This window comes from Hyperoodon ampullatus (genome assembly GCF_949752795.1).
Source record: "Hyperoodon ampullatus genome assembly, chromosome: 8".
Taxonomy (NCBI): Eukaryota; Metazoa; Chordata; class Mammalia; order Artiodactyla; family Ziphiidae; genus Hyperoodon; species Hyperoodon ampullatus.
Window position 1 is genome coordinate 33,090,467 of NC_136921.1, and position 72,089 is coordinate 33,162,555.

The 72,089-nt window shown below is 42.2% G+C and overlaps 1 protein-coding gene across 2 annotated transcripts; it reads right to left on the reverse strand.

Annotated features, from left to right (window-relative positions):
• Nucleotides 1-5,732: 5,732 nt before the first annotated feature.
• On the reverse strand, nucleotides 5,733-10,701 carry CTLA4 (cytotoxic T-lymphocyte associated protein 4; the record flags this gene model as incomplete). 2 transcript variants are annotated; one of them, XM_079709919.1, is made up of 4 exons in its annotated part: nucleotides 5,733-5,837; nucleotides 7,104-7,213; nucleotides 7,672-8,019; nucleotides 10,593-10,701. In XM_079709919.1, the coding sequence occupies 4 exons, from the start codon at nucleotides 10,699-10,701 to the stop codon at nucleotides 5,733-5,735; spliced, it is 672 nt and encodes a 223-aa protein (XP_079566045.1). The 2 variants fall into 2 exon arrangements, with proteins under 2 accessions (XP_079566045.1, XP_079566046.1); XM_079709920.1 differs by lacking the exon at nucleotides 7,104-7,213 and having other exon boundaries at nucleotides 5,770-5,837.
• Nucleotides 10,702-72,089: the final 61,388 nt, after the last annotated feature.

Below are 72,089 nucleotides of genomic sequence, written 5' to 3' on the forward strand. Positions count from 1 at the left end.
AGCAACACTAGAGAATGCTAGTCTTCATTCACAAATCCAAGCTTCCTGTCCTTATAGTCATGGTTAAGGATAACTTTGACGTGCCAGGGGCAAACAGATGCTCACGGGAGACTAAAGACTATGTCTGACTTGCAGTTAACTGCAAGGAAGGAAAGCCAGGCTCGTGTTCAACCCATTGAAGAAAATAACAATGGGATGACTACAGAACAAACTAAAATGTTGTCAAGGTGAAGCAAGAAGAAAAAGGCAATGTCCTCAGAAAACTGTAATTCGTGAAACATCACTTCTGTTGCATTCTAAAATTTGAAGTCACCTCCTGAAATATATTTCCTACAATTTCTCCCAGAGAGAGCCTCCTCTTTTTGTTCAAATAGATAATATCACTTTGGGTGACTAATATGTTTTTAAAACAAGATTGGTTGCTATGGTAACCTGATGGCATGTGATACAAAAAAAAGAACATGTATCGTTTCACTGGGTTGTTCCATGACTTCCCGCAGAATTGAGAAGCTTTCTCAGGGCACTGTAGGCTTTGCTGACAGAAGGTTGGCAGCAGCTGTTTTGTCTTCTCTTCTGCCGCATCCTTCTGCCGGATTGCTGAGGATCACCCAAGACCCTCTTGCTAGGGCCCCGGAAGGTTAAGGCAGAGATAGAAAGGATGGAGCCAACATCAGGCAGGAAAGAGTAGTAACGGTCACACTGAGACTTAACAGAGCAGCCGGGGTGGAGGTGAGAGGAAAAACAGGTTTTCTAGAGGTAGCCTGGGGTGATGGCAGTGATGTTCCAGAAGCAGCCTAAAAAGGACAGTCCCTGAGCAGAAAGGCTCAAAGTGTCACCCACAGCACAGCCCTGATGTGAAAATCTACAGACCTGTCTTCTCAGACTTTGTTACCTTGGACAAGTTTCCTAATGTCTCTGAGCTTTGTTTTCCTCTAAAATGTGAAAACAATTTCCAAGGTTCTTTCTCCAGTCCTACTCATCTGTGATGGTAGGATTCTGAGTTAGACCAGGGCATCTGAGAGCAAGACCTCAAAGATTCACTGAAGAATTAAAATCCCTCAGGCCCTGCCTCAGATCTTATAAATGAGAAGCTCTGGATCTGAGGCACCTCAATCCACATTTTTTCCAAATGTTCCAGATAATTATTGTGCACAATCAGTGTAAGAACAGCTGTAACAGAGTCCACCCACGAAACCAAAGATTTCCAAGAAGGGTCTGAATGTCAGACTCCTCACTGTATAGAACAAAGTGAGTTGACTTCTAAGAAAAAAATTTAGTAGATAAGTTACTGCCACCTTTGTAGGACCCATTAACCCCCAGCGATACTGAGCATCCATCCAACATGTGCCTGGGAGTGAGAACAGGAGATTGTGTTAGTACTGAAACAGCAGCCCCGGTCTCAGGCTGTTCCTGCCCAGAAACTCCTGGGGAGGGGTCTCCAGAACACTTTTTATTCACACCATATTAAGGTAAAAAGTTTCCTGCTGATAAGGTTGTCAGATCAAACACAGGGCATCCTGTTTTTGGGTTTTGGGGTTTTTTGTTTTTTTTTCTTTTGGCTGAATCTGGCAAACCTACCTATTAACTCCTATCCCAGCCTGTAGACAAGGACACATAAAAGAGGAAGTAAAGAACCTTTCCTCCGTCTCTACCAATAGGATGTGTTATCTTTCTGGTCTGAGCAAAGAAAATTGACCTGAGCTGAGAAAAACAAATTTATAAAATAAAACAAGGTCTCTAAGCCGCCTAAATCATCGCTCTAACCAGGTGCAAAAGAGAAGCAAAACAACAGAAATAGCTTTCCAGAGAAAGCCAGCTTCTCCTTCACTTTGAGAACTCCAAAAACAATAACTTAAGTGTATAAATTCTTAACCTTCCCAACTGGCTTTGCTCCAATTAACAGCACAGTGACATCAACAGTTTGCAAGTTTGGGTCCCAAGTAAAGTGAGTGTGTATCAACTGTGGAGACAAAAGAAGGTACAGACTCAGTATAAAAATATAGTCCATTTTAGCAGCAAAACCCACAGTTCAAAAACCAGAGAATAAGAATGAGAATTCATCTCCCTCCTCCCCCAAAATATTGGAAGATTAGATTGAGATAAAAGTAGAATGCATGGGGCAAGGGAGCCAGAGGGAGCTCAGATTCCAGTCTTAAAGGTTTAATCTGAGAAACAGATTGACTACACATAATTCTCTTGGTCAAAGCGGAAGGAGGTTAGGCTTGAAGCCACCTTCAGAAGCACAGCCATGTTCTGCACAGAAGACATGTCCCTCTCATTGTCCCAGATGTCCTAGCTCCCCAACTCTCCAGTACACTTGTTTGAGCATCTATTGTGTGCCTAAAGATGTGATGATGCCTATTTTGGAGAAGTTTCCATCCAAGCTAGGGAGAAAAGACATACGCATCTGAAATTATTAGAGACGAAACTGAATATAGCTGCGAAACAGAAGAGGAAAATCCATGTAGGCTTGAAGTGTCAGCACATCCGATGGACGAGGCAGAATTTGAAATGAATGTTTATGGATGCAAAAATGAGGGATAAAGATATTTGGGGGTGATGAATTGGGAACCAGGAAGTGGTAGAAATGAGAGTACCATATTGGAATAAGGGAGGTCAGCAGAGGTATGTGCTGGGAACTGGTAAGAGTTGGGGTTGACCCAAGCAACCCCTGGTAGCTCTCTCTTGCTCCTCTTGTCTCCACATTCCTACCTGAGACTAGTGGCTCTGGGAGGAGGGGAACAGTGGACCCCTCCCCTCTCAGCCACGGTGGGCCAAGCCTCATCTGATGATGACTGGAGTCTTGGGGCTTCCCCAAGACCTTCATCCCAGAGATGGTGATGGTGATGAAGGTTGGAGGGCCATAAAGCCATTGGTCCTCTGATTTGAGGGCAATGCATCTCTCTGAGTACTTCAGACAATGGATCTACCCTCATAAACAAGTTAGGGATTAGAAAAGGCTTTCCTTTGGTCCCCAGACACCCCTACCCCATATTTGCTTTCTACCCTTTCAGGTCACAGTCTTTCTTGCCTATTTCTTCTACCATAGGAGAAACTCTTTGGAGCCAAAGAGTATTTTATTAATATATTTTCAAAATTGAGACTGAGTGAAGTAGACGATGCTTAACTCAATGAATAGCTAATGGTAGAATTTCAGATAATAGTAGAGGAGATATTAAGCTTATGTAAAGTAGTCCATTGTCTAATGGTGTCTGAAAGATGCCCGAGAGATCCCTTGCCTAAGGCCCTCTGTCATTTAGATCTTCCATCAACTATGGAGAAGAATGATCTCTCTAAAGACATTTGGAGGAGCAGAAATGGTATCAGACTATCCACTGAGCCTCATAAACTGTGTGTTTCTTCATGGCTTCCAACCAAAGACCAATAAATCAAGAGAAACAGTCTTCTGCATAGTAGGAATTTATTCTAGGTAAGTGCCACTACCATATTTGGAAGACCTATTCCTTTTTATTTAACACATCTTTCTGGAATGCTCACTATGTGCTCTCTCATTTGTTTGTTAGCACTTGCTTGCAAAAAAAAGAGAGAGTTTTAGTGAGCAAGAGAGAGAGAGCTGCCTAAACATCAATCCTCAAAACCTGAGGGGTCTAAGAAGCACTGAGGAGGCTGTTGGGAGAGCAAACTCCTGGCCCCATCGCCCAAAGGTTCTGATTCAGTGCATCTGAGGTTAAGCGCTTGAATCAGCATTTTTAGGAAGTGATCCAGTTGATTCAATTATAGGTGATCCCTGGCCACCCTGAGAATCGTTGCAGAAAACAACAACAGGATGTGGAGGTCAAGAATGAGGAAACTTAAGTGGAAACCAAGCAGGCTGAGGCTACATACTGGTTAACCAAGAATCACAGAGGGGATGTGTTCCTCACATTTGTGAAAGAGTCCCTCTGGAAGCTGCAAGGGAAAGCTCCGTTTACCACTGAAGCAGAGCAAAATGGCTGCAAGGACCACGGTTGACAACACTGGAGTTGCCATGGCAACTGTAATCAGTGCTGGAGTAGAGCTGGGAAAGGTCTGGGTAAGAAAGAGGGGGTAAAGAACCTGTGCTAAAGAGAACGCTGTGTGATTTATCAAGGGCTGCTGGGCTTCCCTGGTGGCGCAGTGGTTGAGAATCTGCCTGCTGACGCAGGGGACACGGGTTCGAGCCCTGGTCTGGGAGGATCCCACATGCCGCGGAGCAACTAGGCCCGTGAGCCACAACTGCTGAGCCTGCACGTCTGGAGCCTGTGCTCCTGCAACAAGAGAGGCCGCAATGGTGAGAGGCCTGCGCACCGCGATGAAGAGTGGCCCCCACTTGCCACAACTAGAGAAAGCCCTCGCACAGAAGCGAAGACCCAGCACAGCAAAAATAAATAAATAAATCAAGGGCTGCTGTAGCTGGTAGATCGCTTCATATCCCAAACAGTGGGGAAGCAATCAAAAGGACAGAGGATGAATTCCTTCCAAGAATGGCTTGCAGGTAAAGGGCTGATTCATGAAGCATTATTTGCCCTTTTGGGTTTTTTCGATTTGTTCTCAGTATTCCTAATATTGGAGGCTCAACCAACTGCTAAATGAATCAATCAAAAATAAACTCAAACACAATACTCACATATAAGGAACGTCAAAAACAACTCTGGAAAACGACCACCACAGATTTTTATTTAATTAAAAATATTATACATGTTGTTGCATTTTCACAGAAAATATCAAGTTAAAAAACACCAACAGTGTTAGTTTTCAGAGACCTTCGCATCCTATTCTGCCATCTGCTGCTTTTTTCTGTCTGTGGCATTAACCATGTGTAAGGAATTGGAGCCCCCATGGAACTGGAGCTTCCTTGAGGTTTATACCCACAAGACTCCTAAAATGAGCCATTTTCTCGACGATGATGGTGCTCTATCAAGTTAACTCAGATACCACCAGCTTTGGCTTCCTTGCAAACCAGTGGAAGGAGTTGGCATAAAAGCCCAAAGCCCATGCCAACACCAATTCAGCCCAACATGTCTGCAAGAATCAGTTATGACCTTATCCAGTTTCCAGGCCAGTTGGCAAGTGACCTTGTACTCTACCTGGTGTATTAGTGTCCTGAGTCTCTCCACAAAACTTCCCCTGAACCCATGGTGGGAAGACACTGCCATATAGTGTTTATACTCAAACTACCAGCAAATACACAAAAGCACATGTGACCCCCATGCACAATACTATCAAATAAAAAATACATATTGTTACAATACAACCTTTGGAATCACTGGCTAAAATATAGCCATGTGAGTATTTTTTAAGTCTTTATGTAATTATATATTTGTTAAGAAAAATAATACAGCATAAAAATTTTACTTGAAAACATCATTTCAGCTATAAACTTCTCACAGGTAAATACAAGATGTATACAACACTATCCTCGCTCTTACTTCTTCCTTTGCTTTCTTGGGACTGTACCATTCCCTAACTTATGTCCTTGACTCCACATTGTAATGCTGCATCCCCATATTGCTCCCAAGTGATGCTTTTACTAAAATTGGATCAGATGTGACAGAACTAGCCCGGCTCTGTTTTTCTGCTCCTTTGTTTTAAATTGTAGTACGCTTAATTTGGGTTCTGCATCCTGCTTTATATCAAAGAGAGATGAATCCCCCAAAATATACAAACAAACAAAAATAGCTGGATAGCAAAAAGTTAGAATTGCCTCAGCTCTTACAAATTGGAAAATAGTCTTTTTTCTTCATAATGGTCTCTCAATTGATGGGAATGAAATAAGGCTGAAATTGCTTTTCACATTCTGGCTCTGTTGGGGGCATTTTCACATAGACCCCTGTAGTAAGAGGGCTTCTTTTCTTTAGCTGCCAAACATAAAAAGAAACAGTAATTAGTATTGAGGAATACAGAAGCTGCTTCTAACTATAATAGGATTCAACAAATATTGGGTCCCTACCCCACTGAAAAATAGATGTTCACAACATACAGAATTATAAGCCCCAGGAGATTTTCTTGATTCAGCTATTAAAATTAATTTCAGGTAAATAACTCTGTGCTACTGACTTAAGATAGAAATCATTTTCCCTGACTGGGAGATAGCAGAAAGAAATGTCAAGAAAGCTTTAGAAAGAATACCCAAAATGCCTGTGATAATTGACTGGATCTTGTTTGTGAGGGGATGAGCTTGATAAGATAATAAACTTCAATTATTCTCTTTGCGAGCAGTATGTCTCATCTCTACTCCTCACATACTCTTTATTACTTTTTTCTCGGTCCACATTAGTTCCCAGTTTTTATCACCTCAGTAAATTGAGGTCTAGTCTACTAGTTAGTGTGGCACTTTGTCGCAAATGAGGTAGAAAGAAGCCACAGCAACAGAACAGATTGAGTAGAGGATCTTGGAATAGAGTATAGGGGTGTGGGAGGGAGAGGAGGAGGGAGTAAGGGAGTGGAAGAGAAGGGGAGGGAGAGGTTCATGAATGGCAAAGCCAGCCTCAGGCAAAGGAGGTTGCAAGCTACTGTCAGAAATCTCGACAGAAGTCCGGATTCCATACCTCTGCTTCTTCTACAACAACTGTAGTAAATGAAAGCTGGGTTCTAATTTACTGGGCTGGAGAAGAGCATAAGGCTTGCCAGTCGAGCAGACTGGGTAACAGGGAGCCCTGGGCATGTGTTACATGGACTCCTACAGCTTGGTCAAGTAAGGCTCAAGTAGGGACGCACAGAGAGATGCCTTCCAGGTAAAGTAGAGGGACATTAACCACCCCTGTGGTCTTCTCCAGCAGCATTTTGCCCAACCTAATCTTATGTTTCAGGGTTATTAACTTAAGTACAATTGTCATGAAGATAAAGAGCAAAACAGCTGCTCCGTGTTGTTCAGCTACTCAAAATGAAACCCTGTGCAAAAGCACACAAACATTCAATGTCAAACACACTCATATAAAATATTAGTCATCCTGAAACCTCACAGGCCAATGCCAAGGGTTCTAGTGTGTTCTTTACCACTGTCCTTCCTCTTCTTCATTTATTGCTTCATCTCAAGAAAACTCGACTCCACAGCATCATTTGCCCAGTTGTTATCACTAAAGGTATTCTGACCAAGGATGGTGCGTTGTCGGCACTGCACTCACCATTTTGCTCAAAGAAACAGCTGTGATGAGGAAGCTGTAGAAAAACAACCCTGAACTAACTGCTGCCAGGATCCAGAGGAGGAAATCAGAATCCGGGCATGGTTCTGGATCTGCAACAGAGAACAAAGCAGAGCTTCCCTGAGATGCTTTCTAAATTCTAGGGCAGTACTCCCCCCATTGGTAAGAGAAGGAAAAAGTTCAAGCTTCCAGACCTTGATGTCCACCCCTAATTGGAATCGCTGGACCCCGGGTAAGTCTGACCATTGGGGCTACTTGGCCAGGAGTTTCAGATCAAAGGCCAAGGCCAAATTTCATGCTGGGTATCACTCCAGTGTGAGTGCCCCAACCCGCCGGGAGGAAAAATACCTTCTCCAGCTCATTTTATTTTATAAACAGAATGCCGTTTGCCTCGCCACCCATCCTGAGTAGGACTACCATGCAGTATGCCAGAGAACTCTTAAAGAGAATTCCCACAATCCTAAACATGAACGACCTGAAATCAAGGAGCAAAACTGTTTGCACACAAAGAAGAGACAGCAATGCAAAAGGCGTCGTCAGTCATGCTCACCAATGACGTAAATTTGGGTTCCATTGCCCATGCCCACATAGTAGGGCGGCGGGTACATGAGCTCCACCTTGCAGATGTAGAGCCCGGAGTCTGTGGCCCTCAGCCCTTGGATGGTGAGGTTCACTTTGTTCCCACTGGAGGTGCCAGTGCAAGTGGAATCCTCCAGGAAGGTCAGCTCATCCTCCACCATGTAGGTCGCAGCGCAGACTTCGTTCAGCTGGCCGCCTGCCTTCCGCAACACCGTCACCCGGACCTCGGCGGCTTTGCCTGACGACCCATATTCACAGACAAAGCTGGCAACACCCCGACTGCTGGCCAGCACCACTGCGGGCTGGGCCACGTGCACCCCTAAAGCAGGAAAACCAAAGGGAACTCAATGAACTCATGCTCGCCCATGACCAGGTCCAGGCAAAACCCTCGGGCCGGGCAAAGTTGATCTTTGATGGCCCCCTCCAGTTTCACCTGTCAGCCTTTCTCTCCCCCCATCAACAAGCCTATCACCCTCCCCTACCCCTTTCCTTCTCCACCCACTCCAACACCCCCTCCGTCTCGCCACTGTCTTCCAGTTACTCTCCATGAAGGTGCTTCCTTATTGGAAAACAGTGCCTTGAAGGCAGTTGGTTGTGGCATGAAGAACACTGATATGACAAACAGAAGGGTTGGCTCTACCATGAAATAGGTGATTTGGGGAAAGCCATGCCTCCCCCGTGGGCTTCATTTTTCCCTCACATGCAAAAGAGGGGATTAGATCAGATGACATCAGAGTGACTTCCCACTCTGGTATTCTAAGGTTATGATAGAGCTGTAGGACCTATAAGAGTAGTAGGGGAACGTGTAGAGGCTGAGGTATAGAGTCTTGCTTTATCCCTCAAAGTATACCTTAATAACCTCTACCCACATTGATCTGGCCCTGGACCTCAACCGCCCCCAAGGAGCTGAGCCTTGGCTTACGGTGCCGGCCGCCCCCTTCCCTGCATTATTACCAGAGAATGAGAGATGCTGCTTGATGAAGGGAGCCACTGAGCCGAGGGCACCAGGTCATTTCCTCTGTAGGCTGAGGCAACCCTGCTGTTCACTTCTATGGGCTTCCCCTGCCACTGTCATCATCTCTTCCACCGCCCTCTCTCCTTCAGTTGAACACCTTGTGTTTCTTTGTTCTTTTCCCTCTGGCTTCTACAGGAGAAGGGAAGCCAGCTCTCCATACAAAAGAGCTCACGTCATCTAAAAAATGGTGGCTTCATGACAAATTACTTTCCTGTAACTAACTGGGCCCCTCTCTAGTCAATCAATCACACAAGTGACACTCAAAACTTGGATTGAACCATGTCACTCATTCTGTTCAAACCCTTTCATGCCTTATATACCACTGATTACAAAAACAAATAACATTAACTGTCTCCATAATCTGATCCCAGCTTACCACTCCAATCTGAGCTTCCAGGACACCTCTTCCTGTGTATAAATCTCTTTATTCTGAAAACATTAGTCCTTTCCCCCAAGCACCTGTAGTAGACAACCTGTGTCCTCAGAAGAGAGAACAATATGGCAGCAGCCATTGCCATGGTTAATCCAGCAGCCCTGGTTGGCTAGACAGTAGTTTTCTTTCCCAACCCTCATTTCTGTCTATCAGAGATGCCCTCTGAGCATCCTTTGTACTATTATAACTCCACTGCAGTACTTAATCAAATTCGGCCCTGTATTAAAGGTTTTTGTGCATTAATCATTATATCCTGCCCATTTGTTGTGTTGACTCTAAGCTTAAAGAAGACCAAGTTTCCTGCCCTCCCCTGAGGCAAGCTCTCAATTATCACCACTAAATCTGGTTACACAATTTTCCAATATCCACCATGGGAGGATCCCAGTTACAGGTTGAGATAAATTTTCTTAAAAGTAAATTTGATTATTTCTCTGGTATTTAACTTTACATGTTCAAAACATGTAAAATAAGAAAATGTGTATGAATATTTCTTATACAGTGAAAATTAATAATCAAATATCTTTTGAGCACCTACTTTGTATAAACCACATGGTTTTTCAACCGAGAGGGTCTAGAGGGAGAGAAGGTTGAAATTCACCTTCTGGTAAAACGGTCACCATTTTACACCATTGTAACAGACCAGGTATCAACCTCTAAAGTGCTTTATGTCATCTGAAAACTGGGGAATCTGCACCTAAAGTCCAGAGGTAAGTCAGGCCGCAATTAAGTATCTTATGCCAAACAGACCTATGGCTCTTTCTTTCTTTCATTTTTTTTGTTCTTTCTTTCATTCATTCTTTCTGCCTTTCTTTTTTTTTCATTTTTTTGTTTGTTTGTTTGTTTTACTACTTCAAATTGCTTTCATTATTTTAAATAATTAACTAACTATAGAGTTGATTAAGAGGACCTTAAAACCCTGCATTGAGTAAAGAATGCTGAAAGTTTAAACAAGCAGGCTAATCCGTTTATAAAAGTAAATCAGAGGACCTTAAAACCTTGAATTGGGTAGGAAAGAAACTTCCCATAATTTGCCTAAATCAGTGTTCTCTAAAAAGGGAAATGTTGAGCTAACCCTGATTCCAAGCCCAAATGGATTTAGGATGGTGGGTATCTTTTCTCTCTTAAATCACTTAACTTTGCAGTATTTTCTTCTAATCTTATAGAAGTGTCTGAAGTTGCTCATGTCTCCCAGACGAACTCACATGTATTCATTAAGCTCCCACTCCATGCCCAGCAAACTGCTAAGAGCTGTGTCTCTGCTGATTTGCTGCTGCCAGCTGTCCCCTGCCTGCCTTGGAATACAGAGCTGCCCACGCCAGGAGATTGGAGTCTCACCTTTAGCTTCTGGATTTGCTATAAATCACTACTCTTGACTGCTAAAAGGAATGAAACCCAGGTGGGAGAAACACCTCCTCCACCCCCATGCTCCAATAGCCTCACTCACCTTTAGAGAAAACGGGGATGAAGAGAAGAGAAAACAGGGCAGTACAGGGCCAGGTCCTAGAAGCCAGGTCCAGCCGAGTCCCATGACTCTGGAATCCAAAGCAAGCCATGGGTTCAGGTCTTCAGGAAGCAGAGCAAAAACTTTCAGGATCCTGAAGCTTTGAAATGTGTTTGAACCCACACAGAATCAAGGACTTTATATAGCTGGCTTTGATCCCAGGTATGTACTACACATGTGCACACACAGAAGGCACCTGAATTTCTAGCCTTTTTGTTTTGGTTTTACGAGAAAGGAAGCCGTGGGTTTAGCTGTTACGTCGAAAAGATAACCTCAAATACTCAAAGTAAAACTGAACAAAACAAGCCAATCCATGGATGGAAAATGCACTCAATTTGAAACTGAAGCTTCTTGTTCATTTTGAGGATAAGTGGAGACTTGGAGAATTTCCTGGAGTGCAGGAGTCCCACTAAGTCCCAGTTTTATCCAATTGCCTAGGCATATTTTGTGACCCAATTTATTTCATTGACACCCACCCCCCACAAAACTGCTAAGTTGCTGGCTCTCTGAGCCCTTGTGCTAAAGACAGAATTAGTCTGGGCATCATTAATAAAAGCTTTACATTCCACCTGTGAGGCACCATCTTTGCCATGCTTTGCAAATCAGAGTTTATTTCTCCTAGTTCCATTTAAGATTTTTGTTAAGAGAAAATACCAAAATCACAAGAAATAAATTGATCTGCCTCTGTTTTTGCAGATGAGGAAAGAGTTCTGGTGCTCTTGAATACCTTAACTCAACAAAGACAAAACAGAATTGAAGAAGAAAAAGTCAGTGAAAATGATCCAAGAAATTCAAACCTTCCATCAGAGAATAGACTTTTTTTTCCTAATGGGAAGTTTTCAAGCAGAAAATCCAAAGACTGAGGTGAAATATGACTGAAGTTCTTAAATTTATGAAAGTCGCAGACAGAGCAAAGTTCATCCTGTAAGAAAATACTAAGCACTGGAGACTACCCCACTCTTAAAACTGAGGAGTTTTCTTATATTTCAACGATGAAAGACACATTTATTGAGAGCCTATGATATGCCAGAAATTGTGTGCATGTAGGACTGAATGACGACAAAACAAAAACGTAGTCAATGCCTCAAAGGACTTCCAGAAGACCGACACATGAGCAGACAGTATGGTGTTTGCTTCCTGCAGCCCTTCATGGTTTCCCTTGCCCAGACTCCCCAGCACAGCAAAGGAGGCTGTGTAGAGTATGGGCTTGATGCCTCTCTTCTTAGACTATCTTCCAGCATCCCCTCACATGCCCCCTTCCTCTGCTCATCATCTCTCCAACACACCTCTTTCAGGTTTCATCAGCTTAACCAACACTGTTCCTACTGCCTTCTCCCTCCCATTGTCTTGTTTTATCCTCCAGGTGTTAGCTAAGGTGTCACCTCTCTCCTGACCTGCCTCTTTCCCATACTCCTCAAACTCCTTATGTAAGCCTTCAAACCCCACCTGAAATGCCAGCAGGCAGTAACAACTTAAAGGACGCTTACTAAGGGCCACATCCCAGTCTGGGCATTGGAGATACAAAAGTGAAAAATGTATGTTCCTAATCTTGAGAGGAAGCCACAGCAGTCACAAGGCAGACATTTAAACCCATGATCATGAAATTGTGGATAAATGCTGAGGTTGAAGTATTGCCAAAGCCATAAAGGGGCAGAAGCCATTGGTTCAGGCTGTGGAAGTCAGAAAACGCTTCTCAGAGAAGTAAACGCTGAACTTATTGTTAAGGACGAGGGGCAAGAGGCGGGCATTCAGACCAGAAAAACAACGTGTGCCAGGCTAGAAAGGGCATAAAGCATTCATTACAGCCAGAGAACAAGCCTGGTATGGGGCTCACCAGTACGTGGAACACTAGGTTCTTAGTCTTCAATGCACCATGAGGAGCAAATAGGCATGATTAAGTGCACATTTTAGGGAAATTCCCCCAGCACAGGAGGAGGGGTGGTGAGGATGAGTTCAAGGAGGAAGAAGATATAACCAGGAAAACCAGGAAAGAGACTATTGCAATACCACGGGCAACCAGGAATTGGCAAACTGTTTTCTGTAAAGAGTCAGACCATAAATATATTGGGCTTTGCAGGCCAGACAGAGTGGTCTCTGTTGCCACTACTCAACGCTGCTGTGGTAAGGTGAAAGCAATCACAAAGAATATGTAAATGAATGGGCATAGCTGTGTTCCAATAAAACCTTTTTTTTAATGTCAATCATACCTCAATTAAAAAAAAAATTTACAAAAACAGGTGGAGGCTAGGTTTGGCCTCCCGGCCATAGTTTGCCAACTCCAGGTCTAAACTAAGGCAATGACAGCAGTGGTGACAAGGTCCCTAAGGGAACTAATCCTCAAGCAGTGAGTGGATGGAGGAGTTTAGGGTGACACCAGATTTATGGCTCGGTGCTGCCAGGAATTGTTCAAATGTTTGTCAAGTTTTATATGATTCAAGTCTCCAAACCATCCTACAAGGCAGGGATTATTGGCTTTCCCAATTTATAGAGGAGAAAACCAAAGCACTGAGAGTTAAGGAGGCTTATCCAATCCCCCATCATTGGTAGGAGAGCCAGGATTTGAAGCCAATGATGCTGTTAATCACTATACTAAAGCAAAGGCTTTGAAGCCAAAGAGAACTGGATTTGAATCCTAGCATGAAGACTTGCTAGCTGTTTATCTGGGGCTAAGGGCCCAATGACCTTCAGAAAATAGCTGCAATTCTATTGCAAGGATTTCATGAGATAATGCATGTAACGTATATAAAAGACCTATTACAGAGACTGGCTACTCAGTAACTAGGAGTCCTTTTTATTACAGAGTCACTGAGAATAGAGAAGTGTAATTTACTGGAATAGAAAATAGAAGAAGAGCAGATCGGGAAGTGAAGATGATGAGTTCCATTCGGGCATGTTGACTTTAAGGTATCCATAGATGGTGACATGGAGACCCTCAAAAGCAATTGCCAATGTGGATCTGGAGCACAGGAGAAAGAACCAAGCTAGAGATATTAGCTTAGGCAACCATGAAGCCACAGGTAAAAATTTCACAGTGCCAAGGCCCATGATGAGCACACTATAAACATTTTAATAGATAAATGAATGAAAACAGTTTAACATAAAAAGAGATGAGGGTCGTAGTAGAAACTTGTAAAGAACTCTTACCAGCTCCCCTAATTATACATTTATGAAACTATTTCTGCCGAACAACAGTCGTAAAAACCACTGGGTGAAAGAAAGTTGGTGAAAAAGATATATTCACATATATCATCCCATAGATGACTTGATAATTACAAAGGGGAGAAAATAATGGATAAATCTAGCATATACTGCCTTAACCAAGTGATCAAACTGAAGATCACCTATGATGGGTATTCTGACATCAAGCCCAGATGCAATACACTGAGAAGAACACACCTCTGTAGTATTATTGCCAAAATTGCCTAAACTGAATCTAATTATGAAAAAAACAACTAGAAAAGTCCATAGTGGGAACATTCTGCAAAACAACTGGCCTTCAAAACTGGCCTTAATATCATGAAAGATTAAAAAATAAAAAACCTGAAAAACTGTTGTAGATTAAAGGTGATTAAGGAGGCATGACAACAAAATCCAATGTGTAATCCTTGATTGAAAAAAATCAACTATAAAGCGTATTGTTGAGATACTTGGGCAAATTTGAATACAGACTATATTTGATAATAGCATTGCATTAAGTTTAAATTTGCTGAGTGTTATCATCTTATTGGGGTTATGTAGGGAAATGTCTTTGTTTGGGGGTGATATTTGCTTAAATATTTAGGGATAAAGTCTCAGGATGTTGGCAAATAACTCGCAAATGGTTCAGCAAAAATATGTGTATATGTTTGTGTCAGCAAAGAGAAAGAATAATAATAATAGAACAACAGTGACAAAATGTTAACAACTGGGGAATCTAGGTGAAGGTTATATCACTGTGTGCATATACTTTTCTTATAAATTCTTTGTAAAACTGAAAATTTTCAAAATCAAAAGTTGAAAGTAGAAATTATAAGGCCGCTATTAATATGGTAGGCACTCTAGCACAGATAAGCAAACTGAAATTTAGAGAGAGGAGGTGACTTTTTCAAGGTTATTCTCCATCCCCTTCCCTCACAGCCGTTCTCCACGTGGGAGACAGACTCCCACAGAGGACTGGGTTCTCAGGCAGGCTAGCTTCCTGGAGGGATTAGCTGATTTGAGGCACCAGCAGAAGATCAGAGAGCATGAGGATGGAGGTCGGGGTATTTCTTCCCCGCTCTTGCCCAGATTCAGACCCTGTCTCTGGTAGTGACAGTAGCTCCGTACAACTATGGGTCCTGTCGGGTACCCCCACTTCTATGATGCCAATTCTCACTATTTCTTCCCCTGATTTTTCAGTCCTGTAAGTGGTATCCGCTTCCACTGTTGCTAGAGTCAGAGTGCATTAATATCGTCTGCCCCTGCCCTCCTTAAGACCTCTAAAATACAGTTGACCCCTGAATGATAGGGGTTTGAACTGCATGGTCCATTTATAAGAAGATTTTTTCAATCATAAATACTACAGTACCACACCATGCTCAGTTGGTTGAATCCACAGAAGCCGAACCACAGATATGGAGGAACCATGGATACCAAATGTTGACTCTAAATTATTTGTAGATCTTCCCAAACTCCTGCATTGTTCAAGGGTCAACTGTAGTCCTTTCGCTGAGTCTCTTATTTGAACCACCTGTTTCCTGTAGAGTCTCTGATTGACCCAGTCCCTCAGCTATTATGCGGTGAAAACTGGATTTAAATCCTGGTCTCATCCCACCCAGTACTTCTTTTCCCCTATTATGTCATGTGCAGTAATAATATGTCATGTCATACCGGTTTGTATTTATTACAGTTGTGTGCAATTCTGTCTCCCTTATTTCAAATTCTATTGATAATTCCATCTTGCACCCTCACGCCACACTTAGCAACTAATTAGGACCTCCTTTGTACATAACAGATGGTGGAGGATTTCTGCATTTCAGTTTTGTTCTCAACACTTTTTCTGTCTCTTGCATCTCATTTCCAGCTCTGGGAGAACTACGAATGAGTAAGGCTTCCATCAGAGGACTGACAGACACCAAGGAGTCCAGCACAGTGCTTAAGAGCATGGCTGGAGTCAGACAGACTTGAGTTCAAATCCTGACTCCGCTGCTTACTAGATGTGTCCTGGGTGAGGTTTTCTAACTTCTCTGATCCCCAGCTATCTCATCTGTAAAATATGGCTAGTTATATAACCTTCTTATAGGGTTATTGTAATGATGGTTATTGGCATTCAACTATGCCAATAAATTGTTGAAAACTGGACCTAGAATATAGTACGTGCCCAGTAAACGTTAACTCATCTATTAAATACAGAGAAAACTATGGATTTCAAAATTCAGCTGTTATATAAAGCCTTCTTTCATTATCAGCGCTAGTGAATGGATGGTATATTAGACTAACATCAGCTACTTTCTTTGCTAAAACTCACACATTTATTGAATTTCTGCTGCTGTCAGTGTCTCCATCGGTACCTGGAACCAAATAGCTTATTATTTGCTATCTGATTGAGTCTGAAAACTCACAACACTAGACATAATCTAAGATTTCTCCATTGTGAGCTCTCAATTATTCAGTGGTTGAATATTTAAATGTCTAAGCATACCGCATCCTTGGATGTTTTCATTTCAGGGTAGGAAGGGGAAAATCAATTTTGTTATTTACTTTTACCACTCCAATTAGAAAAGAAAGGTTGGTGGTAAAGGAAATGAAAATAATTGGCTAAAATTAGGGTTCGGGGATTCACTGTGATTTCATTTCCTCACCATCTTCCTATATCCTACTAGTTTGACTAAACCCCAGACTGGTTTTGTAGTACTCTTAGTGGTTACTGGATTTGAAAGATCTCTCAAGATTTGCATAATTCACAATGATGCCTAGAGTGAAGTGCCTTCAGAATTCCAGAGGAGATATGGGTCGGGTAGGGTAACTGTGTTGTTTTACTTAATTGTAAAACTCCTCTGAATTTGTAAAGCTCATCTTGAGCTTAACTGAACTTTTAAAGGTTTTTATTTTTTCTGAACCTTCTCCTATTATCCTTTCCCCAACTGGTACACCACCACCACCCCCCAACCAAAAAAAAAAAAAAAAAAAGAAAAACACCTTTTGTTGAAAGATTTGCACCTGGCATTGACTGTGGTACATGCTGCAAAACATCCTTTGCTTGATGGTTTCAGACGTAACGGGTAGAATGAAAAGTTTAATATTTGCATAGCGTGCAGTTTCAGGACATCCCGTTACGTTGAGCCTATAATCATGCCTAATTAAGGTTATATACTCTGTGTTTTTATGCTAATTAGCTCATCACAGTACATCTCCTTTCAAAATCGACTTCAAAGGAAAAAGAAAATCATCTACCAAAGTGATTGCTAAAGAAGGATCTAACAATCATCTCACTGCGAAAGAGAGTTAAAGAGAAAGGAAATGATATGCAAAGTGACTGGAAAGAAATTTTAGCTTCATTACCATTAAAGGGTGAAAATATGGGCTGGGCAAGAACTTACTTAAATAAATGTGGTAGGTGAATTTTCAGTCCCTAGGAAACTGTAATCTACATCATAAAGTCAGGTAAAAATGGATGGTTCTGAGCTGTGGACATTTCTGCCAGTCCCTTAGCGGGGAAATAGAGTAGATTCCTGCTGGCTTTTTAGTCTACATTGTCCCCTCGCTGGGGGGAAAGTGGAAACTGTTGTCAGGGAAGCAAAGCTTTATTTGGTGGTCTGGATGACAAAATGAAATGCAGGGGCTGATTCAGCTGAAAGTTAATCCTCACCTATCACAGCTTTACTTATGCAGAGATGAAGACAAATATTTTTCAATGAATAAATGACAAAGTCAACTGTGATTACAGCCGTCACAAAATAATGTGAAGGGGAAATCTATGTTCTAATTACCCAAGCACCTTACTTTGTGTGATTGAGTGCTTTTGAATATCTTACCTCCATTTATGGATAATGATCTCATATTTCTGGTTTCAGCCATTATCATCACTGATTATCTTTCAATCTTCTTAGCTTCTCACACCTAAAAAGTACAATTAAAGTTAATTGTGTTTTTGTTTTTTTGTGGTACGCGGGCCTCTACATTGTTGTGGCCTCTCCCATTGCGGAGCACAGGCTCCGGAAGCGCAGGCTCCGCGGCCATGGCTCACGGGCCCAGCCGCTCCGTGGCATGTGGGATCCTCCCGGACCGGGGCACGAACCCGTGTCCCCTGCATCAGCAGGCGGACTCTCAACCACTGCGCCACCAGGGAAGCCCCAGGTTAATTGTGTTTTATCCTTAATCCTTCACCCCTGTTGCAACACAGCCAGCCATGAATATTTTAGGTAAGTGACTTTATCAAAAACCAAGAATAGATGTTTTCAAAATATCAATAGGTGATACTATTATAGATTGGATAACCGATGCTGAGAAGTAAATTGGCTTGCACAGGGTCACACATCTAGGCCTTATTCCTTCATCATCAAGGACAAATAGACAGAAAGGGATGGATAAATAGTCCAATATTTAACCTGTGACGCTGCACCCCAGCTCTCTTCACCTGAATGGTACTCAAGAGCCTGCCTGATTCCCATTTAGGACAAGTTGAGATGGCCCAGTATCAGTTCCATTTTACGAAAGAAGAAACTGCACAAGTCACTGTTTACTTGCTTCAGTGAAAGAAGAAGAAACCTTGGAGTATGACTCAAAATTGTCTTTAATGCTGAATAATCCACCCGACACCCAAATAGTTGCTAGCTATAAATAGTGGACATTGGAACTGTCAAATATTTAATGGAACCCATTTCTCCCATGATATTTGTGGCTGGGTAATCTCAGCCTGAAGCACTTATTTCAGATCCTTGGTGACAGAGACAATCACTGTTTTCATATTTTGAGCTGTGTTATTTCAAGCCCTGCTGCCACTGCAGCATTTATGATTTCAGGCCATGACTTCCTCCACACATCCAGTTCAAAGGAAACTGTTATATTCACACCTTGAAGACAGAAAAGGAGCATCTTTAGTCCTTTGCAGTGTGAGTGATAGCAACTACGATGGTGGAGAAAGGTGTGTTAGATGATGAGGAACACCATGGGTTTGCACAGCATGTTGCAGGCACTGAATCCTAGAGGAAATGTGAGTTCTGCTCTCCCATTTTATAGATGGTAAACAAAGGCCCGGGGAGGCAGACTGATCTACCCAAAATTACATGCACATCCTGTTAGTGGCAGAACCAAGATGAGAGCCCAAAAGTCCTTAACTCTAGTTTAATTCTCTTCTCATGCCTTCACCATCATTCCCCATCTTCCCAAGCCCTATTAAATTAACAGGGCTTGTGACTCTAATTTCCTGCTAGTTTGCAACTTGAAACCCAGCCCCACCAAACTTCCTGGTGGGGCTTGGGTACCCAAAAATACAAATCAGTAAATCAGATTTTATTTAAGTAAAAAAAAAAAAAATCATGGTCTTATAGCAATACTAATGACGATAGCCAAAAGATGGAAACAACCCAAGTGTTCATCAACTGATGAATGGATAAACAAAATGAGGTATATCCATACAATTGAATATTATTCAGCCATAAAAAGGAATGAAGTACTGATGCTTGCTACAATATGGATGAACCTTGAAACCATCATGCTGAGTAAAAGAAATCATACACAAAAGGCCATATGTTATATAATTCTATTTGTATGAAATATCCAGAATAGGCAAGTCCACAGAGACAGAAAACAGTCTATGGATGGCCAGGGACAGGGGGGAGAATCAGGAAATGAAGAATGACTGCTTGATGGGTATAGGATTTCTTTTGGGGGTGATGAAAATGTTCTTGAACTAGACAGTAGTGATAGTTGTGCAACATAGTGAATGTATAAATACCTGAATCGTACACTTTAAAATGTTTAAAATGGTAAATTTTATGTTATGTTTATGTTTACCGTACACACACACACAAATATATGGTCATGCCAATGGATTCGGGTGGCATTCACCATCTTAAAAAGCATATCATTGATATGGCCATACTTTTTTGTTCTTCTCTGAGTGTAATCTGGACAAAACACATAACCAATTTTGCTTCTTTCCAAGAGTAAAAGGGATGAACTGGTAAATGTGTCATTGTCTGGCTGAGGCAAGAGAGAAAGATTCTGGTTATTCCTCATCACCTACAATTCTGACCACACACCACACTGAACCATTACCAACCAGAATCTAAAATATGGATCATTGGCTCTGCCTTCTCCTGGGCACAATTTTCTAATAGGTTACTTGGTTGTAGAAAAACTAAATGAGATAGAGGGAGGCCATGGCAGGAAACTTTGGCTCAGTGAACTGTATTATTCAAGCATGCTTTAGGAGAAAATAATTTAGAAGCAGCTGGTTACATTTAGCAGCTTTCGTTAGCAGGCTCTATTTCATGGATTATGCTCCAAGTGGAAACTCTCTGGCCCAGAACTTCATCCATGAGTAGGAAGCTAAATAATTGCACTTACTTGGTCACATCAAGACCTGTTGAAGGCAGCAAGGGTGATACACCATGACTAAAACCCAGGGTCTTTAGGTTTTATCTGGCACATGTGTAGAGCCCAGTTTCTGTACTCATCTAAGAGAATCATGTTACAGCAATGAAGTTGTCTTTAAAACCCTGAGGAATCCATTTCTTGTGTTTTTGTTATTTCTCAACATTATTTAAATGCAGTCAGATCACATAAAGTTCTTGCCAGTTCTGGACATTTTTTTACATTGGTTGAGAAATGCTGACAAGTAAAAAGTACCAGAAACATTCTTTTCCTGTCCTCCCCAAATATAAACAGGTCAACAAGCATTGGTCAACTATCTCCCCTGCATTTCACTCTCTGGATAAGAGAGACAAACGTGTGCCTAAAACCAAATGAATTTGTTAGGAATTTTTGACTCACAATATAAAAAAGAGCTAAAGGAAGTTATGACTTATAAGTATTAAGTCTTTGCTCCTGGAGTTTATTATCTTGATTTATAGGTTAAATTCAGTAACTAAGTTTATGGTGATAAATATTGTTGAGTAAATACATTTTTTTTCTCATCATTTGGAACCACTCTTTTCATTTGAGAAAATAAATCACTTCCCAGGTCTCTGGCTTGCTCTCTAGATATCCAGGCCTTCTTTTAACTAGCATCATAAAATGTCTACATAAGTGAATGCCATTTGTATAATCTGAACATATTGATTGACTTCAAAATCTCTTATAGCAAAGAAAAACTTGGGGAAACATCCTCAGGATTTTTAAGAGGATGGGAGTAAAGAGGAAGATGAAAAGAAAGAAGAAGAGAAATGAGAGACAAATGGATGGAGCAGAGGAAGGCAAAACAGAAACTTTTTAAAATACATCTTTATTGGAGTATAATTGCTTCACAATGTTGTGTTAGTTTCTGCCATACAACAAAGTGAATCAGCTATATGCACACACATATCCCCATATCCCCTCTCTCTTGCGCCTCCCTCCCACACTCCCTATCCCACCCCTCTAGGTGGTCACAAAGCACTGAGCTGATCTCCCCATGCTATGCGGCAGCTTCCCACCAGCCATCCGTTTTACATTTGGTAGTGTATGTATGTCATTGCTACTCTCTCACTATGTGCCAGCCTCCCCTTCCCCCCGTGTCCTCAAGTCCGTTCTCAACATCTGCATCTTTATTGTTGCCCTCCCACTGCTTCATCAGTACCGTTTTTCTAGATTCCATATATGTGCATTAGCATACGGTATCTGGTTTTCTCTTTCTGACTTACTTCACTCTGTATGACAGACTCTAGGTCCATCCACCTCACTACAAATAACTCAATTTCGTTCCTTTTTATGGCTGAGTAATATTCCATTGTATATATGTGCCACGTCTTCTTAATCCATTTGTCTGTCGGACATTTAGGTTGTAACCATGTCCTGGCTATTGTAAATAGTGCTGCAATGAACATTGTGGTACATGTGTCTTTTTGAATTATGGTTTTCTCAGGGTATATGCCCAGTAGTGGGATTACTGGGTCATACGGTAGTTCTATTTTTAGTTTTTTAAGGAATCTCCATACTGTTCTCCATAGTGGCTGTATCAAATTACATTCCCACTTACAGTGCAGGAGGGTTCCCTTTCTCCACACCCTTTCTAGCATTTATTAAAACAGAAACTTTAAATGAAAGATAGTTTGCATATATTCAAAAAAGTATCAATTCTGACCTACCTGATAGAATTAATCAACAATCAGAGAACATTGGTTTTGATTGTGGGTGGAACTTTCATAAAATTCCAAAAAGCTCTCAATATCACAAAACCCCAAAAAAGATGCTCTGTTAGATGTTTTTATACAAAGAATGTACAGATAATGTCACTCTAGTACTAAATTTAGCAAATAAAATTGATAGTAATTGATAAGACTGATTCATAGAAACATTTTTTTAAGTCTTTAACTCAAATTACCACAGTATAAATGTTTTTTTTTAACTCACTAGCTTAAAAGTCAGGAAACTCTTACTTAGATTTAACCACATTTCTATTGACACTGGCTTAGATAATAAAGTTTTAAGATTTATAGCAGTTTGGGATGTACCAAGATTTAATGCCGCAAAACTGGTTGTTCTGGCAGAGAGGCCTCAATTTGAAGCTTTAAAGATTGAAAACCAACCAACAAAATTCACAAATTATCTTCTATAAAATATTTTTAATAAGTTCTGAGTTAGTTAATCTTTCCCACTGTGTTTCCCAGCAAACATTCAGCCAAGATAAAACACATTAGGGAAAGATAAAGAGTTTCTCATGCTCCCTAATTCCAACTTATTGAGTCAGACTTTAGTCATAGTATATAAGAGATAAAATGCATAAAATGGGGCTTCCCTGGTGGCACAGTGGTTGAGAGTCCGCCTGCCGGTACAGGGGACACGGGTTCGTGCCCCAGTCCAGGAAGATCCCACATGCCGCGGAGTGGCTGGGCCCGTGACCCATGGCTGCTGAGCCTGCGCGTCCAGAGCCTGTGCTCTGCAACGGGAGAGGCCACAACAGTGAGAGGCCCGCGTACCGAAAAAAAAAAAAAAATGCATAAAGTGGTGGCATGGGATTTAAGAGTTTGGAATTATAGATGTGGCTTTGATGCTACCTAAGTGGAAACCACTTTAGTCATATAATTTCACTAGAGTTTAATTTTCGCATCCATGAAAATGAGGAGGCCCGATTAGGAAGAATCTCTAACTTTCATGATATGTAAATGGAAAAAACAGGTTAGAAAATTGTATTTAGAATATGATCCATTTTGTAAAAATAAAGTGAAAATACATGCAGAATTTTATACAGCAACATGTTAATGGTGATTACATAGAATTTTAATATTCTTATTTCATCTACCTGTATTTTCCATTTTTATGAATGTACATGTACTATTTGTGGTCAGAAAAACAGATAAGATATTACAAACAATAAAAATTAAAAGTATTGTTAATGTTTATAGAGCACTAAGTGTATGCCAAGTTATCAGAACTTTAGCACTCCTATTTTTGTAAAAAGGTTAAAGGAGATAAGATATGCATATAGCTTCCTTTTCATGCAGGGATTTGAAATTCAAGATAAGTCTATATTAGAACTCCAGTTTCTAAAATATTGACCAAAGAAGAATTTCTCCAGGGCAACATATTGTGCCATCAGCTACCCATCACCATCACAATAATCTAAAAGCACTTCTTGTGTTAATTTTCCTAGAATACTATGAAAAATACTGTACACATTAAGAAACACATTCCTTACATACATAATGTAACATATAGATACATAATGTTTATGGGCATGGTTAATTAGACATGCAAATAAATGGATTATGTGACCAACATAGGAGAGAGACATTAGTGGGCTAAATTTTAGAAGAGGAAGTTTATTAAATGTAGTCTGAACTCTTCATTGAGACGTTGAATGTGGGAATCTTAAGTTTAAGGTCCATCTCTTACTGGCTGTGACAAGGAGAAACTGATCCTTCCAGGCAGATAGATAAGCCTGGCTTCACATCCCACTGAAAACTTTCCATTCTCTGAATGCACGTCCTTGGTTTCTAACTTTATAGAAACTACACAAGATACATCAAGCAGGTCATTCAAACAGATGAACTGCCATTTAAGGTGGACTTCAGATGTCAAGGGGTAAAAATGTCAGAATCAGGTATCAGAGAATTCCTAGAAATTCCCATATTCAGTAATATAAATTAGACATGATCTTGAGCATAACAAGGACAGAAAATTAAAGGACCAATCCTAAGCAATTTTAGAAATTCTCTGGCCAATTTCTCTATGTCAAAATTGTATTCCTACTTGAAACTTTTCCCTTTATGCTATGGGAGTGTAGTCTAAGGCCCTCAACCATGCCAGCCTCTTTGGCAGAAAGAGGCAAGGGGAAAAGAAGAGACTCAGGTTTCTTTATCACAGGGAGTTCTTTTAGTTCTCCACACTTAGGTTACACAGCAACATTAGAGGAGACATCATCACTGTGTCACAAGGAGAATCCCAAGGAAATGTGAGGATGACTAGCTCCCCACAGCTCATTATAGCTGGGAAAACAAAACAAAACAAAACAAAAAAAGCTCTGGGTGATGAAAGATTCAATTGTTTCATCTTCAGCTGGATATGAGCATAAAACTGCAAATCCAAATGGTGGCAGTTCATCAAATATGCCATCTTGGAAGACTGTATTTTTCCAGTGACACTGTCATTGTTCAAGACATCCCTGGGATGCCTCTTTTGAAAGTATTCTCACTTTTGTGGTGGAGAAAAAAAATTCCGTGTCTTGTTACTTTACAATTATATTTTGGTTTTGATGCAAAATTGGAAACACCTGGTTTGGTCACCAAGGTCCCTCAGTTAATTAAGAAATTGTTGAGGGAAAAAATACCATATTCATATTCAGACCACAAATAACTGCTCCCTTTGAAAATGTTGGAAGGCTTGTGCTACAGGCGTTTCAATACCAAGAACATTTTCAGTAATGGTGGCATCACTAGAACAAAGGATGAGCTATCACATCTTGGATTTGAGCAGGAGATATAATCCTGCCACACAAGTCATGTGGAGATGGAGAGGAAGGCTGATTCTCTCATTACCCATCACTAGTGCTGGACTGCAGATAAGCTTCAGGCCCCTGGGGGATCAGATGAGGGGTTACTCCAAACCTTCACAAGGCACAAGTAGCAGTACTGAAGCCCAAGGAAAAGATTGTAGGAATCCAGTTGGATAGTAACTGGATACTTCTTCATTCAGAAGGTTTCCCCACAGACTAATGAGTCCCAGGTCCCAAGATAGAAAGTTTCTGGCCTCAGGGAAAGGGCAAGACAGAGCAAGACAGTCAGAAGTCTCAAAGCAGAAACTCAGTCCTGAGATCCAGACAAAAGGACTTGGAAGAAAGCTGCGCCTTGCCTGACTATGGAGAGAGCCTAGTGACTATTTCCCAAGGTATAAGCCCAATAGTCAAAACTTCTTTGGATCCAAGTCTTGGACAGTTAGTAATGCTAAGCCTCATTCAGTGAAAGACTGAGAATTTTAGGAGTGAGGTAAAACAGAGTCTGAAGGTGAGGTGAGACATTTGGGAACACAGGTGAAATAAACTGATCAAGACAGTTTCTTGATTATTTGTATTAAATAATGGCTGATTGGATATCCAAGGTCACTTTCTAAAGTGATCAGCACTCATAAATTCTGATACATTTATTTTAGAATATCTATCACTTTACTGACAAACCTAACAAGAAAAATAACATTTCCCTCTGGGTTACTGTCCTTAGAAGGGCGCTATTATATTCCATTGGTTGGTGGGATTTTCCAGTCACTATTTTTTTCAATTAAACTATCCAAGTTTAGATGGGTTGAAACCACACTGTGGTTTTCAAAGAGCAGGCAAATTGAGACCAGACTATATTCTAAACTCCCCCATGTTCTGGTTTCATTACGTTCTTGAAACCCAGATCAATTTTATGAAAAAGTTGTTTAAACTGGGCTTGATTATTAACAAACCTGACCCAGTTAGAACTTGAGGTTGGAGTGAATTCAGCTTTAATTTGGGAGTGCAGTGCTCACAGTAGAAGTGAAACTAAATATGTGCAAGTGTGTAAGAACTGAAGAGGAGGAAAAAATTATTAAGTGATAAAATTATTAACCCGAATCTCGGAGCAATGAGTGGACAATACCTGGTAAGAATATATTTCCAAATCTAAAAGCCCAGCAATTACTCTAAGACCATAATTCAAAAATAACTTTTCTGATTAAGTGCAAACTTTCCAAGAACATTCACCCTTTATCTGAAACTGAACCATGAGAAATTTCAAACTATAAGTCATTGTTAACTGTTCGCATGAGAGTTGCGTTCTCAGGATGGAACTATCAAGTAATCATTGTTATTTTCTTACTACTATATTGAGGTAAGAGACAAGAAGTCATTGGGGCCAGAAAAGAGAGAGTGGGAGGGTATGGAGGGAGAGGGAGAGAGAGAAAGAATGGAAGATTGAAGGAGGGAAGGAAGTAAGAGAGGGAGGGAGGGAGGAAGGAAGGAAGGAAGGGGAGAGGGAGGGAGGGAGGGAGAGAGGGAGGGAGGAAGAGAGGAAGGAAGGAAGGAGGGAGGGAGGGAGGGAAAAAGAGAGGGAGGAAGGAAGGAAGGGAGGAAGGAAGGAAGGGAGGAAGGAAGGAAGGAATGGAGGAGGGAGGGAGGGAGGGAGGGAAGTCAAACAAGCAGACAAGGATGATTAAGTCCATGCATTCTCAGAGCAAGCCAGTTCTGACCAAACCCCTCAGGAACAGGATACTCTTAGTCAGACTGCTTCTCAGAAACATCATTTTCCTTGGTGCAGCATCTGCTATCTGGACCAAACCCCGAGAGCTCTATCTCCAGGGAATCACAAAATAATTAAGCCAATATTGATGCCCAACTCCCCTTGTTATTATCTCTCTAAGCCAGGGTTTCTCAGCCTCAGGACTATTGACATTTGGGGCCAAAATGTGATTAAACATATAAGGGTTTTGTTCAGGGAATTATCTGTGACTGAAAATAGGAAGGGAGATAGGGATATCTGGGATAAACATCAGATCAGGATGCAAATCTGACTCCCAAGGAAAGGAAGGAGGGAAAGAAGGTTGAGTGGAAGCGCTCTAGACCCCCGTGCAGTCTAAGAAAGATTTGGCCAGACTGTCAAGGTCCTTGAGCCGAGGTAGACCCCCTGGAACAGGCTTGCTTTACAGTTCCTGCCACACACAGTGGGAGGCAAGAGCTCAGCATAAACAGAGTGGTGGCTGGCAGAGCGCAGCAGCTTGGACCCTTGGCCATTACCCTTCTTACAGTAGAGGGTCTGTGAGGCTCATTCTCATGGATGCCATAGTCCACCCCTTGTGTCACGTGGATCCACTTCTCCACATAGGTTCTGGTAGCTCCTCTTCCACAGTTCCTATGGGCCTTTCTTCCTGAGGGAAAACTCAAAAGAGGAAAATTAATGAACAAACAACAACCCCCCATAACAGTAATTGATCTCAAGCCCACAACCAGTCTTCCCCCTCCACTCTAAATTTCTTCCCAACATCCTCAGACAGATCTTGGTGGCTTCCCTGGTGGTGTGACCCAAACCTGCATTCCCGAGGGGTCTTAGCCTTAATAATCATACTCTTCACAGTTTGGGGTTGCTACACATGTTTGTTCACAGTTACAACGGGGCGAGATCCAGGAAGTGGATCATCTGTGTTCCACTTGTATTCCTCCGTCCCACTGTGTAGAAGCAGCCGTACCCCCTCTTCTGATCAGGGTCAATTATCTCTACCAATATGGTGACTCTTCTTCCTGCCTGCTGGTCCTGGGACACAGGACTTCAAGGCATCCTCCTGGCAGCTGGGACATTTGCTATGTCTTCTACCAAGAATGTGCTCCCTTGGAGGAGCAGAAACAGGAAGCACAGAATCCCTCAATGGGTCATTCAGTGCAAGTGATGGTAAATGTGCCCACATCTGCTTCCATCTCTTCATCCCTGGGCTCGTGTTCCCTTCCTACTGGGGTCACAGCACCATATAGGAGTCTCCGACTTAATAAATACATTGCATTCTAAAGGATGATACCCTATCCTTTCAGAGTATTTCCCCAAAGCTGGCATTTCAACTGCTCCTTTCAAAGGACATTGCAGCACCATGTGAGGCTGACTGTCTCTGGCTACAGTATGTGATACAACCAGTGAACATGAGTCCATTCCAACACCTCCTTCAATGTGAAGTGTGTCCCTTGGTCAGATGATATTCAGAAGGGAATTTTCTGCTGGTGGATTTGGCATTCTAGAAGTCCCTTGATAATAATATTGATATGAGACTCTGCAGGCAGAAAAAACAAGTTCATCCCCAGAATAGGTATCTGTCCCTGAGAGGATGAACCACTGGCTCTTCCAAGATGGAAAGGTCTCAATGCGGTCAACTTTTCACCAAGTGGCCAATTGATCTCCCCAAGGAATAGAGCCATATGGGGGGCTCAGTATTGCTAACAATTTGGACATCCATAGATAGCACTAGCTAGATCTGCCTTGGTAAGTAGAAGTCCGTACTACTGGACCAATGTGTCACCTTTCTCTTTTCTGCTCTATTCATGTGTCCATCATACCAGTTCTGGAGTGATCAGTGATGAAGGCTGGTTAATGTTAACTGGCCAAATCATTTTATCCACTTGGTTGTTCAGTGCTTCTTCCACGGTGAGTACTTCCTGGTGGGCATTAATGTATGGAACAAAATATTTGCACTCTGTGCCCTTTTCCATATGTTTAGCCTCAAGACTCTACCCCAGGCCTCCTTTTCTCTGATCTTCCAATCCTTTTCCTTCCAAGTCCTTGATCAAATGTCCATGCCACTGACCATGCCCCAAGATCTGTATTTTCATTTTAGGCCACTTCTTCCCACATAAAGTGGATGACTGGGAGCATGACTCACAGATCTGCCCACTGGGAAGATTTTTTCCTCCTCCCTGTCTTTCAGGGCCACCCCAGAATAAGGCTATAATGCAGCCACTGTCAACATTCAGCTTGCACCCAAGTACCAAGCAGAGCCACCCATAAACAAAACTCTGGCTTCTTCCTCCTCTCTCAACTGGTCATTCTGGAATATGCATTTGGTCAAAAGAATAAGCTGGGGAAGGGCACTGATACAACCGTGGTGGATGACATGTGATCTGGGCTACCTGCTCATGCAGCTTACTTTTGCCCTCTAGTTCTTCTTGGGCTCAATCCCAGATATACCTTTTCCAGCTTATGACTGACTGTTTTGGTGTCATATGACTTGATGGCTTGGTGAATCTAACAGAACTTGGCTTATAAAGGGCAGTTCCGGATGCATAGCCACTTGGAGTTCTATGGTCAAGTTCTCTACCTCTATTGGCGTCCAGTCACAAATCAAGAGCTATTTCTTAAAAAGTAATGCTGCAATAACATGGCCTTACTCCAGAATCCCAGAAGCCCTCATTATGATTCTCCTGCTAGAGCTTTCAATACCACTGATGCCCTCTGCACATAGGGTCTGCTGAGTCATATGACCCAAGCGGCAGGGCTGATTATACTACATCCTGGATCTCTGCAGTGCCCTTTTTGCTTTGAACTGAATGCAAAGCTGGCAGCCTTCCATGTCACCCAGTACAGGGGTGGGAGCAATATTCTTAGATGTGGGGTGTGTTGCCTCTAGAACAGCAGTCCCCAACCTTTTTGGCACCAAGGACCAGTTTCATGTAAGACCAGGCACCGGTTTCATTTTTCCACGGACCAGGGCGGGGGGACGGTATTGGAATGATTCAAGCTCATTACATTTATTGTGCACTTTATTTCTATTATGATTACATTGTAATATATAATGAAATAATTAGGCAACCCACCATAATGCAGAATCAGTGGGAGCCCCGCGCTTGTTTTCCTGCAACTAGATGGTCCCATCTGGGGGTGATGGGACTGCCTCAGCTCCGCCTCAGATCATCAGGCATTAGACTCTCATAAGGAGCGCGCAACCTAGATCCCTCGCATGCGCAGTTCACAGTAGGGCTCACGCTCCTATGAGAATCTAATGCCGCCACTGATCTGACAGGAGGAGGAGCTCAGGCGGTTATGCGAGCGATGGGGAGTGGCTGTAAATACAGATGAAGCTTCGCTTGCTCACCCGTCACTCACCTCCTGCCGTGCAGCCCGGTTCCTAACAGGCCACGGACTGGTACTTGTCCATGGCCCGGGGGGTGGGGACAACTGCTCTAGAACTCAAAAAGGCCTACCAGATGCTGTTTCTTTTCTTTTTTGAGTTTGTGTGTATTTGTGTGTGTATGTGTGATAGGAGATACAAGATACAGCAATTTGTCTTTAACTTTGGAGGGGATATTCCAGCATGGCCCTGAACACTGGACCCTAAAATCTGGCCCTGAATCTTCCCACCCACTAGAGCACATATGGTTTACCAAGGTCCTGCATGTCAGTCATCTCTTGCTTAACCTATCCAATCATCATGATATCATTGATGAAATAGATCGGCTTGATGTTCTGTGGGATGTTCAGGCAGTCCAGGTCTCTTCAGACTATTCTATAACAGAGGGTGGGAGAGAGATAGACCTGAGACAAAATTGTAAATGAATATTGTTGCCCATGCCATGTGAATGTTGTTTCTGATCCTCTTTCCTAATTGGAATAAGAAAATGCATTTGCCAAGACAATAGCTACATACCATAAGCCTGAGTCCTTACTAATCTGCTCTAGGAATGATTCCTCATCTGGTACAGCAGCTGCACTTGGAGCTGCTACTACTATTGTAATCTACAGAACTATTGGGATCCATCCATTTTCTAGAAGGGACTATTCTGATAAATTAAATGGAGATATGGTAGCAACTACCATCCCTGCGTCCTTTAGGTCTTTAATGATGACACTAATCTCCACCATCCCCTTTCCCCAAGATATGATATTGGGGGGGGGTCTATTATCTTGGATGGGACAGAAAGGGGGTTGGGAAGTTTCAAAGGTTTACATTTGGCCTTCCCTGCTATGATAACTCTTATTCCACAGACCAGAAAACCTGTGTAAACTTACTCCATTTCCAAATATATCAACTCCAATTGTGCAGTCCTCCAGAATTCCATTTATTACTTGGCCTCCATAGGCTCTAATTCTAACAAAGGGTACCATGGTGACACTTAGGGGGTCCAAGAATTGATGTTATATCAGACCCCATGTCCATTAACCCTCAGTATATCTGGATATTCCCCTTTCCCCCATCTGAGTAAGTTGTCCTAAGTCCCTTGGGAGAAAGACAGAAGTAATTGTCACAGTATATTCTTGCCACAGTGCTGAAGGGTCCTTCCTCCTAGGTACCTGGTTACCTCTTCAGTTAATGGATTCCAGATCTGAAAACTGGCTCAGGTCAAGGAATTGAGAAAGGAATTTTGACTTTTTATTGGAGCAACAGTCCTCAGCCTCCTGATCCTCCACTCTTGCCTCATTTTTCTTTTCTCATTTTCAGTCTCATGGCTTCCCAGAGCTCCATCATCCCCACGGATGTTAATAAGCCCAGATCTGTGACAGCCTGTCCTACCATAATCTCTGGCATGCAGAGGAGGCAACCACTGAGCTGCTGATGCCCCTCTCCCCAGCACATTCCCTATGGCCTTGGTGAATGATTTGCCCATGCCCACTTCTTCAGGGTCTTTATTCTTTCTTTTATGCCAGGGCACCTCAGGCATTTCCACTTCATGAGTGGTGGCCATTGCTTTATCCAGACTTCTAAGAGTTTGTGAGTTTGACCCATCCCCTAACAACTTCACTAGGATGCTAAATTTCATGTCTCAAGAAAGCGCTCTTAAGTCAATTCATTCTTTCTTATCCAGTCTTACATTCCAGTCCCCTTGATCTAACACCCTCAGAATTCAATCCCATGAGTATTCCCCTGGCTCCTGCCAAAACATGTTAGCTAATTATTACAATTCTTTGGATGTCAAGTCTCTTTCATGCTGGGTTGAGGCCCAGCATGACCTCAACCATGGTATACTGGGGTTTAGCCTTAGTTAATGGCTTGGCAGGCAGGAGAGGAGGTGGGGTCAGGTCCTGAAGGTGGCCTCTGTTATGGAGGTGAGATTTCTGCAGCATCCTTCAGCACCATAGAACTGCTAGCTCTTAATACAGAAGGTGGGCCACCTCTGCAAGCCAAGAGAGTTTGTGAAGGTTGCAGAGTCAACATCCGCAGGGCACTATCTAGATATCTTTAGCCCATGTTTCAGTATTCTAAATTTTCCCACCAGATCCCTGACCTTTGCATAATAGACCTGCCTTGGCTGAACATTCAAATGTCTTTGGAGTTCTGTGACTCTAACAATTAGGTCCTCAATCTGCCTTTAATTACATTTGTCCTTTTACTGCAGAGGATACAGGGATCTTTGAGAGCTACCACAGAAGTTCTCTGACTTTCACACTTAGCAATGCTTCCTAACATCCCCAGTCTGCCAGTATCCTTCTGCGGGGCATTAATACAACATAGTAGTAGCCAGCCAACCCCACTATCTTTGTTTGCATTATTCCTTCCATATTTTTTAATAGCCTGGATCATCGCACCTTACTCAGTACTCCCCTTCACCTGGACATTTTCTTAGGTCACGATTGGTGAAATCTTTAGCAATTGACCTTGTGTCAGGGACTATCTGCATCTACTAGTGAGGACTGTGTCCTTTCACCTGCTGGTTAATGGGAAAGCTAGCCCCAAATTCCAAGATCAAGGCATTTGTCTTCTCAGAAGAAACAAATGCCAAAATGAAATTAAAGATTTTATTCAAGAAGATGCATGGGATACAATGAGGAAGGAACTAGAGAATGCTGGGAGAGCCATCAGATTATCATGCAACTCTAATCCTGAGTGAAGGTGGAAGGGAAGGAAGGTTGGTTAGAAGCTCCGTAGTCTAAGAAAGGTTGAGCAAACCTCTGGGGAATCCTCATGCTAAACACAGCTATAACCAGTGTCATGTGTCTCCCATACCTAGGGATGCCTGCCTAGGTAACCCTGCCACATTCAGGCATTAGCTGGGAGCAGCCTGTGGGGAGACTGGCTTCAGCAAAAACAGAGTGAGGGGCTTTAGAGTGCAGCATCTGGAGGCCTTGGTCAATTATGCTCCTTGTAGATGAAGACCTGGAAGCCTGGAAGTTTGTAATTTATTTTTTTTTTTTTTACTGTGAGCTCATCTTCACTGAAGTTGTTTACCATTGGTATCCCAGGGTGTTCAGGTTTGGAGATGTCCTGATCGAGCAGTTTCTAATTTGCTTCTGCTGGAACCCTAAATGTTTTACCAGATAAAGACTAGTTTTAATGTTATTTCCATTTGGATTACCTACTTCATGCAGGTAGTTCTAATTCAAACTCCAAGCACTCACATGTAGGCTTACTTAAAGCTGTCTCAAATAACAAGCCATAATTTTCCCAATCTCCTCTTCATTGGTGGTGTGACAGTCATTCATGTTCCTAAAGTTACACAAAAAAAACTAAAAAACTAAAATTCCCATATTTTATCTTAAAATCAAGGATGAATTTTATTCTAAAAGGTTAATTTCCAGCAGTGGGACCACGAGTCAAAGAATTGTATGGCTTTTGACATACATATATAAAGTTCTGGGCAAGTCTATTAATTTACATCCCCATCAGAAGTATATAGATTTTGCAGCTTTTCTGATATTCCTATCTTTTTTTAATATCCACTAATTTCATAAATGTGCAAGTTTTCTCATTGTTTTAGTCTGTTTATATTAATTAGTTTTTGCTCTTAAAACTGAACATTAACTGACTAAAGAGAAACAGCAACCTGAGGTGCTGCTGCCTGGGGAATGTTTAATAATATTCCACAGAACGGTCAGGAGGATGAAGATCCAACTTCTCTGGAGGTTGCTGCCTGGCTCTTGAATCTTCCACATTCCTGTGCCCTGCTCTTTGGTAAGACCAATCCACTTAACCTACCAGGCTCTTTGAAACTTATTTTGCTCATGTAACTCCTTCTGCCTGGGCTGCCCTACCTTTTCATCAGCCTGGCAAATGCCTAATTTTCCATGAATTATTTTCTTTCCCCCTCCCTCATCTCCACCCCAATAGATTTACCACTTTTTCTTCTGTCAGGATGTACCTAATCAGCAACTTTTGTTAATTTACAGGTCTTCTCCCCTTATTCTATTCCTTGAAGGCAGGGACCATATCATTTTTATTTTCATGTCATCAGCATTTTGAATAGTGAGTGTGCACATAATAAATAAATAAAATACTTCAGGATTATCCCCCAGAGGAGATGGGAACATGTAGCATAGCTTTACATTTATGTTTTTTTTTCCTTATCTGCCCTCTTTGCATTTCTTTTCTTTGGTCAATCAGCACACTCATTTATCCATTCTATCAGACTGCCTTCCATTATGGTGGCTTCTCAAAGGCAATAACAAAACCTTTCCAAAAGTACAAACAATCTGTTTTCACATGTTTGGAGGTTCCAGGCAGGTATCAAAAATCACAATGAATATTCCAACAGTCAGGCACCGAGACTTTTTAAAAATCTAGATGTGGAATGTTAAATTGAAAAACATATGGACACCAAATCAGAACTTTCCATTTTAACCTGGACACAGCCCTACTTTAACTAGGAAGCTGGAAGGAATGCTGGTAAGAATCACAGCTGCTCTTATGAATTTGCAACTTCCCAACTGCATTAGAGTTGATAGCACTTGTTTAGTCTCCAACATGCACAAGGAGGAGGTCCTAAATGGTTTCCAGATGTCCATGGAAAGAGATTTCTAATGGCTTTGAGCTGAGAAAAGAATAATAAAATGCTATTCTTAAGATTCCTGCATCACAGCCTCTTTACACTTTGCTTTAAAGCAACATTGAAGTAAAGGTATAACTGTCAGGATCACACACACACACATACAACCCTGGTCCCACACAGCAAATATCTCAGCAATGTTCTTTCTATCATTCTCAGGATAGTAATAGCTTAACAGTGGGCTTGGAGTGTGGGAGAAACCCCTCACTCCTCTTCCCATCTACATTCTCCCACAGTTCTAAGCCTAAGCCTCACTCACATTGGTCCAGAAGAAACATAAGGCTTATCATATGCTTGACTGTGGGCCATGATTTAACATTAGAAATGCATGAGGAACAGGGTCTGCTGGACGGAAATCAAGCAAAGGCATCTGTGAGCTGAAAATATGTTGAAAACATATTACAACATGATAACCTAGAGTTTTGGTGACTTTGCTAAGCCAGAAAGAAGGAAAAAAGGAAAGAAACCATGTTTCTCATTTCTAGATTTGCACCATCTAGGGTAACTGAATACTTGTGCAATAGACTTCCTCAGGTCTCAGGCTCCAATAAAATTTAACTTAAAAGATGTTGCACCTGCTCGGTCTTCCTATAGCCTATAAAATTCAGGATTATTGAAACTATGTCTATAAAACAAAAGAGAGTCTTTAAACCAAGTCTGGTCAGGAGGGAAGGGAAGGCAGAAAGGCTGCCTGACACAATGCCTACTTCTCTCCTTTCACTGTACAGCTCCTCCTTCAGCCAATGCAGCTGAGTTCAAGGTGCTTCCCTGTTAAAGTCACTTAACTACCTTTAGTTCGCGTCCAGTTTTGTTTGGTCCTGGAAGAGGGACTAGTTAGAACTGGACATAAAATCTCAGGGAGTACTCCCATACTACAGACCAATCTGAAATACACTGAGACGTACTGCCACTCACTCCTGGCTTCCTTACCAGGAATTATTACTCATTTGTGTATCATGTAGTCTGAACCAGAAAAAAGCACCAGAGTGGAGAGAAAACAACAGGAAAGATGTCATGAACAATACTTATGCAGCCAGATATTGATATACCCATACATGTTATATGCATAATAAATGAAATGAACTTGATTTTTCTCCACACAAAATTGGTGGAATATTACTGATGACTTGGGTATAGAAAAGAAAGGATAGACCGTGATGAAAAAAAAACCAGTGCAAAAGAAGAAGAGGGCAGAAAAGAACATGATTCATAATACGTAAGGCATATACTGTATTAGGAGAGCATTTATGTTCATTTTTTATTATTTTTTATTATGAAAACAATGTGGTAGCTATGTATAAGTTGGAAAATTCATAAAGGCAATAGAAATTTCTAAATCCATAAATAGTGTGCTAACACAGTGCTGAATGTATACTTACTAGACTGTGAACAAAGTACTCTACCAGTCTTGTTCACCACTGTTAACTCAATGAATAACCTTAGGCTGCATGAATTGAGAGATTTTTCTATGCATATATACATATAAAATGGAGTTATTTCATCACACTATTTTGCATTTGACAGTATATCATCGATATATTTTCATGTCAATATATATTCATCTACAGCATTTGCTTGCTATATTTTATGATGGTTGTTTGTACCATAACTTACATAAGAGATTATTTTTCTATCTGAGACCACTGGTAGGAGGCCTTTCCTCCCTTCTTATTCTCTTTCATCAGAGCTATTCCTCATTCCTTTTTCTTCTTTTTCCTTATGTTTTATAGCAGTATTCTCATAATTTTATGAGCATTATGCCTTCCTGAAGAGCTGGTTAAAAATTCAGACACGGGAACCCTGCCCCTAGAAATATGAATTCATTTGACTGAAGCCAGTCATAAGAACCTGTACATTTTAAAAAGATCCTTAATGCTATTTGTGGCAACATGGATGGACCTAGAGATTTTCATACTGAGTGAAGTAAGTCAGACAAAGACAAATATCATATGCTATCAGTTATATGTGGAATCTTAAAAAAAGGGTACAAATGAACTTATCTACAAAACAGAAATAGAGTTACAGATGTAGAAAACAAACTTATGGTTACCAGGGGTAAGGGGGGAGGGGGAGGGATAAATTGGAAGATTGGGATTGACATATACACACGACTATGTATAAAATAGATAACTAATAAGGACCTACTGTTTGCACAGGGAACTCTACTCAATACTCTGTAATGACCTATATAGGGAAAAAATCTAAAAAATAGTGGATATATGTATAACTGATTCACTTTGCTATACACCTGAAACTAACACAACATTGTAAATCAACTATATTCCAATAAAAATTTTTAAAAAACCAAATGAATAAAGAATCTAATGCATGTAAACACAATCAGATAAATGAAAAAATGATCAAATAAACACTGTAAGGTTGGGAAAAAATTAATTAATTAAAAATTAAAAATAAAAATGGTCCCAGGTGATTCATCTGCAGGAGGGATGGGGAGACATACTGTGAGAATCATCATTTTGCCAAACTACAGAATACTGCAAGCATGTTTTCACTCTTTCTCAATACTTTCAATCTTCCACCCTCTTCCACCCTGGCCCTGTTTTGAGAGGAATATAAAAGTTTTGCTTCTAGATCCCAGAAATCCAAAGTAAAGGACTTGGTGCTTACAGGTCTCAGCCATAGGAGGGGCCAAAACATATAGTCAGTCAGAGACACCCAGGCCTCATTACTTCTGCTGGCTCTGAAAACAGCAAAGATGTGAGACAAAACAGTGACAGAAGTACCCCCTCCTAAGGTCCTCTGATAAAATTGTAACCTAACTCCAATTTTACAGTTGCTTTTGAATGTGTGTGTGTGTGTGTGTGTGTGTGTTTGTGTGTGTGTTCAGTTATACCGTACCTCCGATTAGCCTACAAAAAGTCCAAAACAGCTAGAAGACATACTGGAAATTTCCTTTGTTGTTTGTCCTTGCATGCCTCAAGGGTGAAAGATAGGGTGGCAGAGTTCAACTTAGAAAGCCACTCTTTGTATTAATGACCAGAGCTATCCAGCAATGAAACAAGTTGACTCAAAAAGCAGACAGTCACTGGGCGTGTTCAAGCAAAGGCAGGATGATCACTCATCAGGACACAAAACAATTAGAATTAGAGGGAGGTTGGTGTAGATTATTATGTGACCCTAAGACTTGTACCAACCCAGACTCTATGGTTCTAGGGTAGGCTGGGAAGTCAGAGAATGTACAGCTTTGCTGAAGGCTTAATAAACACATGAATTTGTTCTTATAGGCTGTAAAAATCTAACAGAGGATTAGTGGGGAGGGGAGTTATCTAGCAGAACATACAGCCCCATAGCCAATTTTACTTAACTTATTTTCTAATACCCAAGTGTATTATGTAGTAGTTGCCTTAAACAATATTCCAAGGTTAAGCTCAGAACTGTTTTATCTTTTTTCTCAAACTATACTTAAAGTTGAACTGATGGAGTATAGTAACAGAGCAAATGGGTGCTCCAACTGAACCTAAGCAGAAATCATGAATGGATATAACAGAAAATGCATTAGTCCCAGCACAGGGAAAAGACAAAATAGGACAGAGTGTGGAGGAGGTCAGTCACTCTTCTATGCCATCATCTCTGGGCTGGGTTCTCCTTCCCAGGTCCCTCACCCACTACACACCAGCCACGCTTAGCCAAATTCACTTCCACGTGAGGGCTTTAGCATAATTTGCCCCCTCTATGCTCTTCCCACATGTCTTAATAATTGGTGCTTTCTTGTCACTCAGATTTCTACTTAAAGCTCATCTCATCAATGACATCAGTGATCACCCATGCCAGTGCAGGTCCACAAGTCCCTCCCTATATTCATTTTGGTGCTGATCATAGCCTGATACTATCTTATTTATTTATGATCTGTTTCTCCCTATTAACTCAATAGTTCCAGTGCCTAGAGCAATGCTTCATACATAGTAAACACTCAGTAAATGTGGGTTGAATGAGTGGATAACTAAATGAATAAACACGCTTGTAAAAAACTTTCTTCTTGCAGAGCCTGCTGGGGGACTGTGTTACTCACGGTACTTTAAACCTAAGCCCTGACCGTAACTTAGCCTTCACATCTTTGCGGCATTGATGGGAAGAGTGAAAACTAGAACCACCGTTTCGAGGTTGTAAACACTTTTCTGTCTCGCAAGGTGGAGACTCAAAAGAATGTTTGGTAGAGACCAATCTGTGGTTCTGGGAAAATTGTTGGAGTAAGCCTTCAATTTATAGAACAAAGACCCTAATAATAAATACAGGTGTCTGAGATGTGTCGCACCAGGAAAACGAACTGCTCTTCTGAGAATGTAAAAGGTTGTCTGTAGAGTGGGGAGACCATGCTTCCTTTGAAGAAATGTTTCTTTTCTAAGAATGAACTTGGATGGTGCTGGGCCTGCATGTTTGTGCTGGTTCCCATGGAGCAGGATTTTGTATGAAGAGAGGCATGCAGAAAATCTGTTGCTAGGACCTTGAAAATGCAGGATGTACAGACTATTTCAATTCACGAAAAAGTCATCTGGCCTGGGCTTGGTGGCACCCAATCAGAACTCTCTCATTACAACCCAACTTGTGGTGCTCTGGAAACCCATGCCACCCCAGCTCTGAGAAAGGTTTAAATCAATTCATCAGTCAAGCAGTCAGTAAGCAAGCTGCCCTTTACTTTTGGAATTCAGAAAGGGAAAATATAAGACCTCACGCACACACTTATCCACACACATATACCTCTGTATGTGTATTGTCTGTAAAAATACTGGCCTGTTACATTCTGTTGTGATGGTCTATAATCTACTCTGTGAACAGGATTGACCTCCTTTAGAAATAAACTAATCTAGGAAATAAAAAGAGCACTGGGAAACTGGACCTTGGAATAAGTTAATTAGGAAAAGCCTCCCACTGTTTGGGACTCACTGTTCTGAACCTGGACCCTGAAAAATTAACATGTTTTCAGAGTGCTCCTTACCAATTGTTTTCTTTATAGTGAAAGGACAGTATTTGTGACAATAGCTTCCTAAATTATTATAATGAACTCTTCGTCCTCACAAAATAATTTGTTTCAGTCATTTGGTCATGTGATAAGTGTTTGTTGAGCACCTGCTATGCGCCAGACACCTTGTAGACACTGAAAAACACTAGGGAGCAAACCAGACATTATCCCTACCCTTGAGTTGCTCACAATATAGTGGGGAAAGACACGTTAGTCAAATACAACAACCCCATTTCAAATCATGAAGAGAGCAAGGAAGCCATGGAAATGTTTAACAGAGAGACCTCTAGTCTAGGGAGCAGAAGAGGCTCTCCTAAAGAAGTAACCATTCTTGAGCCAAGATCTCAACATTGAATAAGACTACACTAGGCAAAGAGGAGGGGAAGAATATTCCAAGCACAGGGAGTAGTGTGTACAAAAGCCCTGAAGGAGAAGAGAACATGGCACATTCAAGGATTGGCAGGCAGGCAGACAGGCTACAGATACATCGAGGTCCAGGATGAGGGTGGAAATACAGCGTGCAGGAGTCAAATCATGCAGGTCTGTGGGTCATGGTAGGGATCTTTGCCTTTATTCTGAGATCATGAGAAGATTTGGAGGGCTTTGGAAAGGTCATTCTGGTACAGGGCAGGGGTTCCATTGGAGAAGGCAACATGTGACCCAGGAGAAGCATTTAGGTGGACCAGTCATTAAGTGATGGTCTCTCAGCTCAAATCGATTCTTTTATACTCTGCATTGTGATGCTGAAGCTAGGAGGTTGAAAACTACGTTTCTACTTTTGACAACTGGATCCATTTAGGCTCTTGCCAATAGAGGCACTAGAAGGAGACTGCAAGGCTGAAGCAGGAAGAAGGGACTCGCTCTTCTCCATCTGCCCCATGTTTTTGTGAACATCACCCCAGGGCACCGAGGCAGCAGCAGTGCCATCCATTAGCATCAGCTGAATCCACTTTGCAATTTTTTTCTAAGATGTGCAGAGCTAGTTTCATGACCCCTACCCGCACTCCCCAGAGACACCAGCCCTGACTGGAGACCCCTCCTCAGAGGTCTGGGTCCCAGGCATACAAGGCTCCTCCTGAAAGTTTCTAAGTTTTAGTCATTTTAACCTCTTCTTGTTCCTCCTGCCCCTGGGGTGGTCGTTGCTGTTGCTGCCTCCATGATACATTAGAGTTCTCCTTTTGCTTCTCAATTACCTAGTTCACATCATTATGCCTGGTTAACAATTCTTTATGTTAAATTCTCTCTGTCCCAATAGTGTGGTTTCTGTCCCCCTACTGGACCCTGACAGATACAGGGAGCTACCGTAGCAGGCAGTTAGGGGTTTAGAGAACAAGGAAAATGGGGAAACATAGCTTTTTACTTGAAGCTTCTATTCCTACTTGATTGCTCCATAATTGATTCGGTCTTTAAGATTATGAGGAGAGGGTCTGTCTTCTTGTGAGTAATTGGTAGAAACTAGGTTCACAAAAGGTACCTAATAAATATTTATTGATTCATTTAAATGGCTTCATAAGAGTTTAAAAGTTCTCAAGGAACATCTTTGTAATTTCTAATTTATTCCACCATCTTCTAAATTTATTCCACCATCTTTCTAAACATATATGTTTAGAAATAGGTATGTCTAGAAATCAAAGTCTGGAAAGATATAATTGCCCAGTTGACTGTACTAAAATAAATGGGAATATTGTCTAATAATTTTAATGCCAGATTTTGTAAAACACCCTTGAATCCTACTCACTGATATGAGGCACAAGTTATTTTGCCCAGCTTGATACCAGATTCCTTTTCAAAGACCATTTCCTCAGCAGAAATGAAACACACAGACACTGTTTGATTTAAGGTACATATTTAAATGCCTTGGGAGAATAAGAGTCATGAGCTTTCATTTATCTGGATTATGAAAAAGCAGTCTTACATCCCCAGTGCTATTAATAAAATATTTAAACTGTGCAATACCTCTATGAAAATGTTAATTATTCTTCAAAGAATATAACTTTTATTAAATTTTTATTTCAACTTAACTTAAAATTGCAATGATTTCTTTTAATGTTTGTGTCACTGTACTTGTCAAAGCTATCAATTCACAGAATCAGTACTCTATGTCAAGTTAGCCAATTTTTTTTCCTCGAAATATCTAAATTTTCTATTAGAAAATTAGTCTATTAGATTCTAGCTCATCTTTCCATATTATAGTATTTCAAGCCACATCATTTTCTCTTATCAGTTGTGAAGTCCTATCGATTTTACCTTCTCAGTTCTTTCACATCCATACCTTTCTATCAGTTTCTTCTTGCACTGCCCTGGTTGGCCTTTGTTACCTCTTACTTGTACTATTGCAGCAGCCCCCTAATAGGACTGCCAGATTTAGCAAATAAAAATACAGGTAACTCAATTAAATATGAAATTCAGATAAACTACAAATACTTATTTTGGTACAAGCATGTCCCAAATATTGCATGGGACATTCTTAAACTTAAAAAAAATATTTTTTGCTTATCTGAAATTTAAATTTAACTGGACAACTTGTATTTATCTGGCAATCCTACTCTTATTTTTTTTTGACTGCACCACGCAGCATATGGGATCTTAGTTCCCCGACCAGGTATCGAACCCGTGCCCCCTGCATTGGAAGCGTGGAGTCTTAACCACTGGACCACCAGGGAAGTCCCCCTAGCAATCCTACTCTTAACTTATGTTTTTATCCTCTCCTTGTCCCAATTCACCTTTTACATATTTCTACATATATCTAAAAAAGTACTTCTGATAATATCACACCATCACTACTACCTTTTCCCTGCTTTTAATTTTTCAGGCAAAAGGAAGTCATTGATGACTTTAAAATACAGGCACCTTACCCTAGTATTCAAGACTATCACAGTATCCACTCAAAATGACATTTTGTCATTTTAACTTCATTGTTCTCAATTGAATTTCTGCTAGTCACTGACCCCATAACTCCATGTTTTCTTGTTTCCATGTCTTGTCAACATGGGCCAACTTTTAGAATATCTTTTATCATTAAAAATTCATTTCAGAAACAAAGAGTAATACTACCTATACAGAAAGCACTCAATAAATATTTATTTTTTAATTGTAATTGTAAAATTATTAGCAGCACTGTCTTGAGACTCTAAGCAAAAAAAGGAAAATGGATGAGATTTTTTTTAATTGAAGCAAAATAATAATCCAATTCTTATTGCAAATTTACTATATGGAACCCAAAAGCTCCAACCCAGAAAAGGATGTAATACTCTATAATAAATGTAAACACTATTGTGGAAACTAACTCACAATGCTAAATCCTTGACACATGAGAAATCAATTAGAGTTATCTAAAATGGAAAAACATGGCATCTATATGTTAATGAAAATACCCCACCCATACCCAAAATGCTGCTCCAAAAATAAGCTGCAGTTGTTTTCTACTTTCTACTATTCTTGAGTCACAATTTGTTCTTTCTATTTATATTGAAGAACCCTTTTGAATTTCTGAGAGTTTGTCCTTTATTCTAAAATTTGGGTATTTAGCTTGAACTCATATGAAATACATATTTTAATTTCGCAAGTGTAGTTTAAAAAAAGAATAAATAAAATAATCTCAAACATCCCAAATAGATTTTATTATAAGTTTATACACACACACACACACACACACACTCACACAAGCCATCAGGATCCCAGTTTTTACATTAATTTCCAGCTGGGTGTATTAAGAAGGGTAGATATTAACTTTGTTTTTAATGGCCCTTTTCAATTTTTTTTCCTTCAGAAAGAAAAGCATTTTTATTTATGTATATATGTATTTTTTTGGCCACACCACACGTGGCATGTGGGATCTTATTTCCCCAACCAGGGATCGAACCCACACCCCCTGCATTGGAAACATGGAGTCTTAACCACTGGACCACCAGGGAAGCCCCTATATTTTTTTAATTGAAGTATAGTTGACCTACAATATTGTGTTACTGGCCCTTTTCAAACACCAGTAACAACAGTGCTTGCATTATGCCTTCCTTCCCCCATAATACCCACTTACATGGAAACTTAAGGTGAGAAAAGAGATTGGCTTCTGAGAAATGATATAAAACAACTTACAGTACCTGAGTTCAATGACTCAAGATGGTGAGGTAGAGACAACCTACATCTCCTTGACCTCTAGTTTTACCAGCTTACACATTTCCAAGTACTCTACATAGATGCTTAACAACCTGCTTCCTTCGCCAATCTTCAAAAAATCTCTCTTCCCCTTTGAGAACAGTTAAATTGCTTCTGTATTAAAAACACCAGATGCTAGTTATAATGGAATCCCTGGCATCCTCGAAGTGCTTGGGAGAATGAAGCACGGGCGTGGTTAAGGATGAGACGTCAGACAACTGGGAAATGACTCTGGTTCTTACCAGGGTCATTCAGTCCCCACGGTAATGAATGGATGAGCCAGCACCTTCCCCTACTAGAGCTGCTGAGTTGGCCTCCAGGAAATGAAATGTCTCCACCAACACCAAACCCCAAACTAATGAGAGGAGCAGCGCTTCTGGCTTTAATCATACCCCCACTCAGCTCTATGGAAACAAGGCTGCTGGCTTGCAAAGAAGCCAGAAATAACACTTCCTCTACTGGTTCAGGCAGGAGCTGACAGACATGTTGAGAGGTTACTGGGTTCCTGCTTCTCTACCTAGAGCTACGTCTGATTTACAAAGCATTTTGGAGACTTGTACTTTTGGTTGCAGAAGGGAGAAAGAGTGCCCAGAAGAGAACTGCAAAATCATATGCATCACTGTGCCCCCAGTGTGAACACTGTGCCTGGCACAAATTAAGAGCTCACCTAGTGGGTGCTGGAGCTGGCCGCACCCGGCCCGCGGAGACAGTGTTTCGCCTCGCTTCTCAACTCCCAATTCAGTGACACCATGTGGTTAGTTTGAAATTAGCTGTGGTGGGAGTATGTACACCCTGGCCATCTGCAATGCTACGAGTCCTCCTCCTCTCCTTCCCCAGAGAGCCGGTTGTTAACCATTCACCAGCTCAGTTAAGAGCCAGTGTTCACTATCATTGCCTTCATTTCACTACACAGATGAAGAGACAGTGGCTCACGTGATGAAGTCATTGGTCCAAGGCCATCCAGCCAATATGGGCTATTGAACCAATACTGGGGACTTGAACCAAGGCTGGCTGAAATGAAAGCCTCTGCAGGCTCTGTCACACACACCACTGCCTGACCAGGGCAAACCCAGCAGGGCACTGAGCTGCACTCTATAGTGATATTACACAAAGAATAAGAAAGTTGAGTTCTTAGTTCTCAGTTTATTTGCTAGAAGCAGCGCTGCCTTGCCCTTGGAACCAGGCAAGCAGCGTCCCTACCCTGACCCATTTCAGGAGCACCTGTGAATTTTAATGCCTTCCTTGAGCTCCTCTCCAGTGCCTGGGAATACCCAGAATCAGCAGGACCATCCAGGCAGGAGCATAAACAGGGACCTATGTTGGCCCATCCCTCCTTCTCCCTTTGGGGATGTTCTTCCATATTCCAGCCCTCTACTTCAACCCCTGTACCCACCTGGGGAGAGGTCCACATGGCCCAAGGAGCTCTGGGGCCATGCTCATGTGTAGTGCCAGGCCCCATGGCCAAGGTTCATTCCAAGAAGGTGGACTGCTAAGCAGATTGTTCCTGCTGGCCAGTGGGGTATTTCTTGCATTGGTCCTTACAGTTATTGAACTGCCAGAATGGTGCTGACATCCTAATTTGGGATGAAGCTTATTCATATCAGACACAGGACGAATTCAGTGTTTAGGACAACCAGCAATCCTTGTGGTAGGCAGAATTATGGCCTCCAAAGGTGTACATAATCCAACCCGGAACCTCTAAATTTCTTATGTTATATGGCAGAAGGGACTGTGCAGATATAATTAAGGTACAGACCTTAATTAAGGAGAGTAGTCTGGATCATCCAGGTGGGCCCAATCTAATCACATGAGCCCTTAAGAGCAGAGAACTTTCTCTAGCTGGAAGCAGAAATGAAGCAGAAGGGAAAATCAGAGAGATTCAAAGCATGAGAAAGACTCAGCCTGCTGCTGCTGGCATTGATAATGGATTAAAAGGGGGCCACAAGCCAAGGAATGCAGGTGGCCTCTAGGAGCTGAGAATGACACCTGGTTGACAGCCAGCAAGGAAATGGGAACCTCATTCCTGTAACCACATGGAACTGAATTCTGCCAACAATCTGAATGAGCTTGTAAGCAGATGCATCCCTAGAGCCTCCAGAAAGGAACACAGCCCTGTCCACACCTTGACTTTGGCCTTGTGAAATCTGGAACAGAGAGCCAGCTGAGCCATGTGTACCCAGGCTTCTGACCCATATGACTGTGAGATAATAGATGAGCTACTTTAAGCCACGAATAGGTAGTAAGTTGTTATGGCAGTAATAGAAAACAAACACAGGCCACTGGTTTGAGCCACGTGTACAGGCTGGTACATGGGCTCTAATCAGTCCATGTCCTGACCAAAGTGCTGCCTCTGGCTACAGCACTGAGGGAAGCAGGATGGGGGCAGGTGTGCTTTATGCTGTGCACCCCTCCCCCCCCAGTCCCCCCTCTCACCACAGACTCTTCCAAGTGATGTCCCCCCTGCCTACAATGGGCTGGTGACCTCATGCTCTCCTGGATCAGTGTTAAGCTGTGCCTGGCATGGGACACCATTCCTTATATGAACAAGACCACACTCTTCTCCACCTGCCCACGACCGCTTCACCTCTCCTCCCAGCTTGGGTGGTATATGAAAGAGGGAGGTGCACTCATCATGGAAGAAGATCACATTGTAGGAATGCAATGATAATGATCTAAAAATTACAAAAGAATATGTGATTGGAAGATACGCTATTCCGCCTTATGCTACAAAATTCTGAATATGGCCAAAAACCAAATGATCGTTCACATTTTCCTGTGCACTCTGAGTATGACTTGCATTTGTGATCATCCTCAGAGAGGTCCAATAAGAATCTCAGAGACAGGCACTGGAAGCCAGTATTCACAGGCAGCCTGATGGACGATGCAGTATCATGACTAATGCTGTAATCAGCATTAAGTAAATGAAATGAAGGGATGGCAGAGGCTGGAAGATCTAGACTGTTTCAACACAAACAGGTTCTGAAGAACCATGGCATTGTGATAACAGCATTGTACCATTTCCTCGTGGAAGATATGAAATTATCCAGGAACAGTGCATTTGACAACAAAGAGGTGGTTGCCAGACCTAACCAAGTATCTTCATGTGCACTAACTGGACAATAAGTAAATCCATACGTACCTCTTCTCTACCCACTGTTCTATATCTTCATTGACAAATCATATGGGCCTCACATGGATCCATATATTTTTGTGATATGTTTTTAATTAAGTCATTTATATAGACAGGGACCCTGGAAGAAAAATTTGCCCAGACCCCTGCATACCCCAAGGCAGACTTGGCATTGTTAAACCCTTCAGCAATGTGGTGGTGACTGGCTGATTGTTCCCCTCCATGAAATACTTGATCGCTGACCCTCAGCCAGAACTCCCCTCACGTCCTAGACAACAAGTGGAAGCAGCAACATGGAGCAGAGGTAGGGGCTTCTCCCAAGCCCACCGCCACCCTGCCTGGAATGGAACCCACATCATGCTTCTCGGTCACCCTGTGTACATCCCCCCACTCCCCCATTAACTGTTGGGGGACTCCCCATGTTCCCTGACTGCATAAATAAGGGGTGGTGTGTCATAGGCAAGACACTCAACATAGGACCTTCCCATGGTCCTGACCACTGGTCTTGACCGACAACTTCTGGTTGACTTTTCTGCAGAGGTTAATGCCAGGTCAGTAGAGTGTAATTTGGTACAAACCATCAGATCATAGATCATTAGAGGCAGAAAGCACCTTAGAGAATCATCTTCTGCAAAGTCCACACAGTGCATGTTAGGATACTGAGGCCCAGTCAGTTCCTCAAGTCTCCACAGGGCAGACCCAGGGGTCTGCACCCAGGGATGGCAGATGGTAAAAGGATATGAGCTACAGAAGGTGGCGGTTAAGGGCTTGAGCTCTGGGATCAGATTGTTTGAAACTATAGTTCAGTTTTTCCATAAGAAAAATGAGCATAATACTGAGTTGGCCAAAAGGTTCGTTCGTTTTTTTCCGTAAGATGACTCTAGTAGCACTCAGTTGTCTTTAACTTCGTTTGAAACAATTTTGCTAGATTGTATTGTGACAGCTGTCATATCAGAGTGCATTTTTTTAAAAGTTATCAAAATTGGTGAATTTTTGTGTAGCCATTCTAGTATTGAAGATGGAAGAAAAAGAGCAACATTTTCGGCATATTATGCTTTATTATTTCAGGAAAGGTAAAAACGCAACCAAAATGCAAAAAAAAATTTGTGCAGTGTATGGAGAAGGTGCTGTGACTGATCGAATATGTCAAAAGTGGTTTGCAAAATTTTGTGCTGGAGATTTCTCACCAGACAATGCTCCACAGTCAGATAGACCACTTGAAGTTGATAGCGATCAAATCGAGACATTAATTGAGAACAATCAACATTATACCACGCAGGAGATAGCCAACATACTCAAAATATCCAAATCAAGCGTTGAAAATCATTTGCACCACCTTGGTTATGTTCATCGCTTTGATGTTTGGGTTTCACATAAGTGAAGAGAAAAAACCTTCTTGACCGTATTTCTGCATGCGATTCTCTACTGAAACGTAACGAAAACGTTCCGTTTTTAAAACAAATTGTGATGGGTGATGAAAATTGGATACTTTACAATAATGTGGAATGGAAGAGATTGTGGGGCAAGCGAAATGAACCACCACTAACCACACCAAAGGCCGGTCTTCATCCAAAGAAGATGATGTTGTGTCTATGGTGGGATTGGAAGGGAGTCCTCTATTATGAGCTCTTTCCAGAAAACCAAACGATTAATTCCAACAAGTACTGCTCCCAATTAGACCAACTGAAAGCAGCACCCGATGAAAAGCATCCGGAATTAGTCAACAGAAAATGCATAATCTTCCATCAGGATAACGCAAGACCGCATGTTTTTTGATGACCAGGCAAAAACTGTTACAGCTTAGCTGGGAAGTTCTGATTCATCTGCCGTATTCACCAGACATTACACCTTTGGATTTCCATTTATTTTGGTCTTTACAAAATTCTCTTAATGGAAAAATTTTCAATTCCCTGGAAGACTGTAAAAGACACCTGGAAGAGTTCTTTGCTCAAAAACATAAAAAGTTTTTGGAAGAACTTTTGAAGTTGCCTGAAAAATGGCAGAATGTAGTGGAACAAAACAGTGACTATGTTGTTCAACAAAGTTCTGGTGAAAACGAAAAATGTGTCTTTTATTTTTATTTAAAAACCAAAGGAACTTTTTGGCCAACCCAATAATAATAGTGCCTAACTCATAAAGTCGTTATGAAAATTACATGAGAAAATATATGCAAATTGTTTAGGACAATGCCTGGTACCTAGACAGCACTAAATTCACATCACTCATACTACTATATAAGGCTGCCTCACTGGTCAAGCAAGTTTCACCTAACTCTACACCAAAGCCAGTGCACAGCAGAGGAAGGTCATTCAACAGGCATGAGTGTGAACCTGCTATGTGCCACATACTATGCTGGTCCCTGGGGGAGTCTGCACAAAGACTTTACAAGATTACGGACACAGATGGTAGGAGCTGCCACACTCCAACCTAGAGGCCATGCTTGCATGTAAAACATGTGGTCCTTCCTCCTGCTGATGTTATCCTTAAAGTCACTGCAGCCTGTCTTCTGACAGTGGTACTTCCTTGCTCTTGCTAGGGTCACAGGATTACCAAATTCAGAGAACACATGCCTACTCTTATCTTTATTGATATCTGTCTTTCTTTAAACCATCCTTGAAACTGTCTCCTCTCTTGGAGTATTAGTCTACTTGAGTTGCCATAACAAAATACCACAGGCTGTGTGGCTCAAACAACAGACATTTGCTTTCTCATAGTTCTGGAGGCTGGATCTCCAAGATCAAGGTGCTGGCAGGGTTGGTTCCGGTTTGGCCTCTCTTCCTGACTTAAAGATGACACTATCTCTCTGAGTCCTGACATAGCCTCTTCTCTGTGCATGCCACTTTAGAAGACAGTTTGGTGATTTCTTACAAAACTAAACATACTCTGACCATATGATCCAGCAATCATACTCCTTCTTATTTACCCAAAGTAGTTGGAAACTGTGTGTCCACACAAAAATCTACACATTAATATTTATAGCAGCTTTATTCATAACTGCTAAAACTTGGAAGCAACCAAGATATCCTCCAGTATGTGAGTGGATAAATAAACTGTGGTACATCCAGACAATGGCTATTATTCAGTACTGAAAAGAAATGAGCTATCAAACCATGAAAAGAGATGAAGGAAGCATAAGTGCATATTACTAAGTGAAAGAAGCCATTCTTTCACTTAGTAGCCAGAAGCCAGAAGCCTGAAAAGGCTAAATAATTTCAACTATATGACATTCTGGAAAAGGCAAAACTATGGAGACAATAAAAAGATCAGTGGTTGCCAGGGAGTAGGAAGGAGGAGGGATGAATAGATGGTGCACAGAGGATTTGGAGGGCAATGGAAATACTCTATATAACACTGTAATAATGGGTATATGTCATTACACATTTGTCCAAAACCATAGAATACACACCAAGAGTGAACCCTAATGTAAACTATAGGCTTTGGATAATAATGTGTCAACACAGGTTCACTGGTGTAATAAATGTGCCACTCAGGAGGGGGATGTTGATAATGGGGAGGCTGTGCATGTGTGGGGAAGGGGTATATGGGAAATCTCTGTATTTCCTCTTAATTTTGCTATAAACCTAAAACTACTCTAAAATACTTTTTAAAAATTAATGGATCCCTCATTCATCAGATCCAATCAGTCACCAAGTTTTGTTGAATCTACTCTCCAAGTGGCTCTCATATCTGCACCCTTTTCTTCACCCACATTACTTCTGCGTTTCTTTCTAGCCCTGTTTTAAATTCTCTCTCCCCTGCGCCTCTCTCTCTCTCTCTCTCTCTCCTCTTTACATGCACACCAGCCATGGAACAGGTTCTCACACCTCTACGCCTCTACACATGTTTTTCCTGTGGAAACATCTTGGTCATCCTTTAATTACTTAGCTCAAGTTTTACCTCCTTCAGAAAACCTTCATGAGCTACCTCCCATCCAAACTTTGGCTGGGCTCCTGGATACAACAGTATTATAGGATGAAACACATGGTATGGTGATGTCTCTTTTCTGATGTCCAAACACTGCTGAGGGTAGACACTGTCTGCCAGTTACCTCAGGATCTGGAGCACCAAAAATCGTGAGAGACAGTGGCTAGAATCACAGACTTTGGAGTCAAGTGATGTGGATTCAAATTTTCCTGCCTCTTAAACTCTCTGAGCCTCAGTTGTCTTATCTTTCAAATAGGGGAAGGAATTAGATCTACTACATAGGATAGGGTTGTTGGAGGGATTATTAAATGAGGTAATAAATGTAAAGCGCTTAGTGCAATGCTTAGTACATAATAGGGTCTTAGTAAATGGTTACAGAGTGAACTAATATATATATATATATATACCTAGTCCCTATGCTCCCTTGGATCAAGACTTGCTATTGGCAATGCGGAGGTGAAAATCATATTACAACAACCCCAATTCATTTGTTGCAACAATGTTGGACTGTCTGAAATAACTGGACCAACATCAGCAGGGTTTAGGAAGGGGAGTGCTCTCTGGAGGGTAAGCTTGCCCAGCACGATTCAGGAAGTTACATTCCCTGGCTTCTCGCCCTTCCCACCAAGTCACTCTCTCCTTTTCTCACCCCTATGCCACATGCCCTGCACTGAGACTGCACCTCTGTGTATGAGTGAAATTATATGAACTGGAAACTTTTGGTGCCAAAGTGACACAGTACAAACCTAGTGAGATATGACACTTTTTTTCCCATCTAAGCAGAAGTGGCCTTTTTGGCTCTAATTCAGATTTCTTGTAAAATCCAAGGAGATATTGACTAAATGAGTTAAGAAAAACCTGATTACCCCACAGAGGTTTTAAGGACTGAAGCTCTCCCATTTGGAAGTTTCTAGAAACATAACCACTATGTACAATTTATCGATCTCCATGAATGAAAAATAACCCATAACAATCCAATACCATAGCCCACCAATAATGTAGATTTCTAAAGAGGAAAAAGAAGAAGAAAAACTCCCTTAAAAAATATTTAGAAGAAGCCAAAATCTCCTAGTAGAATAAACTTTAAACAATTACATTTGAAATCATTCTCATGGTAGACAGGATTTTCAAAGTTAAGGAATAAAGTATCTCCTTGCTATAGTGTTTACTACTGGTAGTTTTTGTTTTGTTTTAGTTTGGTTTTTAATAATCTGTGTACAGCAAGGTTTTTATCCTCTTTCTTGGGGCAGGTGATACTGGTATAGTTTAGTTCATATCATGGACAATTGTCATTCCTTTTGACTGCCTACCATTTATTTGAAGAGTTGCCTTTCTTATGAGTCTTCAAGAAAGACAGAGCCAACTTGCCACCATAAAAACTGAAATGTCGGATACTACCTTTCCAGGCATCCCCTGCAAGTAGTTTTGGGCCCAGGATCCAGGACCCACCAATCAGAAGCACCCACTCTGGACTGTGAATCAGGTACTAGTGACACAAAGAAGCAGCGACTCTGAGACCCTCTCTAGAGGTGGTGGCATTTGCAGCAAGATCATGTTTCCATGGCAGCAGTGGTTTGATGCTGTCCCCATCCTCTACCTGGAGCACAAGTGTTGCTGCGTCAGTGACAGAGTACAGTGTCTGGCAAGGGCAGTGGCAGTGGTGTCCTCACCAGAGCACTGTGGGGCACGATTGTGGGTATCGTGTCCTGCTCCTGTGGCTCCAAGCCTGGTTCTCCTATTCTGCCAGCAACCCTACAAGCAACCCAATGCCATTTTAATAAGTGAGGTTAAAGCAGCTGATGTCTGGTTGCATTGCCTACAACTAAGAATTCTGACAGATTCTGAGAACCTAAGGGGAGGATAAAAATTCAGAAAGGTGGAACTGGGCTGTTCCCACCTCTGGGGAGTCTTAGGCCAGTAGTGATGTCTCCTTCTTTTCAGACCCACCATCAGAGAGCTGGCCACCTATGGATGGCTTTTAACATCTCAGCCTGCAACTATGTGTTCAGTGAAGCATAAAAGAAAATAGATCAAAACAATGAACTGTACTGTACTGAACGTGGAAGTGTCAAGAGAGAGCAAGCAATAGGCACCCATGAACTGTGAACGTTTGAAACCACATATTGAAAATCTGTGCTCCCTTGGGTCTTTCTCTTAGTCTGTTTTGAATAAGGCTCCCATTTCTGTTAAGGTAACTCCAGAGGTATGCAAATAAGTGGTTCAGACTATTTACTTTAAAAAAAATTAATTCAACAAAACTTCAGCAAGGCTGTAGCATGTATAGAGTACCTAGTGGGGTTTGTGAAAGACTCAGAAATGAATTAGATGCAGGCGTCGACATCTATCCATTTATAAAAATGTCATGCTCACACAGTACTCCAATTAATTCCAAGTGTTGCATTCTTTTTTTTTTTTTTGTCTTCTTTTTTTTTTTTTTTTGCGGTACGCGGGCCTCTCACCGTTGTGGCCTCTCCCGCTGCAGAGCACAGGCTCCGGACACGCAGGCCCAGCGGCCATGGCTCACGGGACCAGCCGCTCCACAGCATGTGGGATCCTCCCGGACTGGGGCATGAACCCGCGTCCCCTGCATCGGCAGGAGGACTCTCAACCACTGCGCCACCAGGGAAGACCTGTTGCATTCTTTTAATACTTCCTATAATAAATATTTTCTGTTAGCAAGGTAATCTTGTTTAAAAAAGAAAAACGCTTCCAGCATGTGTGAAAAGAGTTTATTCTCCTACATAAATAAAATATATTTATGCAATCTTGTATGCACTAAACAATAATATCCCAGACATTCTGGAAAATCAGAAATTCTGGATATAGAAAAATCCCTACCTGGCCCATAGATTGCGAACTTTAGATGTAGCTACTCTTTAAAATATTTGTTTCTACGAGAATTCAGAATAATCCTTCATCTTCAGGATTCCTCAGCCAGGGCCTTTGGGGTGACATTATGAACTCTGATTTTGTTGTGTGAGTGCCAGATAAAAGAGAAGGAAATAATTTTATTTAACACACAGTTTTGAGAGTACAATATGGAGTCAGATTTTAGTGTGGTCTCTTTCCAAATTAGTCTACTTCCAATAATAGGAATGAGAATAATAAGATTTCAATGCAGGCCCCTGGAGGATGGCCTGCTGGGCCTGGAGCCATCCTGGCATACATGTATAAGGCTTATAGCAGGACCAGATACAGTGTGTTCACAGGAGCATACAGCTGGCCTTTGGCCCTGCATTCTCCATCCCACTGGGTAATGTCAATACGTATCCTGTTGTACCAAGAAAGCCTAGGCAAGAACTACTGCTGCCCCACAGAAAGCCCGGGGTCTAGATCAAGTCCATGGCCACATGTTTGCTGTCACTCTGGGTCTTCAGATCCCTGGGACTCCCCCAGGGATCCCTGTATTTGGTGTCCCTCTCTTTTGCAGCTTGCCTTCTCCTGCTTCTCTGTGGGTCCTTAGAACAGGTCAGTTCTGAGAGACCACTCACTGTCCATCTGCTACCACATCCCAAACAGGGAACTCCCAAGCAAGAGAAGACATAGAAATTCAACTTACCACACTTCCACATGCTCCATGTTCTTTGTCCTGTGATCTAGGTCTTTGGGGTGACAGTATGGACCTTCCCTTCTGAAAATCAGTGGCCTACAGTCCAATTGCCCCACAGCTTCCCACTCAGCCCAGTGCCCCACAACCAAGATATTTTGGCAGAAGTTGCAGAAAACTTCTTGAGTCAACAACAAAATCTTTTCAAGATTTCATGCTCAATTTTCGCTCAGAAAGTAACCATACAGGCTCATCCACAAGGGTACAAGAGGACCACCTAAGGCTGAACATGATTCATGTTGGATATTGTGGTAGAATAATAAATATACTTGGTCTTTGCCCCTGGTTCCTGGTACAGAGCTCCTAAAACCTTGGAGTTTCCTGAGTGATAGGAATGTCTTTTACTATTCATAATGAGCCCCTTTCAATCACACCTGAGTTCATGCTAATACAGTGACTTTGGGTAGGGCCCTTAGATAGCCGAAAAACCGGGCGATCAGAGTGTTGGAAGTTTCCACCCACTCAACAGTCTTGGAGTCCGGGAGGGAGGGACTGGAAATTGGGTTGTAAAAACTCTTGAACAATGATATTGGGAGAGCTTCTGGGTTGTAAATACACTGACATGCTGGGAAGCTGGAGCGCCCGCAGAGGGCGTGGGAGTTCCTCGCCACGCTCATCTCATACCTTGCCTTATGCATCTCTGCCATTTGGTTATTCCTGAGTTTCATCCTTTATAATAAACCAGTAAACCTAAGTAAAGTTTTCCTGGGTTCTGTGAGCCATTCTAGCAAATTGCCAAACCTAAGGAGGGGGGTCATGGGGACCCCCAATTTATAGCTAGTTGATCAGAAGTACAGGTAGCTCGGACTTGTGACTGGCATCTGAAAGGGGGCCATCCTTTAACTTGTGGGATCTGATGCTAACTCCAGGTAGATGAGTTGAATTGTTGGACACCCAGCTGGTGTCAGAGAATCGGCTGCAGTCAGAGAAAACATCTGAGACACATCCATGACTCCACTCTGGGAAAGACTTGGTCACTAGGGCCTTAGTAGACATGCCCTATAAGTGCCGCAGTTGAGGAGTTCCTTCTTTTCCAGAATCTAGTTTATTTTTCTATTCTCTTGCCAATGGAAAAAGTTAAATGCAAATTCTAGCAGAGGCCACAGACCAATAAATCATAGTCTAGCTCTTGAGGGATGAGATATATTAGTCTGCTTGGGCTGCCATAGCAGAATACCATGGACTGCGTGGCTTCAGCAACAGAAATTTATTTTCTCACAGTTCTAGAAACTAGAAGATCAAGGTGACAGCAGGGTGGTTATCTGGTGAGAGCTCTCTCCTTAGGTTGCAGATGGCCACATTCTCACTGTGTCCTCACATAGCCTTTCCTCTGGGTCCACAGAGAGAGAGGAAAAGAGAGAGCAAAAGGAAGGGGGGGGGAGAGATCTAGTATCTCTTTCTCTTCTAATAAGGACACCAGTCCTATCAGATTAGGGCCCAACACTTTGATTTCATTTAACCTTAATTAACTCCCTAAAGGCCCTATCTCCAAATACAGTCACATTGGAGTCTAGGGCTTCAACATATTAATTTTAGGGGGACACATTCAGTCCACCATAGGAGGGATGCCTGTATTTGTTTTCTAGAACCAAGCTGAGCTGCATCACTACCTCCAGTTACTGGATCATAGGATTATAGGATGTGAGAGATGGAAGGAACATCACCTCCCTCATCTTACAGTGAGGAAGTTGGGTTCCAGGTGGGTGAAATGACTTGCTCATGGACATAGTTTCAGAGTACTGAGGCTGGGAGTAGAACCCAGACTCTCCCCTGCCACGTCAGTGCTGTTTCCACTGCCTCAGCAATGCCCAAGGGGTAGCTCTTAAGAAGAAACTGTGAAGAACTTGATATTTTAGCAAGGGAGGGCTTGAGAACATTACCTGCTACCTGACAATGAAAGATTTTCCTTGGAGGAGACAATGGTATGGCCAATAAAAACCCAATACACATTCCTAAATCCAACACTTGGGGGTTTCCCCTGTCAGAATAAGGATCATGGTATTAGCCAGGCTGGATTCAAAGATCATGGTCAACTCTGTGTCTATAGCCTAAGCAACTCCCTCTGAGCCTATGAGGGTTTTTCTAAAACTTAAAGGGGTGTCAGTGAGCCTTCATATGCCTTGACCTCATTACCCAGGAAACATACTATTATCATGGTACAACCATCAAGACCTAGTGTCCTACCCTCCCCTTGGTCATTCTCACATCTCTTTGGCCAATCAGGAGTCAAATGACCAAGACTGAATGCAAACACCAGTTCCTACTTTTGTCTCAGCTTTGCAAAACCAGATGCTTCCTGCTGGCAACCCAAAGTGATCCTCTGATGAGCCTCAAATAATCCTGGCACTAACTGCTGAGCCAGGTGCCCCGTGACAGCTGGTCTGCCCCTCTGGGACCCTTAGCACCCCAAAGACTCTGAGCCCCAGGTCTTCCTTCAGACCGTGCTTCGTGGATTCGGCTCCAGCCCTAACACTCACCGCTCTTTCCTGGACTAGTCTTCTCCAATTCAGCCTAAATACTGCAGCCAAATTAACCTCACAGGATACCTTTTCTCTTTCTCACCTTCAAAATGATATAGACATTATTATATTTTTAAACATGACCTCAAGACTTTATTGTATTCATGATAAAAGAAAAGATGAGGCTTAGAACTGGATCACTTGGCCCTTCTCACCTTATCTCCTCTCAGCTCAGCATGCTTGCATCTGCAGTTGGGCTCAACCCATTCAAACCTCAGCACCATCTTCTTCTCGGTTTATGTACAACTTATTATATATTATGATGTATACTTCAAAAGTTTGCACTATGGACATAATTCACCTTTCCAGTTCTCCTCTGCGCTCTGGGAAATGGCTTTTCTCAATTAATTGAGGGAGAAAAGTCCACTCTCCCTATTCCTGAGTTTGGTGATCTCATCATGCTTCAACCAGGGGCCCCCCTGCACAGTCACCATCCTACTCCACCCCCAGGGGCAGGAGTAACAATAGTAGTTCCACCCCGGAGTGCTGTCCCTCCTCTGCCCACAGGACCAGAGCGCCTGCCCCATTTCTCGGCTGGGAAAATGGCACCCACAACATTCTCTCCCCCAACCCTACCATGCATCAGTGTTTGAGCACGGTTAGCTTGGCTTCTAAATAAACCTTCAAAGAAAACAATGATGGAAGAGGTACAATTTTCCTGCTCTTTTTCCCCTCCTGACCCCTCCATGAGCCTCTAACTGGACAATGGGGATACAGACAGTCCCACACTTGCAATATAGAGAAGACAGGTGTTGGACCTGTAACCCCACAATTGTGATGAGAGTTCCAAAGGAGAGGGAAAAATGCAAAGCACAGAGTGCACAAGGAGATCCCATAGAGTCTAGGGGATAAGGCAAGACCTCCTTTAGGAAGTGACTTTTAAGCTGAGATCTACAGCATGAAGAGGACTTACCAGGATAAGGATGGTTCCAGGCAGAGGGCGGCAGCAGATGCAAAAACCCTTGGTGATTGCAAAAACCCACTAGTGTGGTACTTTCCAGAAACTAAAGGAGACCAGTATGGTTGGACCAGGGAGAGGGTAAGGGAACTTAGAATGGAAACAGGCAGATGACAAAGACATGGAGACTCAAAGGAAGAAAGCTCAATATGAGACAGCCTTATGAGGAACAAGTTTCTTCTTTTCATGTGAGGTCTTCTTGATCTGTATAGAGGGCAGAGGGGCTTCTCCACCAGCCCATCCCCCTTTCTTGCCACCCTCATTTTTTCTAAAATCCAGGACCCACTTCACGCTCTCTAAACAGTCCTCCCTGACTTCCCTTGCCTGCCCTGCACTTCACGGCACTCGGGGTTCCCTGTGTCCCAATCAGTGGCCTTCCCTAGACCAGCTGGTGCAAAGAGTAAAACACTGGGACAATAGAAAGCAGAAATCACTTCAACTCCTGGTCCATCCCCTTTTCCAGTAAACTGTGGGAAAATGCAAGCCTCACCGGATTTTTTAAATGACGTCTTGGTCATTTAATGTAGAAAGAAGGCTTTCCTGGCTGTGAGAAACATCTTAGCAAATGGAATCCCGGGCACGCAGTGCCCTCCTAATGCACAGCTGCATCTCAAGGCAAAATTTCTCCCCTTATTCCAAAGAGAGTATTATTGATAGTCACCAAAAGTGTTGCACCTACCAAAAACAAAAACAAAAACAAACTGAAAAATGAGAAAGGTTTTCACCGGCAAAGGGAGGTGTGACTAGTTTTTAAAAATCAAATCAACCACGTTGTGGCTGAAGGTATCACAGCCTACTCTCCTGATATTGCAGTAAAGCATACAGACCCATAGATGGCGCAAGGTGACTGCTGAATAAATACCTGGTTCCAGATCACCTCACAGAATGAGTCAGGTCTAATCCCCGCTGTCTCAAGGCTGGAGAGCCTCCAGTCCATCTCTCATCTTTGCTACACCATGTGTTTCCACTTCTCTATTTCAGTTAGGTAGTCATAGAGGAAGACTCAGATTTCACTATCTCTTCAAAAAATCTTTCTGGTATTTTAAATTCGATGCTGAACGGAAATTAGCCCAAATTCCTTAGACTGGTGAGTTTCATCCCACCCCTATCCTCAGTGGACAGACATGAATCTGGCCCAAGTGTCCTGCATGACAACTCCAACTCTTTCTCGTGTCTGTCCTTGACCTCTGAACCTTCATGTTTTCCACAACCACTGCCAAGACGTGGTCACAAACACCAGATCCGTTTGGACAACGACAGTTTGAAGGGCTACTTCAGGTTGTTAATCTAAGTGTTTTCATTTGTTTTGTGATCATCATTTATAAAGCCCTATCTTTGCCTAAGTCCTCACACGATGCAATGAATGTGGTGGAGTTACTCCAATTTGGAGGCAAGAAACAAATTCAAGAGGCCAAGTGTTAGCATTTTCTAGGCTTGTGACATCAGGCCAAAGACAAAGCCCAGTGGCTGTTTCAAACCATCTGGCTGTGTCTCTCCATGTTTTGTTCATCTGTGTCCTCCTAATTTTGTTTTTTTGTTGTTGTTTTTTTATTTGTTTGTTTGTTTAATTACCAGAGCTACAGAGGTGATCTATAGTCAGTTTTCTATTAACTGTTATAGTTTAGAGAATTTACATTCCTGGGTGTAATCATAATGTCAGTACTGCTAACACTACCCCCACTTTCAGAGCCCTTCCAGAGTGCAGGCACTTTCTAAAGTACTTGCTTAACCATGTCAACTCATGACAATCACGTGAAATAAGTAAAGCACCGTCATTAATCCCCAATTTATAGGTGAGGAAGCTGAAGCACAGAGAAATTAAATAATTTCAATAAAGATCACACAACAAATAGTAGAGCTGGGATCAGAGCACAAGCCATCTGGCTCCGGTGACCACATTCTAACCCACTAGACTAATGCACACTTAGAACTGTTACTGGGGCATGAAATGAACTAAGTTCATCTTCCCTCTCCTTGATAAATTTGTGACAGGTTGGCTTGAGGTTGAGCATAGGAGTGGAAAGAGCTCCCTCCTGGAACCTCATGGTTCCAAGTCCACACTGGTCGAGGGAATCCAGTATAGACCCAAATAAGGCTGCCACAAGCACTTGGTGAGGCTTCCTAAGTGCAGAGTCAGGGAAAGTTAGTGGAGCTCTCATTACCAAGAGAAGAGTGGATAATATCGCTGATTTAGCTTCTTCCATTTGTTTCTCATTTCTAAAATGAAAATTCCATACAGCTCACTTTAGCCTATACTACACAGGAGTCCCTTAATGGAGGCAATGAGCAGTATTGCCCTGCTGGGGGTAACCTGGGTCCAGAGTAGGTGGCCCCTCTCTATGAGGATTTCAATGTGTGGTTTCAACACTGGCAAGTTTGTCAAGACTAAATAAAATGTAAAATGCGTTTGGTGGCTCCTCAAAAAGTTAAACATAGAATTACCATATGATCCCTAGGTGGGTGGAATTGAAAGCAGAAGAATTGAAAGCAGGAACTTGAACAGAGGTCTGTACCAATGTTCCTAGCACCATTATTCACAGTAGTGAAAAGCTGGAAACAACCACTATGGTCTGAATGTTTTTGTCCCCCCAAAATTCATATCTTGAAATCCTAATGCCCAATGTGATGGTACTAAGAGACAGGGTCTTTAGGAGGTGAATAGGTCATAAGGGTAGAGCCCCTATGAAAGGGATTAGTGTCCTTATAAAAGAGGCCCCACAGAGATCCTTCACCTCTTCCACCATAGTGAGAAGTCGGCCTTCTACAAGGCAGAAGAGGGCCTTCACTCAGGACCAGACCATGCTGACACTCTGATCTTGGACTTTCAGCCTCTAGAACTGTGAGAAATAAATTTCTGTTGTTTATAAGCTACCCAGTCTCTGGTATTTCATTAGAGCAGCCTGAATGGACTAAGACACAACCCAAATGTCCATAGACAGGTGAATGGATAAACCAAATGTGGTATATCCATACAATGGAATGTTATTCAGTCATAGAAAGGAATGAAGTACTGATGCTTGCTACAACATGGATGAACTTTGAACACATTATGCTGAGTGAAGCAAGTCAGTCACAAATGGATAAATGTCATAGGATCACTTATATGAGGTACCTAAAATATGCAAATTCATAGAGGCAGAGCATAGAATAAGGTAATTAGGGGCTGAGGGCAGATGGGGATGGTGATGGGGTCATTGTTTAATGGATACACAGTTTCTAATTCAGCTGATGAAGTTCTGGAAATGGATGGTGGTAATAGGTATACAACACTGTGAATGTACTTAATGCCACTGAATTGTATACTTAAAAATAGTTAAAAGAGTAACTTTCATATTATGCGTATTTTACCACTATAAAAAAATTTTAAAGTAAATTGCCTAGGAAATATGGGAGAGACTGCCAGTTGCCTAGCCAATATCCATTCTCCTCTTTTTCTTTACTAACAGAACCTGATTTGTTGGGAAAAGCAATGAGCCCTGCTAAAATTCTATGTTTCCCAGGCTCCCTGCAGATAGGGATGAGCGTGTGACCGTAAGCTGTGCAATGAGATGTAAATTTCTTGCTACTGAGTGAAACTTCTGGGAAAGCTCCTTAAAAGGTGGGGGTGGGAGATGCTGAATCATCTGTCATACTCCCTTTTACCTTTGACTTTTTCCTCCTTCCAGCATGGAACATAGGCATGATGGCTGGAACTTCAACAGCCATATAGAAGCCATGAGGATGGAAGTCAGCACTGGGGAGGCAGAGCAGAAGGAGAGAAGGAACCTGAGACATTAATGGCATCGTGGAGCTGCTACATCTTTTGTGGAATGCTTATCCCTGAACCTTACACGTTACATGAGAGAAGATGAGAGCTCCCCTCTAGTTTAAACCAGTGTTTTTAAGGTCTCTGCTACATTACTAACTGATTCAGCACTTTAATCCCTATTGTTATTATTGCTGCTAGTGGTTTTGTTACCAAGAAGGGGGCTCCCCAGGCCAGGGTTGGTTTGGCAATATCAGAAACACCTATAAGACTGGAGACGTTGTAAAATGAGATATCCACAGGCCTGCTGGATACTCACTAGAAGCCAAAGGATCTGGTAAAACAGACCCACCTGTTCCACAGCCACACAGGCCATCATAAAAAATGGAGACATCGTTGCCTGTCCCCAGAGGCAGCCACATTTTTGGATGCACTTCCTCTCCAGCAAGCTCAAGTGCGGAAGAGTTTTCTGCTCCACAGAGTGGAAAGAGGACCAGAAGACACCTGCATCTTTTCCTTGCCGGATTTAAAGGAAAGCTGAAGGTTTCTCGAAACGCTTTGCACAAGATCATGACGAAGTCACCCGTATGGAATGACTGGCTCATTATCTGGGTGAGTCACTCCGACACCTCATAGCTCCTTAACTTCCTCTGCTTCACTGACCTCGCCAGCACATCACCCCACACCAACAACTTCCGGCTGCGGCCACACCCTGGACTTCGACAGCGGCAGGAGCTGCTCCACCAGAATCTCCGTATCTCACATTTCACTGTTGTTCGGCCCCTCCCCCCTGCCCTTCTGTTCTTTGACCTCGTTGTGATGGTCAGTCCCATGGGCGTGTACGTTGGTTCAAGGACTTTCAGTACTATCTATCAAATTTAAATGCACATGCCTTTTGACTCAGCAACTCTCTACCTAGGCGTTTATCTTACAGATCATTGGCACGTGCTCAATTAACACGCATACAAGATAACATATCTGGAAGAATGATTTTTTTTTAAAAAACTTATCAACGAAGGACTTACTAAATTAATTGTGGTACACCCATTGGATTGAATGCTAGACAGCTATTTTTTATATTGAGGCTTTTAAAATCTATATGCAATGATATGAAAAGTTCCCCAAGATACATTTGTAAAAGAGGCACAGTAATCTATATGTACCACTTGTGTGGGTATGAATAACATATATATTACCTGTACCTATAATATATATATACACACATATATAATACCTGTATCTATAATATGAGTATATATATATATAATATCTATACCTGTAATACATATACACATACATAATCCCTACTATCCTATCTCTAAAAGTATATACAAGACACTAGCAATAGTAGAAGATGGAGGTGGATGATGAGAAAAGAAGACTTATTTTTCACTGTATATTTTTTCATACTTGAATTTTATTCCATGTGCCAATACTACCTATTCAAAATAATTTTCATGTTCATCACAGAACTGTTCCCTGCTCTCCTAGTCTCCTCGTGGGTTTGCTGCGTCTCTGACCCTACCAAAATGCATGGTCCATCTGTCGCAGACACTCTCAATGCCCAGTCTTATCCCCTCAGGCCTTATCTTTCAATGTGCACTAGTAGACCAGACTTCCAACAGTCAGTATATCTTTGACTGAGGCTTTCCTCTGGCCACCAGAGTCCTCTGTATTCACACGTGTGGCAGCCCTCAGCCCATGCACGTTTGCCCCAGAGCAGTCCTAACCAATGGCTAATGGGAAGTGGTGTGTAAGGACACAGTCCCCCAGGCCCCTCAGGGGAGATAACTCTGAGATGCATTTCCACACTGGCTCCCAGAGTCCCCCTGCAGGATTAAGCTCCCCTCCCATCGTCTGCAGTGTACACCCCTTATTGACTTGTCTCACTCCTCGTCTCTCACTTACAAGCATTTTTCCTGTAATCACCTCCCAGTAAACTCCTTGCTCTTGACTCTCTGTCCCAACGTCTGCCTTCGAGGATCTGAAACAAAGATGCAGACTTTTCAACTACACTGTCAATTTCTCTTGACCTTCTGTGTACCTCCCATGGCAAACCTCCAAGTGCTCCTACCCCAAACAGCAAGCAGTCCGGTGCCCCTAAGAAAATCACTTAACCATGCCAAATAACCCTCTCCAAATTCAGTATTTACAACCTCAAGCCGGCTCGTCAATGCTGCTGAAAATTCCTGGTCAGTTTCTTTCTCCTTTCCTGGAAGCAGCATCTTCAAACTGTAACTAAGTTTGAGTCTAGAGTCCTCCTTACTCCCATTTCCTTCCTTCAGAGTCACCACCTACTTCCCCAAGAAAGAGAAGCATCGGCAGTGAACTCCTGGTGATTTCTATATCTAAGTATCGCATACATGTTTATTTTCCCTGATGGATAAGTTTTCTTCTTTCGGATTTTCTTTGTGTGTGTTACAGAATGACTATGGCACCAGATGAGGGAGGTAGGTTCACATCCTGATCTGCAATTTACCAGTCTTGCAACCTTGGCCAATGGACTCCATCTCTCTCCTCTGTAGTAAAGAGATAGGAACAGTACCTACTTCACATGGCTGTCTGAGGAGTAACTGAGTTAATATATGTAAAGCACAGAGATCAGAGCCAGACATATTGGAAGTGCCCAATAAATCTTAGTTCTTAGTTTTTGTATTTTCCAAATGTTCTGCAATGAACACTTGTTACTTTTGAAATCAGAGAAACTGAGTAGTAATATACGTATATGGATGGATGTTCACCTATCGTTTCTTGCAAGACCAGAGGTCTCTATTTCCCCATGATAACTCCTCCCGCTGTACTCCCTAACTCAGCCTCTAATTTGTCACCTAAAACTCTGACCCATTAGCTGTCCCCCTTCTCACTTCCATCTCCTTTCTCTCCTTCTCTATTGAATCAGCCTCAAATATGCTCAAATTTTTCTCATTCAAAGAAACAAATTTCCTTCCACCCTGCTGGGATATAAAATTAACTCTTTCCTGGGCTTCCCTGGTGGCGCAGTGGTTGAGAGTCCGCCTGCCGATGCAGGGGACATGGGTTCGAGCCCCGGTCCGGGAAGATCCCACATGCCGCGGAGCAGCTGGGCCCGTGAGCCATGGCCGCTGAGCCTGCGCATCCGGAGCCTGTGCTCCGCAACGGGAGAGGCCACAACAGTGAGAGGCCCGCGTACCGCAAAAAAAATAATAATAATAATTAACTCTTCCCTGTCCCTTGTTGCCTACCTTTCTCACCTCATATTGCCCACCAAAATCAGACTCTCACCACTGCCATTCTAATAAGCTCCTCTAGCAGTGGCTTCTGACCTCAGTTACCAAATTGCCATTTTTTTTTAAGTTCTCTTCTACTGAACCTCTTTCTACAGCATTTGAAAATGTCTGTTACCACCTCCCTCTGTTGAATGATTCATCATGACTTATGGAGCATTTACCATATATGTAGTATTATGTACTCTTTTAGGCACAAGAAGTATAGTGATAAGGACCATCTAAGGTTGTGTTCCTCCCAGGAAGCAGACCCAGAGACAGGAATTCAGTCTCAGTAGTTTTCTGGGGAAAGGGATCCCTGTAAACACTGGTAGGGGAGTGAGGAAGTGAACAGAGGAAGTGAAAAAGCCAAGCAGTATGGCTAACTTGGCTCAGTCCTGCTTTGGACCTCTCAGAGACAGCAGAAAGCAAACTTCAGCACTGTCCCCCCACAGGAGGTGAGGAAACAGCTCTTCTGCCACCAACTCTCACCCCTCGGTAACTTCCCAGCACCTCCAGCAGGCCTCACATGGGGCCAGCGTGCCAGAGGAAGCCTCAGGCAGAAAGTCGCAGATGCCTGCAGTGAGAAGCTCCTGGTATCTATGGTAACAGGGATGTGTCAGGGGCATCAGCGGAGTCTGCTCCAAAGACAGGCAAAGTTCCTGTTCTGTGTAGCTTCCAGAAACAAAGAATAAAATGCAAGCAAAACATGAACAATGTAATTGCAGATAGGGACAAATGCTGTGCAGAAAATGAAACAGTGTGATGGGATAGCAATTGGGTATAGGTGTTATGGGTTGAATTGTGCCCCCTTATATGCTGGAGTCCTAACCCCCAGTATTTCAGATGTGAGGAGATAGAGGTAATTAAGTTGAAGTGAGATCATTAGCATGGACCTTTATCCAATATGATTAATGTCCTTATGAAAAGGGGAAATACAGACACAGAGAACCACATAGAGGGAAGACAGTGTGGTGAGATGCAGGGAGAAAACGGCCATCTACAAACCAAGGAGAGAGGCCAGGGGCAGATGCTCCCTCACAGCTCTTAGAAGAAACCAACCCTGCCAACACCTTGATTTTGGACTTCTAGCTTCCAGAACTATAGACAACAAATTTTTGTTGTTTAAGCCACCCAGTCGGTGGTACTTTGTTACGGCAGCCCCAGCAAACTAATACAGTGGGTGTCTGCTCATGAGGTGGGGTGGTCAGGGAAGACCTCTCTGTGGAGGTGATATTTAAGCCGAGGCCTGACTTAAGACAGAGCCAGAGTGCAAAGTCCGGGGCAGAGCACGTCAGACCAAGAGGGCAGCAAAGGCAAGGGCCCTGGGGGGATGGACTTGGTATGTTCAAAGACTAGAAAGAAGGCTGTTGTAGCTGGATTTGGTGAGTAAGGGGAGAATGTATAGGATGGGGTCGGAGAGCTGGGCAGAGCCAGACATGGATCCATTTAAGTCATGATAAAAAGCTGGGATCTTAGTTGAAGTGCAATAGGAAATCATTGGAGGATTTTCCTGAAGGAATGGTGTGATCCCTACTTTGTGCTTTTGTAGAGTGTTCTGTCTTCTGGGTGGAGAATGGTCTTGGTTGAGGAGGGACAAGATCAGAAGCCAGGGGACCACCAAAGAGGCTGTTGCAATTGCCCAGGGGAGAGATAGGAGGGTCTTGGAGTCGTGAGGTGGGGGTTCTGGATAGAAGGGGAGGAAGTGAACAAATTCAAATATGATTAGGAGTTGAATTGCTAAGACTTGCTGATGAGAGAAGGCAGGGTGGATAATCAGAAAGATACCTGTTTGCTTCCTTAGGCAGCTGGGTGGAAGGTGAGCCATTTACTGAGATGATGAAGCCTGGGAGAAGACAAGGTTAGGGCAAGAAGGGAGGAGAACGCTCCTCTTCCCTTGGCTTTCAGGGTACTGCCCTCTCCTGCTTTTCTCCTTCCCTCTCTGCATTTTTTCTATGTTTCTTCTTGTCTCCTGTTTCTCTATCCACAGAAATGTTGGCATTTCATATTCCTTTCTCCTTGCTCCCCGCACTGTCCCTGGGTGATTTCAGCCATTCCCAAGACTCTGGTACCACCTCTCTGCCAATCACTACCAACTCTGCATGTCCAATCCAACCTCTCTCCAGTGGTCCCATCAACTGTAAAAAAGGCACAACGTGAGAGTTGTGAATTAAGTTTTATTTGAGACAAAATAAGGCTAATAGCCTGGGAGATGGCATCTCAAATAGCTCTGAGGAACTGCTCTGAAGAGGTAGGTGGGGGTCAGGGAGTGTCAGTACATATGTGATTTCGGTGAAGAGGAATACGTGCCATCAGGCACACATTTTGGCAGAAGGTTGCAGCTAGTCATGAAGAGCAGATGTCTCTGTTAATGATTTTAGTGCTTTTCTACATATGAGAAGATGCAAGAATTTGGGCTTATAAAATCTTCTCCTAAAAAAATATCTAACAATCTGAAGGCCTGTTCTGCCATTTTTTCCCAGAGCAGAGTGCCTCGTTCCTGATCTCCACCCTGAACTCCTTCAGGGTGTGATGAAGGTCAGCGACTGCAGTAGCTAGTGACTTAATCCTTACAGAGGCAAATGGCGTGTGACAATTTTTAGTTGGCATTCCAGAGCTATGTTTTCAACTGCCTTGTAGGTTACACACCTGGAAATTCAAACTAATGTGCCCAAGCCTCTATAAGCCCATCCGTGCAGGCTCATCCTCAAATCTACTCATCCTAGTTGATTCTGCAACTCAGCTAATGGCTCAACCAACCATCTGACCTCTCTTGTTCTCATCTTCTCCCACTTCCATCCCACATTTTTCCCCAAGCTCCATCATGGTTAAATGTGGTTATGACAACTGTCACTGTGGAGATTTAAAAAACAGGAGAGCATTAGGCATTAGGATTTTAAATAGCATTAATGATTTAGCTGGAAATGGAAATCCTGTTTCCAAGACATCACTCTAAGGTTATGTGAAATATTGTGAGGCTATCTGAAATATTTAGTGATTGGAATGATTTTTTTGATGAAAACATAAGTCTCCTAGAGAAAAGAAGAGGAAAAAAAAAAAATTCCCTGGGCTGGAAATTAGGAGCCAAGCATTTAAATATAGGCTTTGTCACCTATTTGCCATTTGTTCTTAGCTAATAAGTCATTTACCACCTCTGTGTCTCAGTTTTCTAATCTGTCAAATGGCTATGAAAATTAATACAATTCCTACTCAACTCACAGGGAGGTTTCACTGTAAAGGAAAAAAGATTATTATCATGAAAAGTGTCAAGGAGGAAACAAATGGAATCAAATAGAATATTAAAAGAATAATCCATCATGACCAAGTAGGGTTTATAACAGAAGTAAAAACATAGTTTAATATTTGGATATCTATTACTATTATATTACTATTACTACATTAACAAATCAAAAAAAAAAGAAAGAAGTCATACAATCATTGAGAAAGATGCCCAAAACCCATTTAAAATAATTCATCATTAATTTATGATTTTTAAAACTCTTACCAAGCTTAGCAAATTTTCTTTTAATTTTTGGCTTGCTCAGTTACATTTGTTATGTTTTTCTCATAAGTGTAGTTTTAGGGTGAAAACTTTCAAAAGTCGATGCTTTCAAAAATTCTTTTCAATTAAAAAAAACTACCAAAAATGCTTATCAGTGACAACAAGCATGAAGGAACAGAATTTGAAATAGAATTTTGTTATTTGAAATCATCTTAAAGGCTTATACTTATTGCATTATTTTCTTTTTGTGAATATTATTGATCATAGTCTTAATTTATGGGTGCACAGTCTTAAATCAGAAATGCAATCTCCAATAACATCTGTGAAAGAACACCTGCTCTGGGAACAAAGATGAGCTCAACAGTCAGTATAAAGGCAGTGGCACAAAATGAATTTTGATATTTCTTTTCCTTTTCTTTTTTAAAAGAAATTGCAAGCTTTCCTGTCTCTTTCTAGCAACTCATGCTGACTATATCTAATTGGACCACAAAGACCAGTCATTCAGCTCTCCCACCCCTGGCCTTTCTCGCAGCTTCCACACCATGGAGTGAATGCTGGCAGTCCTGAATCATTTCCAAGTCACTGGCAATGCAGGGAAGTTAGCAGAGCTTGTATTTGTCTATTTTCTTCAGTGTAAAAGTAATTTGCCTAGATTTCAAGCCATAGAATCATGGGGCACTGTTATTGAAAGGAATCTGAGCAACCCAGTCTAGACAAGTGGCTTTCAACCCCAGCTGCACATTAGAAACAGTTAATGATGCTCAGGCTTCACCCTCAAAGAGATGGATTTAGTTGGTCTGGTAAGGGACTCTGACTCTGGTATTTTTGGAAAGCTCCCCCAGATGATTCTAACATGTAACCACAGTTTAAAACCTCTGCTCTAGTTTAATCTTTTCATTAAATGAGTAAATTTAGACCCAGAGTGACCAGCCGATAATGGCAGATATCATTGATTATAGGTAATACTTACCTTAAGAAGATTTCCAAAACTTAGAAGGAAGTCAAAAAAATGTGTCTATTTAATGCCTTCTTAAAACACTTAAGCCCAACCAACAGTCATCTGACTCTCCAGGGGAAAGTAACTTTTATTTTACTTACTACTACTATTAACTAAGGTCTTGACATTTTAAGTCTGTAAAGGTTAGATGTTATCTTGTGGAAAATGAATACTATACAAATGAGTTTTTATATAATAGAAATAAAAATTATTTCTGTTCCACTGAGAAGATAAACTGAAAAATTGTAATTTTATTGGCCTGTGGGACATTAATAGTTTTATATCTAATTGACCTAACTTATTCCAACATATTTTTCCATTTATATTCTCTCTCCATTTCCTTCCCTTCCTCCTTCCCTCCTAATAGATCTGCCTTTATCATCTTTCTGGTTACCTCATTAATGAGAAATAAAACTTTGACACTTGCTTACTAAGTATTTATATAAAAATTATGAGTATAAAATCATGAGAATTATGTTTTGACACTTGAAAATGATGTAAATTTTATTAGGATGTCCTAAACCTTTAAGAGACATTAATGATAATTCAAGATGTAATTTATTCTGTTTTCCAAATAAATTACTCATCAACCACATTCAGAAGCCATAAAGTTGGAGACTTTTGCTTCAGGCAAAATGGAGTAACAAGGACCTAACTAACCCTCCCTCCAAAAACAAAACAAAACAAACAAACAAAAAAACACTAAAAATAAATGGGAAAACTATATGAAATTACAATTGTTAGAATTGCACACCAGGCAGCAGAGGACAATGATTTCTTAGAGAGAGAAAACAAATGAGGAAAGCTCTATGATTGTCTGAGCTTACTGCCTTGAAAGAGTTTCCAAGACACAGTTCAGGAAGGAGATAAAGCTGGGAGTCCAGGAGCCAAGGCAGCTAGAGTTTCGCAGAGCAGAAAATCAAACAAGTATCACAGAGAAAGCTCTAGAGATCTTGAGAGGGTCCCCATTCAATCTTCAGCTAGGAACTGGTCAGTGTATGCATGTAAGGAAACTACCTGAGGTCAGGGAAAGGATTAGAGGAAATAATACTTGTTGCTCACACAAGGCTGGAAATAGTTCCTGTTCCTACCAGCCAGAGTGGAAAATCTTATATTTCATGACCCATTGGTTAGAAGAATCAGTAGTGAGGAAAAATTACCCCTAGACTGAAGGCTGCTCTTGGTCCCACCTACAAAGCTTAAAAGCAACCCTGAAAAGAATCAAACTTTTTCCAAGTAATTTAGCTGTATCCCAGAATAAGTATCAAGAATATTCATAGGAATATAAAAATAACCAGCACCCACAATGTAAAATTCACAATGTGTGGCATCCAATCCAAAATTACCAGGCATGCAAAGAAGCAGGAAAATACAACCCATAATAAAGAAAAAAGCAATCAATATAAACAGATCAAGCAATGACAAGAGATATTAGAATTAGTACACCAGGACATTAAAACAGTTATTAGGACTTCCGGGGAAGATGGCGGAAGAGTAAGACGCGGAGATCACCTTCCTCCTCACAGATACACCAGAAATATAGCTACACGTGGAACAACTCCTACAGAACACCTACTGAACGCTGGCAGAAGACCTCAGACCTCCCAAAAGGCAAGAAACTCCCCACGTACCTGGGAAGGGCAAAGCGGAGAGATTCCCGCACAGAGGATCGGTGCCGACCGGCACTCACCAGCCCGAGAGGCTTGTCTGCTCGCCCGCCGGGGCGGGCGGCGCTGGAAGCTGAGGCTCGGGCTTCGGTCAGAGCGCAGGGAGAGGACTGGGGCTGGCGGCGAGAACTCAGCCTGAAGGGGGCTAATGTGCCACAGCTAGCCGGAAAGGAGTCCGGGAAAACTCTGGAGCTGCCGAAGAGGCAAGAGACTTTTTCTGCCCGCTTGGTTTCCTGGTGCGCGAGGAGAGGGGATTAAGAGCGCTGCTTAAAGGAGCCTCACAGACGGGCGCAAGCCGCGGCTGAAAGCGCGGAGCCCAGAGACGGGCGTGGGATGCTGGGGCTGCTGCTGCCGCCGCCAAGAGGCCTGCGTGCGAGCGCAGGTCACTGTCCACGCCGCCCTTCCGGGAGCCTGTGCAGCCCGTCACTGCCGGGGTCCCGGGATCCAGAGACGGCTTCCCTGGGAGAACGCACGGCGCGCCTCGGGCTGGTGCAATGTCACGCCGGCCTCTGCCGCTGCAGGCTCGCCCCGCACTCCGTGCCCCTCCCTCCCCCCCCCGGCCTGAGTGAGCCAGAGTCCCCGAAGCGGCTGCTCCTTTAACCCTGTCCTGTCTGAGCGAAGAACAGACGCCCTCCGGCGACCTACACGCAGAGGCGGGGCCAAATCCAAAGCTGAGACCCGGGAGCTGTGGGAACAAAGAAGAGAAAGGGAAATCTCTCCCAGCAGCCTCAGAAGCAGCGGATTAAAGCTCCACAATCAACTTGATGTACCCTGCATCTGTGGACTACATGAATAGACAACAAATCATCCCAAATTGAGGAGCCAGGAGTCAGTGCTGTGCCTCTGAGGTGGGAGAGCCAACTTCAGGACACTGGTCCACAAGAGACCTCCCAGCTCCACATAATATCAAACGGCGAAAATCTTCCAGAGATCTCCATCTCAACACCAGCACCCAGCTTCACTCAACGACCAGCAAGCTACAGTGCTGGACACCCTATGCCAAACAACTAGCAAGACAGGAACACAACGCCACCCATTAGCAGAGAGGCTGCCTAAAATCATAAAAAGTCCGCAGACACCCCAAAACACACCACCAGAAGTGGACCTGCCCACCAGAAAGACAAGATCCAGCCTCATCCACCAGAACACAGGCACTAGTCCCCTCCACCAG